The 72,089-nt window shown below is 40.6% G+C and overlaps 1 protein-coding gene and 1 long non-coding RNA gene across 7 annotated transcripts; both read right to left on the bottom strand.

Moving 5' to 3' along the window:
• Positions 1-22,459: 22,459 nt before the first annotated feature.
• On the bottom strand, positions 22,460-28,582 carry LOC111216960. 4 transcript variants are annotated; one of them, XR_002664941.1, is made up of 5 exons: positions 28,199-28,582; positions 27,453-27,761; positions 24,995-25,047; positions 23,078-23,108; positions 22,460-22,725 (listed from the first exon to the last, which is right to left on the bottom strand). It is a non-coding gene; the product is annotated as an uncharacterized LOC111216960 (long non-coding RNA). The 4 variants fall into 4 exon arrangements; XR_002664939.1 differs by having other exon boundaries at positions 27,680-27,761; positions 28,199-28,581; XR_002664942.1 differs by lacking the exon at positions 23,078-23,108.
• Positions 28,583-29,944: 1,362 nt separating this feature from the next.
• On the bottom strand, positions 29,945-38,357 carry LOC111216991 (phospholipase D3-like). 3 transcript variants are annotated; one of them, XM_022738677.1, is made up of 12 exons: positions 38,187-38,357; positions 36,220-36,306; positions 35,731-35,778; positions 35,401-35,558; positions 34,444-34,624; positions 34,000-34,117; positions 33,718-33,845; positions 33,014-33,211; positions 32,490-32,629; positions 31,846-32,011; positions 31,636-31,735; positions 29,945-31,245 (listed from the first exon to the last, which is right to left on the bottom strand). In XM_022738677.1, the coding sequence occupies exons 2-12, from the start codon at positions 36,238-36,240 to the stop codon at positions 31,058-31,060; spliced, it is 1,446 nt and encodes a 481-aa protein (XP_022594398.1). In that variant the 5' UTR covers positions 36,241-36,306; positions 38,187-38,357; the 3' UTR covers positions 29,945-31,057. The 3 variants fall into 3 exon arrangements, with proteins under 3 accessions (XP_022594398.1, XP_022594400.1, XP_022594399.1); XM_022738679.1 differs by lacking the exon at positions 38,187-38,357 and adding an exon at positions 36,889-36,906; XM_022738678.1 differs by lacking the exon at positions 38,187-38,357 and adding an exon at positions 36,676-36,742.
• Between the last annotated feature and the right edge of the window lie 33,732 nt (positions 38,358-72,089).

Below are 72,089 nucleotides of genomic sequence, written 5' to 3'. Positions count from 1 at the left end.
GTAGGCGGGGCTTGGCTGAGAACGTTGACTGCTTTGTTGTGACATCACAAAGTGCACAAAAGGCTCAGTCTCTGAATACAGGCTGTGTGCATTTCTCTGTGGACTGAGGCTTTGATACTTTCACAGGATTAATATAGAACCTAGACCTGCTTTATAATCAAACACATGGACATCTACCTTTATACAATATGGGACCTTTAACTCATCCTTACAATAGTAAATAACAGATTTACCTCATCAGACAGACCTCCTCCACTGTTGTGTTGAGACATGATTTGCTCAAATCCATTTTTCACTGAATCAACATTATAACACCTGAAGGTGAATGTAATATAATCATGTGAGCAGTAGATTATACTGTATAATAGTGGGACACTCCTTCTTAGCAGTAGCCCCCACTCATATGTGGGTCCCTGTAAAATAATTTCCACTGTTAACCACGTCCCTCTCCCATGTGCTAAATTCCAGAGAAGTCCTTGTTTGTTCAAACAATCAGCCCCTAGCTGGTGTAGAGGAGACTGGGATGGTTTTAACAAAGGGATGGTTGTAAGAGATGACCTTTGTCTGATAGCTGTGTGAGGAGGTTTGCAGATATTACAGGGAAAACACTGATTTTCAGGTATTAAAGACATTTTTTTGGACCTAGTCTATATTCTGATTAGTACTGATACTACTGACGTTAGAATGATGTAACTTGTATAGTATCTTAGGTAAAATGTGACGCATTTCATCTACGCTACAGATAAGGCGACAAAATTTGAGAGCTCTGTCTCAACAACTCTGTGAGTTTTAGGTACTGAGACAAAAAGTAGGTGTTACAACCATCGCCGGTCGCCCACATAGCAGTGCTATTAAAAATCACATCCAGTGGCCTTGTAAAAAGACGATGTCAAAAACTAACAAGTGTGTTGATGCATACTCAGCTGCCAAGTTGTTTGTGTTGTAGCAGTGGCACAGATCAACACTGTTCAATCTCACTGGGGGCTAATCCTGTGTTTACATCCTGACAGACCCAACCACAGACTGTGCCAGCACCGATGACTGAACACACAGACCTCAGATGTGATCAGAGCGCTGTGACAGAACAATGTCCAGGGAGCTGAACCAAAAAGGCACAAATAAGCGGGTGCATGTTTGTTACATGCCCCTAGACTTCTTCCAAACAAATAATATTATTACACATTATTTCCTATAGACTCGCTTAATAAAATTGAATGAATAATAATCAGTTAAATTGTTACAAAAACTTTAAATTCCTAATAACGCGCAGAGTAAGAGGCTCTGCTAATATGCTCCTTGATAGCTAATGTCTAGCTAAACAGTCTGAGTTCTTGCTGCCTGAGTGCTTTCACACTGAACTCTGAATCTTAAGATCAGAGGACAAAACCACGGAGCTAAAGAGCTTGTTGGTGCTGTCAACCACTCTGCAGTTTGTCCAACAGAGGCTGGATTAAGTTGTCTCAAGTAGATTTGATAATGCGGCTGGGTTACCGAGGTCACTGAGTAGAAAAGACAGCTTAAACATCGTCTGACAGCACTTCTCAACTTAAGCACAGAGTTTGTGCAAAAAAGCTTCTTTGCCAGTTTCACATGTAAATCAGTGTGTGATTTCTTCAATGAAAGGCTGCTTCACAGACTCAGACTGAGGAGCTGCAACATTTCTGCTGCAGAGGCCTTCCCTGAACAGATCAGGAGGACTGAGACACACAGTACGTGTTTGCTGTCTACCATGTTGCACTAACATCATGATGCTCTGGAGTTTCTCCACACACTACTGCCTGCTGTCTCCACCTCTCTCTTTTTTATGTCTCCTTCATATGTGTTTGTTGAAATCTTCAAAGGTTCTGTATTGCAGGGTTGTGTCCTCAGAAACAGTCCAGAGCATCACATGGGCAGAGCCAAACCACCAAACTAAAAATATGTATTGTTGTAATAAATCACAATATTTGTAGAAGTTCACCTCTAACTTTGTTTATTGTGTGTTTTGTCTCTTTTTTTGGCAAATGAATTAGACTCAAATACCAGTGGAGGGAGAGTCTGTAACCGTAACTCTCAGTCTGATGTGGTTTGTTTGTGGTGTGAAAGTAAATCACAGGAGTTTTAGTAGTTATTTTAATTATAGTAATTTCAAAAAGTTGAACTTCTAATGATCTGCTGGCTGTGAACTGTTCAGGAAGAGATCTTATAATCAGTCTGTAAGAGTCATGTACATATTTACGTAAATGCATCCTCACTTTGGTGGTTAAGGAAGACCATTAAAAGGTGTGTGACCTAGCGATCCCACACTATTACTTCCCATTATATCACAGCACAGGACTCGTCATGTGGTCAGTTAGCTGTCTAATAATACTAATATTAAACATAACCAACTATCAGTCACAGGAATTTGATTTGACATCACCAAAACCATCTTATCAACGAATCAGAGCAACTTGAAGTTTACAGTGTGAACATGAACCAGAACTAAACTAAAATGCAACATGGACCAAATGAACCAAACGGTGTTGTGTTGTGTTGTGTTGTTAAAGCTTTGTGTGCCAGATGTCACACAACCGTCTGCTCTGTTTTTCTGGTAATATAACAATTATACATTACTTTGTCGTCGTCGTTCGCACAACTGCCACGTGTTAGGAAATCATAACCGATGTCCTCTCTCTGGTGAGGACAGTCTCGTTAAAAGCACGACTGATCATTGCGACCCCCCACACTGTTCCAGGCTTCTGTCAAGTGAATGTGATGGTGTGATGTGAGCTGAATAGTTTTTGTTGTCCTGCTCTGACTCACAGCAGTCGACTTGTGAAACTGATCCTGTTCACAGGCGGCTATGAGCCTGTTAGAGATGGGCAAGTTAATGATGTTATAGTTGGCTGAGTTGATGGCACGACTCACGCATCAGGTGTCCTCCCAAAGAAAACAACCACAGATCCGCCCTTTAAAAAGTTGATAACATGTCTTTGACACAACGCTGCAGCAGTGATGCAACACATAAGATACAGTCAAGGATGGGAGGTTGTGATTTATTTGTGGATGGAGGTATTATCAGCAGAGGCCAGATATCGACAAAAATAGGTTTTCTCCTCACGCAGTTACATAAGAGTACACACACACACACACACACACACAGAGGAAATACAGCAACACTTTTTCACAATTGGTGGCAACCTCAGTACATAACACAAACCTTATTGGATCTAATTTTAGGACAAGACCAGAGTAGGAAAACAGTTTCTATTCCAGGCACAAGACTGACTGGAAATACTTCAACAAACAACCTTCAAGTCCCAAGCAAGTCCCAAGTTACTGTGGTGAGAATTAAGCAAGTCAAGTGGAGTCCCTGCTCAGATTAAGCAAGTCACAAGTCAAGTTACATGAAATTCTGATGAACAGCTCCAGTTTCCAGATTTAAATCAGTTAAAACCGATGGTCATGAAAGTTTAGTTTTACGAAAACTGATGCAGCTGTTTACACCTTATAAATCTGACAGATATTTGACATTTTGTGGTAATTCAGAGTCCAGATCTGTGACTTCAGCCGCCCACTGCTAGAATTTATTATGTTATTAGTCTTAATATTATTATTACCTCTGCCAAGGAGATTATGTTTCCACCCATCTCTGTTTATTTATCTGCAAAAAGTACTGAACCGATTAGCACCAAACTTGGTGGAGGGGCCAGGGAAGAACCCATTGAATTTTTGTGCAGATCCAGGAATTTTTTATCACAATCTTCAATGTGTAGGATTGTTTGACCTTGGTGTGGACTAGTTATTACTATCACTCTATAGCTCTATGTGGAACCTGCATTGTGCTCTTTTCCCTTTCCTTCTGCAATCCACATTTTAGTATTTTAGGACTTAGGCGCTCCCCTTCGCTGCTTTGTGCGTTTGCCTCTGTTGGTCGCATACCTAGCAGGTTGCCAGGTTTGTGGGCATCACACAAGAAATCACTCAATCATGTTTCAAAAACAAAAAGTAACTTCATCTACAAAAATGCAAATATATTTATTTATTTAAGTAACCCCACCTCTGCTTGTAGAACACACATGTACTGACATATATATAGTCTTTTTATGTATTTAGTGTAAATTGTTTGTCCCAAACTTCCCAACAACTTTTATTTCGTGTATTGTACAGAAGTGGCCACAACACAATTGTTTCATGATATTTGGAGCGCACTGCTTCTAATGCATGTGACAGTAAAGTTGAAAGCTGAACAAACACAGCACACACATTCAGAAACATGGAGTCACAAACACATATGTAGAATAAATTCAGTAAGGAAAATGAACTGGAAATGGATGAAAAGATGTCTTCATGTCATCACAATGAACTTCACGACCACTATCAGATATGTTCAGAGGTTTCTGCCTCCACCGACACACAGTGAAGGTGAAAAGAATTTCATGTCTATCAACACTGTTTTTTTTTAAAGGGGGCTTTGTAATAGCAGCTGCAGTGTTATACACATAGAGCTGGTCTGTGTCGTCCAAACTGACTCCACGGGTTTGAGTTTACAGACAAAGGTCAGTTTACTTGTCATGTTGTCAGTTTTGGAACTTTTAATGGAAAATCTAATTACATGACACTGATGAAAAGATGCTACTGCTGGCATTATGGGAAACTTGGTGCGTTATGGGATATGAAGGATTTCTGGGAAATGTAGGTTTTTGGAGTTTGAGCCACACTACAGACTAAACAGCAGGATATCTCGACCTCTGCTGATTCAATGTTGCTGGTCCAGGTTTTTAATCTGTCTCTTGTCCATCCAGCAACTTTATGGAAGTGCAATATTAAATTACAGGAGAACCTTTTAAAGGTAATTTTCCTACACTGAGGGCACCACAAACAAAATCCATCTTCCTGAATTTCACAAGCATCTGACATTATTGACATTGAATCCTTTTAGTGTAACATTAAGCTTCATGATGGTCAGTCTACTGTAGCACTGTGTCATTTTCAGGATAAAAAAAACATACAAATCAGACTGTGAGTAGGACAAACACCAACAACAACAACAACAACAACATCTGTTTCTCTCTATTCACTGATCTAGCTGATGATATCAAAGCAGTTACACCCTCCGTCGTCGCTGATAAACGGATTTTAAAAAGATTCATTCATCACTTCAGGTCAGTGCTGCTGAGGTCCTCAGAAAATGTTCAAGTTCACCTCTCCGTCCAAAGAGACTGAATTTTCTCCAACATGGCAATAGTGAATCATGAGCTATGTACTTGCTAGTGTCTGAATATTGATTATGAAAACATTGATTACCTGTGTCTGAACCCTGAAGAGAGTAATGGTGTAAAAGCTTAAAAGCTTGCATTCCACAGTAACACTTTATAATATGGACGATGATTTACAGTGTAATTTTGTCGTATGAATCAGGTACCAATAAAATACTGACCACTTCTCTCTGGTCCAGTATTTTTTTCTATTTAGGTTCACTGGAGAAAAACATCACTGCAGGGAACAAGGGAGTAATTATTGGGCATTTAATAGAGGAAAGGAGAAATCATTTATACTGTAAGTATTTTTGTTAATATTGGGTACTTACAAGCACAGCACTGTTATATGTTATATTGGTACATTACTTTATTACTACACTTTGTTATAGTTTTACCCTCCTTGGATGACAACAGATGCCTTCCACAGCCCAACCCCGACAAAGGTACATTTGTTTTCCACTCCAGCCCACCTGTCATGAGGTGCTGCGGTGCTGGACCAACATGCCTGGTAGGGGCAAATATTGAGAAGTTTAGACCCATTTCCTCTCTGCTTCTCATTCCAAATCACAAATGAAGTACAATACATTATAAAAAAAATCTCTAATTGATGCTTTGGTTTGACTGAAGAAAGGCACACCTGTTGTAATTTCTCCTGCACTCCACAATAACATTTATTGATGTGTAAAACTACAACGTAAATGCTGTAAGACAATGTGTCGACTTTTTAAATGCATAGTAAGATCAAAGTTGTTAACACAAGTCTTGTTTTCCACTACATACCCAGTATTTACTAAAATATATGGTATAAGTCATTTCTTCTTCCCTCTAACATGACCAGTTGTTACTCCCATGTTCCCCATAGTAATGTTTTGCTTCCACTGTACATTTAAACACCAGCAAACCACTCAGGATTTTAATAGTATCTGATCCAAAAAGTCGGAGTGTTTGACTCCCACTGAGGCCGTCTGAGCTGAACATTTAGAGGCATCGCTGCCTTTAGCACTATGTCCAAACCTTTCAAGATTAGTGAGATACAGATCCCAGCGTGTCTCCTGGCTGTTCGAGACATCAGATGGACAAAACAAGACACACCCGCAGGCGTGAGCCTTTGGACAGGAAATGCCTCCATGTAAACAGGAAACAGAGATGTTTTTGACTGATATACTCGGCACATGGTGAGGGACACACACAGCTCTGTTCATTTAAGGATAAAAATTTGCCACAGACTGTAAACTGTATTTTACAGTTTAAAGAATAAATATATTTCAGTAGTATCTCAAATATTAACATGTGCCCCCAAGTCAGTCATTTGTTTACATTAGTCTTCCTTCCTGTAAAATCCTCTCGACTCTCTGTGTACGCTGTGTACCCTCATACGTACGTCAAGCAGTGTTTCCTCATGAGGTCTCCCTGCTGAACTGCCCAATCGACTCTTGACCCTGCTTCCTGGTCTAAAATTAACCCCACCCACAACCGCAACCACCACCACCCAAAGTCTGTCGCCAGGAAACTGCTATCATCATCCATCATTTCATTTTAGACGTCATTTACTCTCAGCTCATGGATACACACACAAATTACACCTGCTGCTTTTTGATTTTCCACACATCTTCCAGGGCAACATGTTACCTCAAAATAACACTGATTATGATTTCTTAGAGCGTCCACAATAACAAAATGCCACAAGAGTTTGACGCCTAAGACTTTATTTGTAGCATCAGACTCCGACCTGTGATACCAATGACAGTCTGTACCGGCAGACTTAAATGAGAGTCCAGTTACTGGCCTCCATTGGATCAAGTCCAGCTGACAAACACTACGGACAAACACGCTCTGGTGCGCTGAAAGCTCAGAGAAAGTCTGCAAATGCTTCCAAGGAAAACCCTGAAACCTGCAGCCATGTCACATAAAAAGTACATTTCAGATACAGATTATAATTGTTGATCAGTGAATCATAACAATGACGCATCAGAAGATTTTAAGACAAAAACCCAAAGGAATGCTTGACCTTTGACCCCAGGGCCTTCATGTAAGATAAGTATCTTTTACCTTATTATTCATCTCAAGATATTACAGTTGTAAATGTTGAGTTAGGCAGGGAATATGGCTGCACACAGAGTTGCCTATTTATCCCATTATGACCCTGCAGCTCATTGGTGCCTGTTGACTGTGTTATTGCTGACGTGTTCAGTGGTGTTTCAAGACTACTTCACTGACGTTGCTTAAGATTTAATTCGATATTGAATTTCAGCTCAGTGCTTTCACACAGGTAGAATAAGCCTGTCTGTGCCCTCTCTGTGATACAGTTGGACTCTAAATAATAAAACAGCAGAAACAATAAATCAATCCAAATCTGTCCACCTAAAGTGGTGGAGAAATCTGATTTATGGAGCTAAATGGGAATATATTTTGACAACAAAGCCAACAAGAGCACCTCACGCTCTCATCTAAATTTGCTGGAAAGTAGAATCTGCCTTTTAGACATTAAGTCAGGTATTGTTATCAAATCAGAAAGTCTAATACCAATATCTGTTGCCCAAAAATTACCCAGTGCATGCATTATGTAACCCAGTGCCACGTATGTGTTGGTGATCCGCTATCACAGCATGTGGGTGTGTTTTGGCGGCATCAGCCTCTGTAACCGCTATGGGCCAACATACATACCAGGCTGGTGGGCGAGCCCTGTGGAGGAGCAGGAACTGGGGGGCAAACAGATCCTATGACCGTCACACTGCAGCTGTCGCTGGTGTGTAACATTAAGACAGGGGCTATTTGAAATGACTGCGTACTACCACCAGCAGCTCTGACAGCTCTCCTCAGCAGCATCAAGTCATATCATTACAACCAGACCTGAGGCAAGCTGGGTTTTTACAGAAAAAAAAAGTTGTTACATGTCAGTTGTGTAAAACTACTCACAGTGTTGCTCCAAATTCAATTAATGTGGATTAAAATTAGATTAAGAATTATTTTTAACATGTGTAAAGACACTCTATCATTTTGATAATTTAGAGTTAGGTGCTTTCCTCTAACTGCTGTGGTACCAATGGCGTTGTCCAGTGTTGAAGGCCCCACCCATATGGTTCTCCTGAAGGTTTAAATAAATGTTACAAATAATAAAGTGAAATAAATAAAGTGTTGTTTGACCCAGGTCTCATTACAAAACACTCTCATAAACTTGGACTCATAGTGACATGCCACACTGCAAATAGTTAACATAAACCTCTGAACACTCAACTGTTCATAATAGTGTAATAGTGTGTAACCAGCAACTGGCATGTTGGAATAAACAGAAGCGGCAGCTGTCTTACTAAAACTGTCTTTGCATTTAAACAGCGTGCTATTGTTATGCTTTCCAAAGTCAGCAATGTGGAGTCTGCAAGCTGCCACATAAACTATTCTGCACAGCTCTCAGCAGTTCCCGAGCTGCCAAATGTTAAAGCGATGCAGTATTTCAAAAAATAAAAGAAGTTTCAGGCTGATTTAAAACAAAATTATACAAACACAGAGCAACAAAGGCACGGGCGCTGACACATACAGTATACTGCTGCCACTCCAGACAGTGAGGTGTCAGTTCCCACTCTAACAACAGCTTTCTACTCTGCACTAACCAGCTATATAAACCATAAACCTCTTGCAGCAGATTTTCCAAAAGCAACAGCAGAAAGCCCTCAGGTATCAGCAGACTGCACTGAGTCATCAGCACAGAGACTTTATTAAACCACATCCATCCAGCCTACCTTAATTCTCAGCCTCAGCGTGTCTCTTCCAGTGGTTCAGAGGTGACAGACCTCCACCTGCAGCAGCAGAGTTTCAATCTCAGCCTCTCTCTCCTGTCTTTTATGACTCCCTCTCTCTAACATTCACTTCCTGTCAGTCTTCAGCTGCTCTCCTGCACTTGATTTTGTTGTTGGTGTTTTTAATCTCTTCCCCCTTCTTTCTCTCTGAAGCCTTTGCCCCTTGCCACCAGCCAGCCTCTTGCTCCCCTCACTGAAACCTCAGACCTGGCCCGGGCCCATGGCATCTCTAGAAGGGACGCATCCAGCCGCCTGATTGGCCAGAGGGCAGAGAGATGCCCCATATTAGGGCAGCAAGGGGCGGGGCTGCACGAATATGATAAAGGAGGGAGGAGAAGAAGATAACAAAGTTTGTGACATAGTAGACTGTCTGTCTGAGTTGTGAGTCTACTGACTGAGGCTACTGACTGTTTTTCTGAGATTCCTGCAGCATTCTTGCAACGTGTCACACTCAGTTTATGAAATCCATCAGTATCAGTGTTAAAGGCAGAAGTTCAAGTTCACAGTTCAAACATCAAAATACAGCTGCGCTCGTAGGTGACTGTGTTATCTGAAAGCTAAAAAAACTTGTTGGCGCTTTTAAACTTAGTGGTACATTGATCTCAAATGATCTGAGGCCAAGTTTCTACTTTGGCACAAGAGATCAGCACAGTTACCAGGAAAATGAATGAATGAATGAATTTTAAGTGATATAGCCCAGTAATGAAACTGTTCAACAAATAAACCTGGCTACATTAGCAATATTGAGCTAATTATATATAATTTGTATAGCATCGATTACAGGCTGTAAAACAAAAGCTCAGAGCTCAGTCTTTCCACTTTGGATAATTCTCCTCTTCATCTACTATCTGCCTCTTGAGTGCTGACTTTGCATGAAGTGCCAGAGTGATCAATCTGCTGTTAAGTCCTGGTGACTTAATATGCAAATCGACCAGTGGGACGGTTTCCAGAAATGTTACGTCCATGGTGATAAAAAATGAGCTGGTGCATGATGGGTGATGTTAGATACATGGGTTTTCTGCCCACAACTGTTATAGTATATATAGTATAGTTCATATCTCTGTGTTCCTAAGCCGAGCGAGCTAACGTCAAACTGAGAAGCCAAAATAAACCTTGAAAACAGGCTGAAATCCAGACAGTCTTTAAATGCCTGGATGAACCTTTCCAACAAGTGATGTTTTTGGGAAGTTATTTTTATCCCAAATGGCTGAAAATAGGAACAGCAGGCCTTGGATCTCATTTTAGTGAAAGTGCGACTCTTCCTTTCAGGGGAGCAGCTGAATGATAAGTGTGTGTGTGTGTGTGTGTGTGTTTATATGTGCATGTGTGTGTGCGTGTGTGTGTGTGTGTGTGTGTGTGTGTTTTTTTGCCTGTCTGCATTTCTGTATCTCAGTGTGTGTGTGTGTGTGTGTCTCTCTGTTTGTTTTCCTCCTGATATTTACAGATGATTTGTAGTAAACCAGCTGGCTGCAGAGCCGAGGTAAATATGAGAAGGTTTCGACGTGCCAGCCAAGATCCTCTCTAATTCCTACAAACTGTACTATTATTATTACTCACTACTTATATTACTAATATTAATTTGTTGATCCCTGTGGCTAAATTCTCTTTTCCTCTACAGTGAGGTCAGAGGTCACAGAGTGAGCTGATTGAGATTCAGCATCAGTCTCAAGGACACCTCAGTAGGGTGGCTGCTGGACAACATGAGGGGGTTCAACCCACAGACAGTACACTGTATCCTGGCTCATATTCAGCACCTGCCACCTAAGGAAAACATTCAAGGTAGCACTGATGTGAACAAAGCAAAACTGGCACAACCTCTCATTCAATGAAGTGAAGAGGAGAGGCGTTCACTCCAGTGGAAATAATTCAGATGGATAAAAGGAGTTTAACTGACACTGTAAAGTAAATCCCAAACACAACTGCATCAAGCTGGGCTGCTTGCAGATTCCACCCTTGAAGGATTTTCAACGACGGCAAAAAATGTCTGTTACATATTTATGATGAGTATTACTAACTATAGTTAAACTTGCCAAAGATGTTCATCTCCACTCAAAGTACACTGGACTTCACTCCCCATTCACCTTCAGTCTCAATCTGACCTGCCTCTTTTCAGTTCAGCCTGACGAGCAAGCAGCTGCATTAATGGACAATAATGATGATAATCAACATGATAAAGGTGCCAGTTGTGCAGCTCTGACAGGTGCAACAGGAAAATGAGAGAGATGTACTGTACATGAATTACACCCACACAGTCCTAAGAAGTGTCTATGCACTCAACAAAATTAAATTAGATTAAATTAAATTAAATTAAATTAAATTAAAGTAAAAATGAAAAACGCTAGCTGGTTTGCCCCTCCCTGATGTGAAAAAGTACAACTTTTGAATAATTTTGTTTAAAGGTCCCACATAGTCTAAAGGTAGATGTCCATGTGTAGTTTGGTTATAAAGCAGGTCTAGGTTCTATATTAATACTGTGAAAGTATCAAAGTGCTCAGTCCACAGAGAAATGCACACAGCCTGTATTCACAAACTGACACTCTACATTGAGATTGTTTTTGGTTTTTAAAACCATAATTATATCTTACTGGATCGACACTTCAAATAAAACACCAGGAAAAGTGTAAAATATGGGACCTGTTTTGACTGTTTCTACCTTTCAGGTCATGTAATCAAATTCATGTTGCATGTTTGAAGACTGCAGCCCCTGCACACCCACTTGTTTTGGCTGATAGCTCTTCTCTGGACTGTGGGTCCAGACACACTGCTTGACTGACATTCACTCCTGTTCAGTTTGTTGCACGTGTTCGAGCTGTACAACTTTGTCACTCTCATTAGTTCATGAAGTTTGGTGTCTTTTCATTATTCACATCATCATATCTTCACCAAACTACAACCTGAGCAGAGGTCTGATCAGCTAAAGTAAGTGAACACCTGCACAAGTACATAGGATGTTAATTAAACTACATTCAAATGCAGACCACTGTCACCTGCAACCCCACCCAAAAACCCCAGATAGACCCCATACAGCACCATCCAGCCCACAGCTCTACAGATGAGTGATGAATGTGTCCCATGCCAGGGAGCCGGGCAGAGGTGGGGAGGTAGGAGAGAGATGCTGTCAGCGCAGATCCAGGCAGCCAGCACTGTGTCAGCTAACATGGTCATTGTTGCATTCCCGCTCCCACACAAAGCCAGGATTTAGACATGAGGGAGGCCTGGGACCCTGAAACAGAGGCTGGGCCAGACGGGGGAGGGATGGAGGGTATATGATCGGTGTGCACATCACTGGTGGTTTTTAGTATTTTCACCTGGATTGAAGGATTAAATGGTCTATTATGAAAACCAAAAAGTAAAACTATCAAGCTAAAATCAAGGCGTCTTTTCTAAGATAGAAGCTTTTCACCTGGCTGCTTATGTGATACTGTAATCTGGGCAGACACAGGGATTTGTTAATGTTTCGGGGGTGAGGGTGGTCAGTAGAGACAGATGAGGGGAGAGTAAAAGGAGAACTAAGGAGGGGTGGGTTGTAGAGGGTGGGGCTGGGGGGTATTGATGGATGAAGTGGGTTGAGGGAGGATGAGCAGCTCGGTTGGCATCGGGCACAGGGTCCCACCAGACCACAGCTATGCCCTCGTCAGCGCTTAAATGGGCCAGGAAACTGGAGCAGTCTGTGTGTGTGTGTGTGTGTGTGTGTGTGTGTGTGTGTGTGTGTGTGTGTGCGTGCGTGTGTTATGGTGAAAAACATGTCTGGTCTGAGAGGGGGAGGATAGCTACCAGTTCTCCAGAGGTTATTATCATCAATTTATGCCCACTGTGACCACAGAAACACTTGTTTCTGGTTGTAGAACAGGACACTTTACACTTTCTCCTGTTGATGCAGTTGAACCACCATTATAGGGGGTTAGACCACAAATAGAGCTTGTGAGGTTTAATTTTTAACTTGCTAAATCACAATCAGCTTTATTGGCGAAGTATATTTCCGTATACAAAGAGTTTGACTCCAGCTTCTAGTGACTCTCAACGTCCTCACAGTACCAATAACAATGTCCAGGGAGGTAACCATGGACATGGAACCAAGCAAAGATAAATAAACATAAACATACGACTGTTATATACAAGCAAGTAGGTGAGAAAAAGGACACGTGCATACTTAAGAAAAAGATTTTAAAATGTATTAACATATGACTGTTATGGCAGCTTAAGATATGCTTGCTATTTATGTGGATTGAGTCATGAAACACTGCCTTGTTCCCTTTTTAAAATAAAGACACACACACACACACACACACACACACACTTTTCAACTCGCAGGCAACGAAACAGTAACTAAAAACTGTTTTCAGCGACACAATGCTCACTTCCTGCCTCGGCTTTGCCTTGACCTGCCGCTGAGTGACCTCTCTGTGTACTGACCTGACCTCTGGGTAGGCCTATTAATAGAGATGAATGTGAGGAGTTTAGTTTTCCAAACAGTTTATACTGTATATACTGTTACAGTGTATACTGTATGAATATACTGTATGATAATAAAATATTAATGTAGTGGGGCTGTAACAAAGAACATTTTAGAACATTATAGATTTTTCTTGTTTGTTAAAATTAGCTCTAAGTGTCTGGAATAGTCTGGAATAAAATTGTCCAGTTGAGTGGAGGTGATTTATAGGTAACAAAGAATGATCATTTCCCCATTAAACATCAGTTATCCGGGAAAACACCATCAATTATGCATAACTCTAAGCCTTAATAACATTTAAACCGGGGAGTTATATAAGAATTCATCGCCGGTACAGTTGTCATGAAGGAGGACATTAGCTATAAAGAGCAGAACAGATTGTTGTACCAGGCTGTAAACATGTTTATTTCTGCTGTAAAGTTGGACATTTTACCACGGGAGTCTATGGAGATTTACTCGCTTTTGGAGCCAGACTCTAGTGGCTATTAGAGGAACTGCAGTTTGTGTTGGCTTCATTTTTCAGCCCTGGAGGTTGCTGCTTGGCAGTTAGTAGCCTGTACTGGTGACGTCACTGAAAAGTATGAACAAACTCTGCAGCTTTTAGCCTCTTTTACCTCGGACAAGCTGAGCGTACGTTTAAGTATCAAAAAGCAGACAAAGTTAGCAAATCCCAAAATGACAGAAATTTTTCTCAGAAGACAAAGCAGCTAAAAGAACGGTGAGACTTATATTCATGAAATGAACCAGAACATGACTCTAATGATGCTCATGTTGCTATGTGTCCAGTGGACATGTATGTGACTAGTTTGCCACTAATGGTAAATTCCATATTGACTCAGTTCAGCTGTTTATATTTGTTGTGACTGTTTATATATTGTTTATTGTGTAAAAATCAAATACTTTTTTATTGTAACTTGGTGCGTTCAATGTGTAAATGTCCTGCTGTGGCTTAAGCCAGTCAAATATATCTACTATAAAGTATCTTTAAGAAAAATATTTTAATTAACAAGACATAGAAGACAAAGCTTTACATCTCATTTTGGAAATGCAGTACTGAGATGCATCATTCTCCATTTCTATCAAAAATCTGATGATCAGTAGTATCGAGTTCACGGTGGTGTGAGGACTGACTTTTCACAGCTAATTAAATGAAATGCTGCTCCGACATGTTGAGAGAAAATCAATGTGGAGGTGTCTCTTACTTGGCCTAGTGTGAACTTACTCAGTTTTATACAACATTGTTCTGGTGTAAGAAGAGTGCAGTGTGAGTTGCAGTCATGAAAGACAATTACATGAAGCAGGATTTATGTTTGCAAGTGGCTCCACTGCTTAGCATAGCTGCTAATAGCCAACTAGTTACCAAACCTTTCAGTTAGACTTGAGCGACCTCATCAGATTTTGATGTGACCTCCTCATCACACATGACATTTATCATCATGAGGAGTCACATGAAGCTGCAGGGCAGATTCAGATGTGATGAAGCATCAGCCACAATAACAGCAAACCCTGAACATTCAGAGGACTAGGACGACAAACGTGACTAAATGACCATCTGATCCTACCAACCAAAAAATATCAGTCAGCGTCGGAACGCATGAACAGAAATTATATTTAGATACAACTAAACTGGAACAGCAAATATATTTTGTAGGAAGCATGATCACCGGTTGGATTATGATCAGAGGCAATACGTTTTTTGAACGAATAAAGTGCTATGTTCATTAATGGCAGGGCAGTTGCCAGGAAGAAGTCTGGGGGTGAATGGTAGTCGTACATAGCTCATGACTGTCACACCAGAGACCGAGGGTTTGTATCCAGAGTCCAGTCTGTGGTTTAGGCAATAAAAGCACCTTGGCTAAGGTTGGGTAAAGATCGTGGTTTTTGTTAAATGTATATAATCATGTTGCGTCTGATGTCGCTGTGAACTCTGTCAAACCAGACCAGAATCTTTCCCTAACCTTAACCAAGTGCTGCGAGTGACTAAACATAACCAAAAGAAAAAAAAGGTGGATGTTGTACCGCAAGATCAGAGACAAACAACGTCTGTCAACAAGTGACATACATATTTGGGCCTTTCCAAATACATAAATTAAAAACATCTCCTCATTACATTGATAGAAGATGATCACAATTATGTTTCCAACAAAACATATTTGTTATTTATTTTAAAAAGGGAGACAGGGTTGGGGAATTGAGTGGGGCAGTGGGTTGAGCAGGCGCCCCATATGTAGAGGCTACAGTCCTCGCTGCAGTCGGCCCCGGTTCAAATCCCACATCGGACGGCCCTTTACTGCATGTCATTCTGCCTCCCCATTTCCTGTCTCTCTCTACTGTGCTATCATAAAGGCATAAAAAGCCCCAAAAAATATAGTTTAAAAAAAAAAAAAGGGAGACAGGGTTGACACAGGAAGATACTGAATCTGTTCCTCTTTCATACAATACGCAGCACTGTCTGTGTTCTGTATGGCTCTACAGGACAGACTGTAGATTGAGCTTCAGTCACTGGATTATCGAAACTTGAAATACACCCAAAATATTGTGGTATTCAAGTGGCGTCACAATGTTTTGGTAACCACTAACTAATTGTATCAAAAGAGCAACATTTACTTAAGCGTCTATAGAGTATATCGTTTACCAAAAGTCGAGCATTAGGCCACATCTGAAGTGTCCCTCCTCATATCACTAAGTCTCCACCTGCTTCCTCAGCATCAGCATCAGCCAAAGACATCCAAACAAATGTGGTCATCAAAAGTTAATTCAGTGGATATTCCCACCACAAATGTACCACATGAAGGAGCCATGAGTGGTAACGAAAGAAATAGAAGCAGTAGTTTGATGCTGAAATAGTTAAAAGAACCCCATACACAAATGTAATATATCTACATATATTGAAATTCCATATATGAAATATGTGTACACATAAAACAAAAAATATACATGTAAAAATATATATAAAACTTGGAACAATTTCATATACTGACATATATGTCTAGCCCATACAAATATGTATGTTTATGTATGCTTATATTATAGACATGTGTTATATGTATATAAGTCCATCCCAAAGCCTGTCAATAGGCTATAATTTGATATTATATACAGTAGGTTCCCAAAGTCTCAGATCACTTTCCCAGAATGGGAAGAAATCAATGAGAAATTAATAAGAAAAACGTATGTTATTTTAATTAAACTTGCATATATAAACTATAAATTATATATTGTCAACATATATGTTTTCAACATGTTATACCATATAAAAATTCATCATTTAGATATTTTTAATATAGATATATTCATATACATATTTTATTATAGGTATTTCATATATGTTATAAACTTATATCTTCATATATCCAGAGGATGTATATATGTGATAATAATATCCCCCCTTATAGATGGCATAAATGTCAACATCACTCCTGATATAGGGACATATATGTCATATATTACATTTCTGTATGCTGCTGTGATCATGGTGGGTGATGGGTGCGGACACCAACTCATGTCAGATTTTTTCTTTACCTTTTACAGAGTCATTTATTCACCTCTGAACTAAACCATAAGTTATCTGCCTAACCTTTACCCCTAACTTAAATCTAACCCTGATCTGAACCAAAGCAGCTCCCAAAACTCAGACACAACAGTAGATAATCTTTCTGTGTGACAATTAGGAGAAAATGGGAATGTTTTTACCATATAATCCAATAAATATTTACTTTATGCCTCATGTTTTTGTACAAAAACATTACTTTTAGGGAGGTTGTGTTGCTCCACACATACAGTAGAGTAAGACAGTTATTCATCCTGACCTGCATTGGAAGAGGGTGTCCAGGTGACTCTGAATATTCCACGCAGACACTCACACATGGTCCGCAGCAGAAAGCCGATACAGGAAACACACAGATGGAGGAGCCCACACACGAGCTGTGGGGATGGGAGAGCTGGGCGGCAGAGCCGGGGGAGGCAGGTGGGTGTCGGAGGCGATCCGGGGATCGGTTTGACTGTTTGGGCCCACGGGAGACCAAGCTACACTGTCAGTGTGTGGACCACAAATAGAAAGAAAGCAAGAGAGAGAGAGAGGGTGGAGGGTCCCAGGGCTGGGAGGGAGGGATGGATGGATGGATGGATGAATTGATGGATGGTGGGAGAATGAGGGATGCAGAGCTGTGGGAGGAGGGGTGGATGCATTGAAAGAAAGAGAGGCAGACAAACAGAAGTAGAGAAGGACTGTCTCATCAGTGTGTGTACATATCAACATATGGACCACTGAACTTTCTTTTTCGTCTGTAGACCAGACTGGGAGATGGACACTGGGTGTTTGTGTGTGTGTGTGAGGGAGAGGCGACAGCAATGAGACAGGACAGAATAGGGGTGTATTAGCACTAGTGGACAGTCAGCAGTTTGCTCTGACCCTCTATAAAGCCCTGCTCCATTGTTTGTGGTGCTGGAGGCTTTAGCTGTGGCCCAGCAGGGCCTTGTTACTGGGCTTAGAGGGGCTGGACACTGGATACCAGTCAGACACAACTGCACCTCAAATGGAGCAACACATCCTCTGCTTGTGGCAGTTTATCACTGAGTGATCAGAAAATTAATTTAAAGGTTGAGGCTGGCATTAATTTGTGTTTTTCTTATTTTCAACACATGACATGAAAAGACCAAAACCAACAATTCATCTGTGCTCCAATACTTGTCCTTGTCTCCGTCTTTAGCTCAGAGTTTCCTATAAGATGTAAAGCTTTACTCAATCATTTCCGAAAAATTATCGACACTGTTTTTTTTTAGCAAACATTATTCAAACAGGGAGAAATAATATCTTGGGGACTATTTTGTTGGGCGAATTAATACATATTTGGTGTTCAAGTGAGCAGGCAGCAGGACAGTGTGTGTCATGTCATGCTAATGAAGGAACATGTCACCCAGGGCAACAGTGAGGCACACTGATGTGTTTGTCATAGTTTTTGGAAACAATGGCGCTCTATGGCTCAGGGGGAATAAGATGTACCAGGCTTTCATGGGATTTGTTGACAACAAGAAATATCGAATATGATCAGTTATCCTGCAACCAGAGGAGTCTGTGTAACATCTTCCATAATTACTTACACTTTTTTTAAAGTTGTATTTTTTTATATTTTTTGTACATTGACGTAATCCAGTTTTCAAATACTGGAAAACAAGAGAATGCTCTATTTAAACGATCCTGCTGGATTTTGTTGAGTTGTCATTAAAATTAAAATTTAAAGTTTAAAATACAACCATTAGCTTTGGGGAAGAAAAGTCTGTCTTGCTTGAAATCAGGCGATAATGAGTGAAATGGGTGGCCCCACCAACCAATCAGATGCAAGTAGTGAGAAGGGTTTAGATCCTTGTTAGTAGACGTGATTCATAGGAACCTGATCTAACTGCAAATTCACACTTTTTGTAGAGAGATTGATGTGACTGGAAGATGTATATGATGTGAATTCTGGTATTGTACAAAACTATAAACAAAACCTTGATCAAAACAACAGAACAATTAAAACATAATCAAGTAGCTGTTACTGCAAATTTATAGTAATTTTCTTGATGTTTGTAGTTTTGTTCTAAAAATATATAAGCCATAATAGTTTTGATAGGATATTAGCAATGTGAACAGTTGTGACAATACGTTATATAGTATTTGTTATTGCATCAGCAGTTGATTTCCCCAGATTTGTTTATATGTTATCCTCATAATTTATTATGTTAGATTTACTTTACACATTACTCAGTCTGTCCAAAGACATCAAAGGGTGGAGCATGGGAAATCGTTGGTGCCATAATGAATCATCCACTGAGGCCTACATATCAACAAATCCAAATTTCTGATGTGTTCTGCTTCTTTGCAGCCAAGAATGACGGGACCTTTGTGTGTTTCCATGGAACCATCTCTTGTCACAACAGATGAGTCGATCTGACCTGTGAGATTGGTGGTGATGATGTAATTCTTGCGACAAACAGGAAGTCTTGGTTTGTCTGTAATGGCTCCTCATCTGTGGAGCCTGTTAGTCCAACGCTGTTTCTTGGACAAGTCATTACCTCCAACTCCACCCTCAGCCCTGTCTCCTGCTTCCACCACAGTCCTTTCCTCTGTCTAATCAGAGGGAGAAGAGTCACTACTCTGCCTGAGCCCTCTTCATCTCTTCAGCTGCAGCTCTGTCACACAGCCCGGCTCAACCTGTGTTTCACGTTGATGCTGGATTGTAAGGCTTAAGAGTCACAGAACTAGGTTGACATTTGTTCACTGTATGATCAGATGAATTTCTACATTAATACAATAACTAGGCAAAGACCATGTAGTTTGGGCTGTATATTTTGTAGATGACACGTATTTACCAAGGCTACAGTCAGTTGTGCTGCATGTTCAGCCTGTGAAATTACATCCATACGGAGTCGACAACCTGAGTCGACTACACTCATCAAATCCATACCGTGTCAATTGAACAATACCAATTTCACATAGAAAGCACCAGTGAATATTAGTCAACCCAGTGATAACAATATCCAATATCACTGCCCTAAAACATGTCAATATATATTAGATGTTAAGTTAAACTTTGGTGCTGCATACTACGTTCACAAGAGTTCATGAGTCAAGTTTAAAGGAGCTATTTGTAAGTTTTGCTATTGTTAAATAGCTAACATTAGCATTAAAAGCCGTTTACTTACCAGTCCTGAAGAAACGTGAGTTCAGCATTAAACTTCATTCCTTCACTCACCAAGAGCCGTCTCCAGTTGTTTTGTTCTATTTCTATGATTTTTCTTGTACTGATGTTAACATGCTAACCAGTTAACTGTCTCGTCCCTTTCCCATATCAAGTCACTGTAGCCTCCACTCTGCCGTACGTATTATAATCTCTTGTCTTGTAAACACAACAGTGGCTGAAGCTCTTAACAAGACTGGTAAGTAAACAGTTGTTAATGCTAATGCCAGCTATGTAGCAATAGCAAAACTTACAAATAGCTGCTTTAACCAATCATGTCTCATTCTGAGCATTAGATTTAAATGTGATATTTAAACCTTTTAACTATGATGTGAAATCTTATGCTGTTCTGGCTGTTTGTCATGTTCACAGAGAACGAATGGGAAACTTGGACAAGGAGAAACTGAAGAAAGAAGTTACTGATTGGCACATGCACATTTAGAATCAGTAAGCCAGGTTTCTGTTGTTTGTTTTTATTAACTGTGCATTTGTTTTTACTATATTTACATTGCATTGTATGTTTTCTTTTTGTGTAAATAAACCTTTCTCAAAATGTTCACACTTGTTAGTTAACATTTCTTGGCGCAAGCTATTCTTTAGAGCATTTTTTTTTTAATTATGCTTTTAAAAAGTGATGGGGACGAAATAAGTGGTGAGGAAATCTCCTCAGTCTCTCCAGTGTCCCCACTGTAAATGACACCTATGGATTCCTGAAATGGCGCTGAATGTTGACAATGGATGTAACTTGTGAGTGTCCCATATAAGGACATAATTCCCAGGGCTACATGGGCAGGGGCACCTGACACCTGTAATAGTTTAGGATTAATTAGTCATTGGCATCGAGTGTTTTGAAGTGAGCCCTTGGTTTTAGAGGTGTTTTGACCTGTTGGTGGTGCTGGATGAAAAGTCAACACCTGACCAAATTTGTTAGGATTCATCCTCTGAGGACCATATATACTGACTGTCATCCCATTCAGTTCAATAGCTGTCAAGCTTTCACTCTGGACAAACGTTTTAAACAGACATACACACTCGAGTGTTACGCTACTTTCTTGCTGAAAACCACTTTAGTTAAATATCTTCAACATTTCAACATTATGTCTGTCAGGGTTCATTTTTTCACAGTGAATCATTCTAATACCCACCTTTCATCAAACACACCAGAATCTGAATTAAATCTGCACCATTGATCATTTTTATTTAAGTGGGTGTTGGCCTGATTGAACAAATCTGTGATTTCCACCCCACAGAGTATCTCAGAGAGAAAGTGTGACGCTTCATCAGGTCTCTGGGTGATAAATGTAGTTTCTGTTCTCATTAGTAGCGATGTTTGTCTGCCACATGCCTCAGTTAATCCCTACAAAGTGCAGAGTAGTTGAGAGCTGAGTCATCGAGGATGGAGCCAGTCACACACACACACACACACACACACACACACACACACACACACACACATACACACACACACATACACACACACACACACACACACACACACACACTTCACACACAGCTAAAGCCCTGAGAATCCTGTGGGTTTAACAGAAAGTGAGTCAGAAGGATCACACAGGTTCTTTCCTCGCGATGCCCACTCACAGCTCACACCTTCAAGCTTAAAAACTTTACTCGTCTACTTTCCCACCGTTCAGACACATGAATAATTTGTTTTGAGCCATGAATTGTCATTTTTATGAGGACACCATCCGCTGCTGTCAGAAAGGCCAAAAGACGGAGAGAGGGAAAGCAAACAAACCGACAGAAACCACAGTGGTTTCAGGGCAGTTACACCGAGTATAAGGGAACCATGAGGGGAACTCTGAGACACTAAATGATCCTTTGCAATTTACTTTTGACAAATAAATGTATTTTTACTGCTAATATTAATCAAGAACAGTACTTTGTGTTGCCAGCATCACCATGTGGAAGAGATTTTTGAAGAGGCGTATTTAGAGAGCCTCATCTTGGAAATAAGTTTTGGCAATCCCCTTTGGTGCTTCAGAAAAATATCATCTATTAAAGACCATGAATGAATCCCACCTGGTGAAACAGGTTGGTGTTGGCCCTTAAGATCCATGAATTTAGCTTAATCACACAGGAGAGAAGTGAGAAATGATCTAAATTGCTTGATTACATTCAGTGACACGGGCGGATGAGAGGAGAGACTGAGAGCTAAGAAACAGGAAGTTTTATTTCTTCCACCACAGAGGCCAACCACTGTTACAGTTTATTACTTGTGCAGTAAATACCAACAACAAGAAGGCCCAGCCTGTATAAAAATAATGCAATATCCTTTAATGTTTGTCATATATCCTGGATTGTCTGTTTACATATCATCCAATTTATCATTAAAATATTAAATGATCAAAATAGAAACCCGTAAAATAAACATGATGGCACCTGCTATGTCTTTGACATACAGTATGAACAAATCTTCCTCTGCACATTGTGACACACATTAAATCCATTTTTCAGGTGTGTGCGGTTGTAATGATACAGTTCTTCTCTTGGCTGCTGTGTTTGTTCGACGCTGACCGTGCCTAACGGAGAGAGAGAGAGAGCGAGAGTCCTTCAGTTAATATCAGTACTACAACGTACACACAGTATCACAGTGGTTTCCGTGAAGGTGAACCCGGACATGCTACAGATATAGACAGAAAGACGGACATCACTCACACTCATAAGTGCAGGTACAGTCTTACAGGCCTAAAGTAACAGGTGATGTGTAATAAGAGAGCAGCAAAACCCCCAGCCTGGCCTCTCCCATATTCTCTCCCTGTTTGCATCAGGTCAGTTCACAACATCAACAAACCACTCACAGGTTTTCTTTGAATCTGTTACTTTCACTGTTATGACTGTAGTTTTCATCTTTTTTGCATAGTTCACACTCACCTTCAGAGCAAAACATCACAGTAGCATCCATCTAGAAGGCAAACGTCATGAATCATTTATACGTGAATTAAATAACTTATGGCTTTATTCATTTAAAATACACTTTTCATGCTTTGTAGACTAGTGATGAGCCATAAGCAGGCTAGTGTGTATCCTCCTTTACATGAACTTCTATTTCTCTTCATTCTTTCTGCAATAACAGACCACTGAGCATCCAGACCAAAGTCAAACACTAAGATCAAACATTTACACCTGCACGCCTGTATTTATGTTTTTATGTATTGTTGTTATATGCATCTATTAGTTAAAGATAAATTGATGGACTATAGTGGAAGAACACTGATTAATAATATACTACCATTTAAACTGATGACTCATAAAATGAGAAACTCTTAGCCCTGAATTAAGGACTCTTTTTCTAATTAACCAGTTACACTAATAAGCTATTAATAAAATGCCATGGGTTTCTCACTTTATAATGAGCCGTCGATTAAAGACATCACCTACAGGGTTTCATCACAACCTGGCAATCCAAACGCTTCTTGTTAATATAGTAACACATGATAAAACATATAACTGCCTCATTAGGTGGCAACATGTCACCCACTGTTCATCCAGCCTGTTCTGAGCATGTAGTGGTTCCCCATCTCCCCCCAAACATCAGGCAGGTATGATCAGAACCAGCTGTGTTAAGGGACGGGTTTCCACCCTTTAATGTTCGCACCCTCGTCACCACACGTGTCCACTGAGAGGACGCTGTGGTAATTAAAGTGCAATTAGCTCAGTGACATTCTCCTGCTAAATCACACTGTAGACCGCACTGTGCTAAATGGTAGTATTATATGTTTTCTTATCTGCTATGTTTTTGTCATGTTTATCCTGGATCTATAATATTAATTATTTCAATTAAATATTAGAGGCCATTCTGTTTTTCATATGTTACTTGCCTTTTCTGTAATAAAGAAAACAACAAAAGAAAACAATCCTGGCAAAAGAAAAATACTACTTGAAGCCTCCTGTGGGAATTTCCCTGCCTCACAATATTTAGATTTTCTCATTTCATTTGTCAGTTCTCTTACTGCTCTGCTGCAGCTGTTTTACACCCTGCCTCTTTTGTCATGTGGATCCATTATCCAACACATTTTTCGTCTCCATCAATCTTGATTGTTGTTGCTCTGTGTTGAAGTGTGAGATTTCAATAAATTGCTTGTTGTTTGCTTGTTCACTGATTGCATCAATACGTACTTTGTTTTTCTAACTATTTTTTTTGTCTATTCTTTTTATCACTGTGCAGATCAATGTCATGAACAGAAAAGATTTTCATCTGAGGACAAACAGACTAACTCAAAATGATATCAGTTAAAATTTGATGTATAAATGTTTAAAGGTATCATATTTTATACTTTTCAGGTGTTTTATTTGAAGTTTTAATATTCATAAGAAGATATTTTTATGGTTTCATATAACAAAAACCATCTCAATGTAGTTTTACATTTCCTCTCTCAAGCTTCTCTCTGGAGCTCTAGTAACAACAGCTATTAGGTAAACACTCAGAAACCAAATCCTGCAAGGTTGGATGGTGGGTCCAGGTGGGCAGGGCTTGGTGACTGCTTTGTTGTGACATCACAAAGGTACAGAGGTCCTGACAGCTGGTTTTAGAATACAGGCTGTGTGCATTTCTCTGTGGACTGAGGCTTTGATGCTTTCACAATATCAATATAGAACCTAGACCTGCTTTATAATCAAACAACACATGGACATCTACCTTTATACTATATGGGACCTTTAATGTGCAGATTCTACTTTTTTCCACACACAGGATTAAATAGGAAATACGATTAGGAAAATAGTAAATTATGGTATAATTAAGTAATTAAGACTGAAACACACACACACACACACGTCAACACACAGTACCTGCTACAGGCTGGTTCTTTGGTCCTTCCTGCACATCTCTGCAGCTGAAACATCTGCATGGAGAGTAAAGATATAATCTGTCACAACATTGCTGAATAATTTCATCAGGGGATCTCCATTTTACTGGTTGGTCCTCAAGGCAGCATGCACGCCGCACGCACACGCACACACACACACACAAACACACTGAATTCGTCCCTTGGCAGCTCTTTCAAATTACAGCATTAGCTGTGTGGTGCAGCTGGATGCTGCAGTGATAAGAGCAGATGTGAATAAACAGTGTTCACTGCTCTTCAAAATCAAATTTGAACATCCAACAAACAGAAATCATTCCTGTATTTATATTTGCATGTTGAAGGTAACTTATTATTATTAGCAGTGTTGCAGTAGTGTTACTATTCTTACTATTCTTATTATTTTTCGCATAGTTATTGTTTTTACTTTATTATCATCTAATATTAGGTTATGTATTACTATTAAGAGGTTAAAACAAGTCATTAGCTTTGAATATGGAGCCAACACCATGGGGCCATTTACTGTATAAACAGCTTTATTTTCTTTCTCATACAGATAAGTATTGGAGCAAAAATCCTGTTTTTCCTTGACTCCTTGATTCAAAACAAATGTTTTGTCCAAGCCCGTTTCTACTGAAACACATTTCCTGCCATTTTTAATTTCTGGCAAAACACTTTTTACCATTTGTCCTGCAAATTTCAATCTTGTGTGTGTGTCCAGGAGGCCAGTGTGTTTGCACATATAAACCCTGATAATGACCGTTTTAAATGGCCACCGTGACCAACTAACATGACACACATAACTGGTGTTTGTAAGGTCACATAACCAAGTCAGTGGTAAGGCTGTACACCTGAACACTCACAGTGTACTAGAGCACCATCTATCAAATACCGCCAGGTCCACACACACACACACACACACACACACACACACACACACACACACACACACTTCATGGGTCGCTGGATGGGTGGGGGCTGCATGGTTTACAGGGAGACAGAAATAACCTCCTGGATTGGGCCCTGCTGCTCTGCCTCCATGGCCCCCGATGACACTGAATAGTTTACACACTGGGAAGTGACATGCAGGAGATACCTCAGGGTGCATGTGTTTGTCCTGCTTTAGCTACATTTGTGAGGAATAACACTTTGAAGCCAAATATTGTATAAATATAATATAATATTGTATATAATATCCATGGCTGAAAAATGCTGAAAACTGAGAACTTATGAACGATGGAGAAAGAGAGAGTAAGAGCAAGGGTCTCGTAAATTTAAAGAAACATTGATGGATTCTTTGTATTCGTGTAAAAACACCACACAGCTCGCTCTGCGTCAGTAGGAGTATTTATGAAACAGCACGTCTCAGTCTCTCACGTCTCACGTCTCAGACTGGTCTGCAGTCAGCAGAGACTGGGTGTGTTTGATTCTCACATTTAGACACACCCGTAAACAATCAGATCCAGTGGACCACAGCTGGAGCTTTTGCTCCAATGCTCTGGTCTGGACTGTGATTCAGGTAAGAAATATAATTAGTTAAAGACAGTAGATTTAGGAGAATAATGTACAAGCACCAAGATGAAACTATAACACTGGCCTTGTTTATTTCCATGTGTTTATGATCCATTTGTGCTGCAGTGAGAGGAGAGCAACACCGCAGGCTCGTCTGGTGATTTATTTTTCTTCTCTGGTGAAATTTGTATAAGATGTATAATTCAACTGAGCTCAGATTTTCAGCCTGAGTTGTACTGGATTGTAATTTTCTCTGGGATCCCAGGGGAGCCTCTGAGAGAGATGTGAAGTGAGACAAGCGGAGAGCCTGAACACTGTGTGAGTCTGTCGGTTCAAACCTGCACCAATGCTGCAGACAAGTGTTAGAAAACTGCCACTGCAACATGACACGCACAGAATAGGAGGAGTTTGATCATAAAGTCAGGAACAAAAATAACCAGTGACCATTGTGAGAAGTTACGGCCCTGTTGTTTTTCTGTACAGCACAGGTGCTGGTTGGTGAAGGCGTCTCTTTCGTGCTGCCTTCATGTGTCCTCACAGGTTCTTGCTACTAACTGTGGATGTTGTAATCACTTGTCATCACTGAGGTGCTTTTAGTCAGAAATAAAAGCATACTCACTTGTAAGACTTTACGTATTTAAAATAGAAAATCCATGAAAGATAAAATGTTAATCTTATCTTTATTGATTGGCTGACTGAATGCAAAATGGCTCAGCAAACCAATTTACATAAAATGGAAAATACAAACACGGCATGATAAATTATATACAATCAATAGTTACCACATGGCTAAATACTACAGTGATTATCTAGGCTATTCAAAATCCCCATTAATAACACACAGAGTTAAACTGCAGTATTTCTTGAAAGGGTAAAAAAAATATAAATCAATTATCTGTCATTAGAAAACAAAGAAGTGTGAAGTCACTCACCTCTCTTGAAATGAGGATGATGGATTATTGTAGGCTACTTTTACAAGTAAGGAGGTCACTGAATTGATTCATTGACTGCTGGAGATTTAACTTTCTTTTCCCTGGTTGATCTAAACTCTCCTCAGTTCTTTTAAAACCTTGTAAGCCTTCTTGGATGCGTGAGTGGAGTGAGCACAGAGAGCGGGCTTGGAGCAGAAAGTTGCAGCATGTGTGTGAACATGTTGTACCTTGAAGCCACCAGGCCGGCGGGGGTGAGCGGAGTAGCGGGACAAGGAGGACATGAGCCCGGCTTTAATCCGGGCGGAGCCGCTGAAACCGCAGAGACAGCAGTTTGAGTTCAACTGTGACAGTAACCGACTGTAACACATTATTATGACAGAATACTTTGTGTTTTCTCCTCTTTCTAAAACAGGAGGACTGTACGAGGCGTGTGGAGGGTTACCATTTACTGAGTGAACTGTAGAACCTTGATGAACACGCGCAGGCACCGTCATATCTCACTCATTAGGAACTATGCTGTATGTCTAATTATAGCCTATAGAGTTGGATGTAGTCAAGGTCAGCTGCAGGTTACAGCCCTATATGGTAAAGACTTGTTGGTGCGTTTATCCACAATAAACAAACTTGATGGGAAGTTGGAGAAAAACGTGAAAAAGGCGCGTTTCAAACAAAGGCTCTTACTAGGACAAAAAACCCTCATCTCAATCCACCTCTGATTTGATCGATATGGTCCTATATTCTCATACCTTCATTCCTCTGAAGTGGTCGCTCTGGTTTGGAGCTCCGCCTGGAAACTTCGCAGCCTCACCCACAGAAAGTGTCAGTCTTGGCGCACCGAAACACCAGCAGCATCTCCGCGCAGGAACACGCAAAAAACAAAAGTTGCTCGTCCATGATTACAGGTGGCATCAAACAGTGTTTTATCAAATCGTTCAGCAGTTCACAGGCTGACAAACAGACTCCCCAGTTCCACTTCAGCAGTGTCTATGCTGGGCTGTGCGCCGCCGCCATGTCCGCCCTGATGGCCGGTCCCGGTCCCGATAACGCTCCTCCTCCGCGCCGCTGTGCGCAGATGGAGGCTTATAGGAATGTATGGAGACAGAAAAGCCCAGCTGGTCTATTGTACTGTGTCTGGGAACAACCTGACAGCTCCACAGAAGAGACAACGTCACAGCAGGAGGCCAGAGGACACTACAGCTGCCCCCCTTACTGCTTTTATAATAACAGTGACACTATAGCGGCTCTTCATTTTTTCATTTCATTTTATTTTGTAGGTTTATTTCAATCCACTTGGATTTCAGTTATTTATCCAAGTGGGAACACGTTTAAAAGGTCACCCTTCCTACATACAGTGTTCAGACGTCCTCACTTCTGGTACTTTATTGTGTTATTGCCCATCAGTCTACTCTCAGTAACCCATAATGACAATATGAAAATAAGTAGGTTTTTTTTTTTTACAAATTCTTGCAAATATATTAAAAACCAAAAAGTGAACTCTCAGTTAGAGAAGTTTCCAGACTCTTTGCTGTGGTTCTCCACAATGTGATCAGCTGCTTCCTGTTTTGCTTTAAAGTCCCACAATTCACACTGCATGTCAGGACAAAAGCCACGTCATGAAGTCTAAGGAACTCTCTATAGACAGCTGTTGTAAACCTGTGGCGAGGCACAGATCAGAGCGAGCCATTTGCGAAGCTTTCAGTGTTTCCAGCAGCAGAGACGTCTCGATTATTGAGATATGGAAGAAGCTTGAAATCCCCGGGTCTCTTCCTAGAGTTTCCTGTTTGTCCAAACTGAGTAGGTCAACAAGAACCAAACAGTCACTGTAACAGAGCTTCAGAAATCCTCTGCAGAGGTGGGACCATCGGCCATCTCAGCAGTACTCTGTCATCAGGCCTGTGTGGTGGAGATGCTTGACAGAAACCATATTGAGTAAAAGGCACATGACAGCTGCTTTGAGTTTGCCAAGGAAGATTTTCTGTTCTGATGAGACAACAAACCTTTTGGGCTGAACTCCTATGCCTGGCGGACACCAGGCCCTGCTCCACCTGGCTAATACCATCCCTGTGGTGAAGCATGGTGGTGGCAGACTCATATTTTGGGGTATGCTTTTCATTGGCAGGGGCAGAGAGACCGGTCAGAACTGAGGGAAGGATGGATGCAGACAAATACAGAGAGGACCGTGAAGAAAACCTGCTCCAGAGCAGGAGATGCAAACTGCCTACAAACATCACTGTAAGTTCTTTTATTCATGCTGATCACACGTGAAGATTATTTAAGAACAGTATGTTCTGGACCAGTGAGGAGAGTATGAGGTGAAGCAAACCTCTTGTCTCTTGAACATCATACAACCATGGTACCTGAATCAGAAGCTTGTTGGCAGGAAATCAATAAAAGAGTTGGATAGAGTCCATTGTGCCATATAAATAAAAGCCGTGAATATATAGTGTGTGTATCAGAGAGCACATGAAGAACAAAGAACCGGTTGAAACAGGTTTGCCTGAATCAAAATCATTTATTGAGAATCATTGCTTTAAAAGGAGTTAGGAGATAATGAGATGTACATAATAATTGCTCCACAGCGTTTTTATAAACACGCTGCAGCTAGTAAACACGCTTCCTTGGACAGTTGCCATAACAACCATCTCTCCACTAATTAGTAGTTTCAATCACTCCACACAGTGGAAATTAAATTTGTTTTTCATCTACTGCTGCTGCAAACTTCCAGTCATTCATAAGTTTCATAAGTTTATTTTAAAACAGTCATGAAGACTGAGAGTGAATTTTAAAAACAGCACAGGCACAGCACGCCAGTCTGAGCATGAATTGATTATTCCAGATTCCAGCAAATTAAGAAAACACAGAATCTTTACTCCCTGAGATGAGTTGGGATGAAAAAAAAAAAAAAACTCCCATAGAGGCTGAAGTTGTATAAAAGAAAAGCATCGTGATTGATCTTTAATACGAGAGTGATCAATTAAAAGATCACTTAACATAAATGAGTATGGAAAGAATCTGAATGAAGCGTTCAAACAGCGCACCCTAGTGCTACCAGCACGATGTGACACAAACCACGCCATTAAACTATTAAGAGGTTTAAAGCCTGAGACCACTTCCTCCGGAGTGGGAAAGTGGTCTCAGGCTTTTGTTACTCTACAGTATCTGTTGGAGTTTTTTGTAAAGGTAACATTGTCTGTTCACTGTTTGTCAATGCTGGTAACAAGTCGCAGTACATTCTGACTGAAGACCTAGATCTGATGTTCCAGCAGGGTAAAAATAATGTTATTTGGCTTTTTATGCACACATGTAGCTTTGATAGGAAGAGCAAAGAAATGCAAAGACATTGTTGCCTCTTACCAAAAAAAAAAAAAAATACACCAGGCACCCATGTACAACCCTTGACAGTTAAGTGGTTTGATGGCACATTACTGTCAAATTGGAGTTTGGCACTAAAGCTGTGATAAGTCAAGTTTATTGAAGTTGACTCTCTTCCAAATAGGGTACCTGAGAAAGTGCATGAGACTTTGAAAACTAAAATAAATGTGCAACTATAACACTGTAATATCTGCGGTGCTGAAATGGTGTGTTTGTAAAAGTGGCTGTTGAAACTAACAGAAGTCTTTGAGGTTTGAGTTTTGGGTGACAGGGGTGCTGTAGTCAGAGCTCCAGTCCCTCTCAAACACAGCCTTCAGCTGTGATTGGACGGTCGGGTCCGAGGACCGTGATGCAGTCTGGTTGACAACCAACGCTGAGCCAGCTGTGTTCACAAAGTAGTCACCTGACCAATTAGATGTACCTGAAGACAGAAAGACAGATGTTACATTTCAGCCCATTCATCACTTGGACATGATAAATATTAGTGTGTACCATTAAATGTGTACAATCAGAGGTGACTAATGCTTCAAAATGAATGAATGAATTATTCTTTTAGCCTTTGAAGTGACTAAAAATGACTCAAGTTCCCAGAACAGTATTATAAAGTTACTATACAGTATTATGAAGTATTTTTTAAGCAAATGATAAAATGAATCATCCTTAAACAAAATGACATGTTATAAGGGAAGCAGAGCGAGTCCTCCTGTGAATACTGACACTGAAAAAAGCTACTCAAAAGCCAGTTACTAACAACATATGTTGTTATCCAATTGTGTTCCCCATGAACCATGCAGTGCATCTGCAGCCTCACCTATGTAAGCTATCTTGTCAGTCACCATGTACTTGTTGTGGTTGACTCTGGCGAAGGGAATCTCCTTCTGCTTGGGGTTGGCAGGCACCACAAACAGCCTCTGGATAAGGGAAACAAGAGGTCATCAGGATATTGTTTTTACTACATCATAATATGTACAACCTCCTTTGTCAGTTTTTTGTCATAAAGACATAAAGAAGAGGTACTCACCACCTGGATGTCTAGTTTGTTCATGGGGTCGTAAACTGAGGCCAGAGACTTCAGGAAGGGAAACATGACTGGCTGGGTGCTGGCCCAGCAGCTGATCAGCAGGCGCACCTTGACCCGCCTCTCGTATGCCACTCTCCTCAGCTGGGTGTCGATGTCTGCCCAGTACCTGCAGAGGGCGCCACATGCAGAGTATGAGGACATGGCACTATCACACTAACCATTCAATCACCCTTCAGCTGTGTTCCAGTTCATTAATACCTTATTAATTCTCAAAGGAAATGCTCAAGTCAACCCTGGTGCGACTACTGGGTGTTTTAATGAAACACCTTAAAGAAGGAAATGTAGGTTTCATTCATGGATTTCACTTGTTCTGCAGAATTTATTTAAATTACAAAGAAATTTCAAACAAGGATTTTGGATGACACATTTCTTCTCAAGTGTTTACACTCATTTCACATTTCTGTCCACTTTTTGAACACAACATGACTAACATGTGTTACTATGTGGTTAAAACTGACTTAAGAGGATGAAACAGATGCACTTAATCCTGGAGGTTATCAAAGATCTGAACTACAGTACCTGTAGGTACCGTAAAACCTAAATCTGACTCTTCTCAGCCATTCTCCCTGTAGTTACATCTGTACCTTTTAGGGTGTGAAAACTCCATGGTGGGCAGGTAGTTCATGACAGCAATGTAGATGAAGCTCTGGGCATCCTCCATCACACTGAGGATGGACTGAATGTCTGGGGTCCTGCCGGCTGCACAGAAGGACGGAGGGGAACTCTGCGAGAGAGAGTGACAGAGAAAACAAAGACATCTAGTTAATTATTTGGTCATTTTGAATCAATACAGGAGAGCATTCATAAAGTAAGTGTAAAGTCCTATTGGAATAATGGTACCGCTCGGTGGTCATTAGAAGTACACTGTAGATGTAATAAGATACTGAAGGGAGAGCACTGGAGACTTTTTATAATACAACTTAAATGATAAAACAAATGGTTTTACTAACACTAAAGTAATTACTGTGGGGAATGAAGGGAAAAGAAGTGACTATATGCTGCCACTTTAAATGTATTCTTTCTAGTTTGGTATTAAAGACTTTGGGGTTTTCAGTCTTCGGGATCAGCAATAGAAACAATCTCTCCTTCTTCCCTGTTTGTATCTCACCGACAGATAAACGTTGGACGGCGTGTTGTTGAGTGGCAGCTGGAGAGGTGTGTCCTTGTTGTAGAGTGTGGAGAAGCTGGAGGGCCAGGGTGATGGGATCTTCTGACTCTCTCCCAGGAACCAATAGGCCTCAAAGATCTTACCCAGGTCTGCAGCCAAACAGCTGCAGTTGTAGACCACCACGCCCAGCTCCTTCACCTGGAGACCACCAGCAGAACACACACACGTATTCTCAATCACAACTTTTTACAGCTTGTAGATTTTTTTAAAGGTTATTCTTTAGGGCATTTTTTTCTCTTTTTCAATAGCAACCGTGAGAGAGGCAGAGGCAATGGCAATGACAAAGCAGCAGAGTGACGACAAAGAATGTGACCGAGCCAACAAGAACTTCCCCCTCTGCCTGGACTGGGCACCAGACAACCTTTCACTGCCAGGACAGGATACAATGTGTGGGATTCTTCATCAGACTTTAATTCTGAACTACATACCTAAACAAAACATAATTTCTTATCCACTTCCTTTAATCGTTACACTAACAACCCAAACACTGATACCATGCACACAGCAAAAAAAAAAACATTGAGGTAATCCATTCCAATCCATGTAAACAAGAAAAAAAACAGTTTGTGAATCAGGCTACATTAGTGACACATCAGTCTGACCAACCTGTGTGTGTGTGTGTGTGTGTGTGTGTGTGTGTGTACCTGCGTGAGGGACCTCCAGTCCATGTTGGCACTGCCAATGTAAATGTGCTTCTTGTCCACCACCCAGAACTTGGTGTGAAGGACGCCTGAGGTGAGGTCTCTCATGTTAACTGTCCTGATGTCAGCCCCTGTAACGCACGGAAACAGAACTGTTTTAATTCTAGTTGTGAATTTGAATACATTAATAGGAATAGGAATAAATAAAAAGTATATAGAAAGTTTGGTTCATATGATTGGAATCGACATATCAAAAGCATAAGTATTTTAAAAGCAGAGCATCACCTGAATCGTTGAGCAGCCTGAGGTCGTCCTGCGGCTGACTCTCCTGTGGTCTGTTGACTGCGATCCGAACAGACAACTTCCCTGAAAGCTCAGCTAGTTTCTTCAGAATGGTTTCACCCTGTGCACAGCAAGAAAATAATTTCAATTTTGTAAATGCTAGGGGCAAAAAGAAAGCACTTGTTAAAAAAGTCACATTTCATTTCAGATTAAGACACAGAGGAAGAGGAAATTAAAGCAAAGACTCATGATAGATTCGTTGAGATAATTCTAAGTACCTAATTCTAAGATGTAACCCACTCACCTACTCCCATGAATCATGATGTAATGTTAGAGGAGTAAAAAAAAAAGTATGAAGACACATTCAGATCAGGTGTAAGGCTCTGAGGAGGTGTAAGGTGTGTGTATAACAGTCATTCTTTGCTGCTATTCACAGCTCAAGCTGACCTGATTGGCTGTTGGCTCATGAGTGCCGGTGTCCTTGTTGGTGAGTGTCCAATAGAAGGAGGCTATGTCGACACTGCTGCGAGCCTCGCTCACCAGATTGAGCCAAGCCTGGAAGATGGAGGGGTGAGTGGTGCTGGAATTAAACTCCAGCCCCTCAGGGATGCTCTCCACCAGAACAATCCTGACAGGGGACAGAGGAAATGTCTTGATGATAGTGATTAACATCTGTACTTCTGGTTCTGCCTGTTGAGTCTGACCGATATATCTAAAGTAGAAACGGTGTATATTTCTCAATTGTAAAATGTCTCACTCTGTTCATATCTTGCCACCAATTCTTAAAAAAACATAACAACAAACAACAACAAACACTGTTATGTCAATTTAACATTGACACTTAAAGTCCACTTATTTTCTTGCTATGGAGCTTTTGACCATATCCATGGAATGTGCAACTTGAGCGGGGGTTGTTTTGTCACCCTGTGTTTCCTAACAGTATTCACAGTAATGGAAAGTTAAAACATCTGCTGTTCCAGGACAACTGAGCATGTTTAATTTGTTAATGAAGACCATGTAATATGGTTACAAGCTTGGAACAAGCGAGTAAGCACACATTGAGTGGAGACAGTTTTGTCAGCTGCAGTTTCCAAACACAAGAGTGAACCACCAAGCTCAACATTTTAATATCATGTGCTTCTATATGTATGTATGTATGTATGTGTATTTATATACAGTATACATATATATGTAAAAACGAATGAAGGTAGATCAGGCGTAACATAAAAACATTATTTTAGTTTCAACAAATGTAACCATGTAAAAGGAATAACTAAATACAATTAATATTAATACTAAAAAGTGCTAAATTATTAAAGTTGATGACAGTTTGAAACATCAAAGCTGAATAAATGTGCTGGTCTCTTCAGGACTGTGTCCACGTGTGAGCAGATGTTTTCTTACTCGCAGGGGTCGTAGCAGGACTCGGCCTGGGGCAGACGGATGCTGCTGCTCGGGGCGGTGTGGGAGGATGAAACCCTCGGAGTCAGGAGGTTATAGACGGCCATGGCAGCCAGCAGCACAGTGGCTACAGTGGCCAGAGCTACCACACACCTGGAATACTGGAAAGAACGTGTTGATCGATGTTGAGTAAATCACGTTTATCTATGATTGTGCCGGTGTATTTCTTCTGTGTTGACAGCTTGTGTGTCTGCTGAAGTACCGCCAGTCAATACAAATGACTTAATTTGAGCCGGTCTGTATGTGTGTGTTTGTGTGTGGTCTGTAACGTACCAGGTGTGCTTTTCTGTCGTCTTGTCTCCTCCACTCCCCGTCCACCAGCTACAGGCATCAGAGGAATACATTAACACAATGACAGAGCAATTTCAGACTAAACAATAAACCTCTAATATAACATGAACACTGCCATTAAACAAAATAAGCAAGACCATTATTACACAATAAATGTGTCCATACAACTAGAGAATATTGATTTATTGATTGTGCCTCTGCGTAATCTAACATAGTGATTAATCAATTATAATTTTCAATATGATGATTCAAACTCCCCATGAACAGTCCAACCAATAGCTCTCGATTGCAATACTAGCAATCTTTATCAATTCGTCTGTTCATTTCTTTTTGAGCTTTGACCAGTAAATTCTTGGTATTTTCACTTGATAACTGCTTTAAGCAAATAATCAAACCCTATCAATCAAAGGTGGAAAATATTCAACAGTGATTCATTACTTGAACCAGAGCATGAAAAAACACCAAACTTACCTTATTGTAAGTGATGTCCATCTTCACGCTCAAGGACAAAATGACATCTGATTCAGTATCAGTCCTGTCAGCTCAGAGTCAGCAGCTCTGAGACCAAACACAGGAACAAAACATGTGATGTTACATCATGTCTTCATGTCTCTGTACAAAAGACTTAATGAATGACCTGCTGCATTAAAAGCTTTTACATGTTGGCAGCTCCGAATGCCAACAAGAGGTAAAAGATTTAACAACAGTACATTAAAAATCCTGTAGCATGACATTGAACAGTTGGGGATAAAAATGAGGTTTTAAGAAATTTATGAAGTGAATTTGACAATTGAATAACTGAAAAGGGAAAGTTTCTGTTTGAGTAAGAGATAATCATAAATAACTTTAACTTAATGTAGCTGCATCGTTATGAAACAATATGGCGATCTCAAACACTATTGTCTCTCCTTTAAAACACACACACACCTCTGCTTAACCTTTACAGACTTTACAAAGAGAAGCTTCTAGGTGTTTTCAACACCAGAGACAGAGAATAACCTGCACAGTTCATCTCTAGCACAAAGACACATACGGCTCCAGCTGCTGACAGGCTGCATGCAGGTCAACTGCACCAAAACACTGTGTATCATTAACTGTAAATAATAATGCTTAAAATAAAAATATGTGATCGTGACAAACCGTTTACTGGAATCTGAGGTCTTGTGATTGGATAAAGAAAGAGGAAGTATGGCAACTTAATTGCTGACAGCAGCAGGGTGCATCCCTAAACTAGCAGTCACATGAGTCGGAGTCTCCTCATAAAAACATGACTCAATACAGCTGCTGATATGGGACCATACAGTATACTGGACTGTTGAATAAAGGCTCTCCAACATGTTTGATTTTGTTTGTCGGGATTTTCTCCAAACTGATTTCAAAAAAGGCAAAACATGATCAGTAATATGGTTTTGACAAAATGCACAGGGGGTTTTTTTTCCAATCAAAAATTACACCAAACAACAAGTTTAGGAAGAGAGCAATAGAGCAGAATGTACCAACACACTCAGTTTATTTAAATACCACATTTGGTTCTCTCAAATTGCGTCCAGAAAGACATAAAATAACTTGTGTGGTTTGTTGCACATGAACGGTCACACAAAACAATTCATGCACTGCATGATATTGAAAACCAGACAATGCTGGGTTTTACCGTAACAGAGTTTGGAATGAGGAATCGTGACATTTTGAAATCTGACATACTTCAGATCTAAAACTGAAACTAGAAGACTAGCACTATTGGAGTCTGACAAAGATGTACAGGGTGAAACACTTTAATTCAGTGAAAACAACTGGAAGCTGTAACACAGTTCACACAGATTTTCCAGCACCTCAAACATTGTGAAGTTACTTTACTCTTCATGCACTGCGCTATACAAAGCAGATTCCCTATAATCTCTAGATTTAAAGTAAACAAAAAGGCTTCAAGCAAAGGGTGGTCTGGCTAGTGCACCAAATTACAACTGGCAGCAGAGGACAAAGAAGGCTTGTTTCTATCTGTGCAGAGGAACAAGCGAGTCAAGAGTTTTGGCTCAAGTTGTAGAAGGCAGAGTGAGTCAGAGAGGACTGCTCAATTCTTAAACTACCCAAAGAAAGAATAACAGAGCACCACACCTTATTTGTGAGCTTCAGAGTAGATAACACAGGGTTAGCTAACTAGTACAAGGCTAAACACATGAATGTAGTTCATGTAAGCGACTTTGAAGATTAGCAAATATTTGAAGACCTTAAAAACACAATCGGTTAGGAAGTAACTGCTCCAGTGTATAGTTAATGACAATAGGCAAAGCGACCTCTGATTGTAATGTTATGTTTTGTGTTAACAGTACTATAATTCCTATTAATAACCCACTGTAACTTTACTGAGCAACCGAAGAGTCGCTGACAGTGCAAAACAACAAAAACAACTCACTCTCAGCTAGTGAAAACTGTCAACCCACCTGTTCTCATGCGTCCAGGTTAATTAAAATCCCACATATAACAGCGTCAACGTCTGTTCCTTCTGCACAATAACATTTAAGGTAGTTGTTTCATTTTTAAATGATCAAACAAGTCTGAAGACACTCATTCACTGCACCGTTTAAGTGCCGATTTGGCTACAAACAGGATCGTGAAAGGAGAGGTGGTCATGTGATCTCAGCCGAACAGCCAATTGGAAGGGAGCTGACCGCGTGACATACAACGGGCACGTTACAGTAGTGCAGTTCTCACTTTTCACTAGCAGAGGGCGCTGTATATCCATGGCTGTGACACACACACACACACACACACACACACACACACACACACACACACACACACACACACACACACACACACACACACACACACACAAACATATTAATTAATCAGTGTACATTAAAACGTCACATTTGGCCATGTAACGTTCTCCTAACGTGTTAAAAGTCAGAACAGACAAATGATGTTTGATAAAAACTGTAGTTATGCGTGTTAACAGCCACGTTGCGTACAGTGGGCAGGGTCGGAATCTCGTCTGACCTCCGACCCCTGACCCGACTTCCAGGATGAAGCTCACCTGCAGCTTCTCTAAGCCGGACAGGTAAGAAGGGCAAACATTAGGCTAATTAGTGGCATTATGAAATACCGTTATGGATGCATAAACTGCCCATAAGCTCCGAATAAAGACTAACATCCACACGATGTTACAGGTAACACCTGGAGGCAGCGGTGATAACATTAGCATCACTAGCATCAACCTTAGCTTTTTTTGATGAACCAACTAAATGTTTGCGATAAAGTGAATGTCTTTTTAACTTGTGAAAAAGAAGCAGTTATTATTGTACACCCCGAGGTCTCTCAGACTGCTGGACCCTAATGTAAGTTAGTCTATCTGGCAAACATTTAACAAGCATTTACATTTGGCATTTTAAGCTAATCTTCTGTCCGTCCCTCAGCTGCAGTGAGGTCTCTAAACACCACAACTGGTCATTCTGTGTTTTAGATAATTGGTCACAGGTGAATTTGATTTCCCATTAGTTATTATAGCTATTATAGACCTGTAGCTGATATCAATACCACAATTAATTTAATGGGTGCTGATCTTGTCCTGGACGTTTAATCTCTCCTTGTGATGCCCTTTCCATAGTTTTTTTTCCAGCTCCAGCTTGTGCTTCTTAATTGTCTTCAAACAATGCACAGTCTGGGGCTAAATTTCTTAATGATTTGTTCAATTGAGAAGGGTATCGTCTTTATAATTTCAGTTTCATATAATTTTGGGGCTGCAAAGTACTTTGAGTGTAAGTAAATGTAAAGGCTATAGATACAAATAAAAAAATCACATTAATCTTCACTTATAGGTTTGTGTGTCCTTGGCATGTGCTGGGACTCTTTCTCTGATGACACTTTTTCCTCTCTTTTAACTTTTGATTTGATTTGTCTGTGCATCATGAACATTTTCCCATTAGGGACAACAACCAATTCAAAGGTCTTTGCACTAAAGACATATAAGATGGAAGTATTTTTTATCTTTTATTATTCACTTAAACACCTTTGCTGCATCGCACTTGTCCAAAATCCATCTCCCCTTGTGGACATCTCAATGTATTCAGTTTAGTCTGCATCACGCTTCTTGTTCAGCTCAAACTACCCACCTCCTCATAGGTCCTGCAGCGTCACAGTCAATCATAGATTAGATCAGATTATCTGTCTTCAGAGTAAATAAATATGTGATTGCTTATTTATCTAAACATTTTGTATACACTGTCTAATAAACACAATTTTCTTTCTTTCTTCTCAGCTTCCGTTTAGCCTCATTGAGTTTCCACCAGCAGAGATGAGCAGCACAGACAAAGGCCCCAAGTGAAGAGGTGAGAAATACTAAATTTGTAGAGAAGAACACCCAAGTCTGATTCCCTTGAATGTCAGACAGTAGCTGACCTGAGTATTGTAGTTAATATGTACACTACATGTATATAATGCATTCCCATATTTTGCCAAATAGGATTGTTCGTCGCAACAGTACTAATATTTCTCTCATCAGATTTTGTTTTCGATGCATCGCATGTCAAAATCACTTCATGCCCTCGTGTAGTGAACTGAGACATGTTTGTGACAAGCTCGTCAGCTCTATTTTCATCCATGTAAAACTGGAGTGGGAAGAAATGCAAACCCTTTCTTAGTGTCTCTTTCCATCAAAATGAAATTAAAAAGTAGTCACAAACACACTTTATGAACTGAAATCCCTATGGCCACATTCTCTGTATCTGGATGGTACAGGAGTTTTGTTGATTGCTTTGAAATTGTTCGGGTTAGTGAATATTGTATGTTGGAGAGGGTTGTGCTGTTGATTAAATGAGTTGAGTTATCTTCTGTGATGGAACGATGTGAGGATGAAGCATCTGAGGCATGATTTTTTTTTTTTTTTTCCCAGGCTTGTAATATGAACTACTTTGCTTCTGGTTGGCAGGTTTATATTGCTGTGCTGACAGTCTGTCTTTTCAACATGGATGTACAGCAGCCAAAGAAATAGATGCACAGTTGATGTGGTATATGTGTATTACCATTGTAGATGCACAAGCCAGCATAATTAATTTGTATTAATGTGGAGCATGCTTCTCTCTAAGGACTATAATTTGAAACTATTTACTAAAGCAATACTCCATGAGGGTCAGCAAGGGGTTGTAGTAACTGATTGTATATACTTCTGTTACTGTGCCTGAGTAACCTTTGGTATTTGATGCTTCTTTGAAGTATTTTTACTGAAAGCTGGACAGCTGAGGGGCCAGTAAACCATCTGTTAGTGAGGACAAGTCATCTGGCTTTCCTTTACTTGTGCAGTTTATTTTCCAATTTGATATGTTTCACCTAAAACTATCTAGTTTGATCTCTGTTTGCTCAGCCTTTTAACCACAGGTGGTTAGTCTATGATTCAACAGGGGGCGCCACAGTGCAAGTACAGCCTGGGATTTTTGAGATCTTCACACTGAGGGGATAATAGAGGGGGAAAGACAGAGAGTGTAGTTTATGGCTTATTGTTAATTCTTTTCCTGCCTACACTGTGCAATACAGAGTGACAGAGAATATCCATTAAAACAGTGGAATGTACCTTTATAAAAAGGTGTGGTAAATGGTCACATTTCCTTTTGTTTGCGGTGAAACCTGCCGTTTGATAAGAAAGAAAGAGCCAGACTTAAAGAATTCCAACATTAACACACACACACACACACACACACACACACACACACACACACACACACACACACACACACTTTTTCCCTTCTCTCTCCCTACTGTAGTGTAGCTTTTTTTGTTGTTGAGCAATATAAACATTTGCATTACAAAACAGTATTACTATTGCTAAGCATATTTTTAAGTATGTATTCTCACTTTGTGTATCATGTGCGTCTGTTCGTGTGTGTGTGTGTGTGTAACCATGGAGACGGGCCCAGAAATATCCTAGACAGTTTTATTTTTTTACAGCAACAGAGGCAGAGTTATGGCGAGGTTATAAAAAGCTGACATGCTTCACTTCCGCAGTCGAGGTCCCGTCTGTCTTCTCCCAGTCTCTGATGCTTTTCTCAGTTACCTGCACACATAACAAATTAATTTCTCAGATCTTTTGATCAGTTATCAGTTATTTTTAAGGTATTGATTTTCCAATTTAAATGTTGTTTTTTTTGTTAGCCCCGCTATTTTTTTTTTTTTTTTTTTTTTTTTTTTTACACAAATAATGTATAAAAGTTGAGAATCCAACAGTTAACGTGAGATTTCTTCCTACTTTGTTAACAGAGCAACATTCTTGCATTTTAACAGCTTTGTTTTGACAATGCAAAACTACCTCAGCAAGTACGTTTGTAAGGTGAGTAGTCACTTTGTAAGATGAGTGAAGATGTAAAATGAGTCAGTTTGCACCATCCCTGCTTAAATCTATTGTAAACACATCATATTCTCCTCAGCCTGTTGACAGCTAACGATGCCATAACTCCCTTTCATTTTCTTTTTTTTAAAATCAACTTCCTGAATCGCCAAGAGTGGGCTGACCGTGGATTAACGTACAATAAAAGTTTTATTTTCCTCTTGGAAGCCCAGTTTCACAGAGTAGGTGTGTTTATGTCCCTGTGATGAGACGTCAGGACTGAAGCCAGTGAGTCACAGAGCAGCTACCTGCGCTCACCTGTGCCTCTGCTTTTCATTCCTAACAGCACTTCCTTTTTTCACTGGCGTAGTTCTGCTTAAAGACGCTTTTTACCCAAATGACTTTGCCCTTTGCATTCTGTGTAACTGATCCTCTAATGACAACCCTGCAGTTGTGTTCAGGTGCTTAAATTGTATTTATGTTTCTGTTTGAAGTCCCCTCTTCACTACTTTGCAGTAAGTGTGGGACCACCAGGGGACCTGAGGGGGCTTCAGTGGCTCATTTAATCCACTATTTATTCTGTCCCTTACCGGATGCATACAAATCTGACGCATCTCATTTTACTGACTCTGACTCCAGAAGTGCTCCTGCCTTAACTTTATTAAATTGAATAAGCAAATAACACAAAATCAAAACAAATGATTCCTTATAAGACTTGTTCACACCTGTCTGGAAATGTGAGATAATGTAAATAACAACCCCCCACCACCCGCCACCACACCCCAGTCTTATTTCTTTTATCAAGTACAGAGTCTCTCTAAGGTTTGAGTCTGCTGTTTATGGCTGTGTGGGCCATAAACAGCGCTGACATCACCAAACCAGGCTGCTATTGGCTGGTGATCCTGTCGCTGGTGCATCAGTTTTGTTGTAGCTTTGTCATTCAGACTGCAAAACTGGAACGCAGATGTTTTTTCTCTTTTTTTGGTCACTACTCTTAACTCACGACAGTCAGATCCATGAAATTTTAGGATCTGGGTGTAGAGATTTACATACCACATTTCTTCAACAGTGTGTGTGCCCCTCCTTCTGCAGTACTTGAATATTTCTTCATTTAATTTTATAGCACTCTAGACTAAAAATCAACTTTAAAATATATAAATTGATTTCTTTTTTGATAGTTCTGACTGCATGCTCTTCTATATCCATTCTGCTAAAACAAAACTGTTTATGTTAGTTCCAGCTAAATTTATGTATTGATAGTGCTGAGACAATTAGTCATTAAACAGTTAGTTGATCAACAGACAATGCATCAAACGCTCAGTCGTTTATGAAGGGACCTTTAAACTGGTTCCAGCTTTTTAAATGTCAGGAGTTGCTGCTTTCTGCTGCTTTAAATCATTGTAAACTTTTTGACAGTGGGTCAGACAAAATCAGCTGTGTGAAGACATCACCTTGGGCTGTGGATCTTTGTGATGGTCATTTCCCACAATGTTTTGACATTTTAAAGACTAAACAATCAGTTAATTACAAAAATATGGATGAAGTGATGATGAAAATAATCCTAAATGAATGGCTGAAATGATTAATCTATTTTTCAGCAATGGATAATCAACATCTACTTTTAAAATGTGTAATTTGTGAGGAGGTCCTGCTGTGCTTTCTCTCATGTCAAATTTAATTAAACATCTTCAGCTGCTGAATCGCTGTGTTTTTGCTGTGACCTAGTTTAAAGGAAAATACATCCCATTACCTGATACTGATTTATCAAATGGTGATTTTGTCCCATTAAACAAAGTTGTGCCGTGGGGACAGACTACACTGTTGACTAAACAACAGTTTATTTCTTAATGGAGCTAAAAGAGTGTCCCGGGTTCACACCCACAGGTTAGTACCTGATGTACTGTAGTGACTCACGTTTCCTGCTGTGCACTGTGCTTCATTAGTCATTCACTATTGATCTGTTGTTCTCTCTCCTGCCCTCTCTCTCTCTCTCTCACCGCACACACACACACACACACACACACACACAGAGCTTCCAGGATCTTAGGAAAGCCAGTCACCTGTGCAGTTAAAGGATGTAGAGAAGGAAGTGGAATGACTGCTTGAGCTGCTATAAACCAGTCGCCACCCAACTGACTGACTGGTTGAGAGGCTGTGTAACTGACTGACTGGTTGAGAGGCTGTGTAACTGACTGACTGACTGACTGACTGTTTGACTTGTTAACAAGCTCGGTGGAGAGGGAGGTTGTGTCTTACTAGCCCTTAACTCTAACCTTAACTTTTACAACTATTTTACAGCTAAATCTAATTCTAACTATAAACCATAAAACCAAGTCCTGACCGTTTGTAAAAGAAAGAAAAAGGGACAAACATCTGCTCTTTCCAAACTCCCTTCTCTCAGAGTGTAAAAATGAAAATTGGTCCTCACAAACATAGATGTACAAGAGCACAGGCCTGCATTACCTGCACCACACCTAGCTCTCCCAGCGCCATGTGCCTCAACAAAACATTCCTACATGTCAGAGTTGCTCAACTCCTCCACATGATAACATTTTATGAACAGACTGAAAACTATACATACCTGTGCTCTGTCCCGTCTGCTGCCCTGTTAATAAATATAGATAAAACTTCACCTCCACCTCAGACTGATGCAGCTTCAACCTTTTAAAGAAATGCAGCATTAACCAAATGCCAACAAAAACCTCTTTCATTCATTTTCTTATTATTACAAATTTCTGCATATGAGCTGGAGGGTTTGAAGTTGCACTGTATTCTTGGTCAAGACTCTGATGTTGACATGACACTTCAGTGGATAAATTAGACAGTAAATAAAGCAAGAAGAGATTGATTTTGACAGTGGGCCAGTTCATTCTGTTCATCCTCCGCCCACGTCTGTCTGAGCTGGACTCGGTGACCAGGGGCGGGGGAGTATGGGGGAGGTATGCGGGGGACAATGGTGAGACAGCAGAGGGGGAATGAGCAGGGCAAAGTGAACAGGCTGTTCAACCACAGGTGAAGGCTGATAAAGAGCCCAGATACTGGTCGAGGGGTCAAAGACTATACTGGGGGAGCAGTTACACTCTTAAAATGATGAAGATGTGTTGTTTAAAACATGACTTGTGTGGTAGTTTGTAACTTTTTGTGCTACTTTACATAGTAAAACATATCCAGCGCAACATGGACTGTTAACTGTTGGCAGGTTGTCGGGGCAGCTACTTTTGGGAATAGTTAAGAGGTGGTGGCTGAGGGTTAAAGGGGTAAGGATAGAGGGGCAGAAGACGTTTATAGAGGTAGGGGAAGATGAGAGTAAAGTGAAGTTTTATTCTGGTAAATTTCCATATTCTGCTATGTATCTAGCTTAGTGAATGTGGTTGTGTTTGTGTGTGTACATCTTTCCATTGACTTTGGATGCAGTTGTACCAAGTCTAGTCAAGGCAGTTATAGTACAGGTAATAAGGAGCTGTGGGGGATTGATACTGTAGGAAAAAGAGAATAAAAAAGATATTGTTTAGTTTCTGTTAAGTTTTGGTTGGAGAGTGTATCGTAGGCCGTGTCTATCCCAAACTGATTTAAATGAGAAAAATGTTTATTTTCTTTCTCAGTTTTCTGCTTCCACACACAAACTGGATTTTTTTTCTTTTGGAAAACACTTTCTAAAGTGTCTGAAGTTGAAAATGCTGGCCTTGTTTGCTGTAATGTGGCGAGGAGGATGGTGGTTTTCAAAAACTATTGATTTTAATGTGATGTCCCAGTGTATGCAGCTGAAATGCATTGTGGACTGCATCAGCACATTTGAAGTTTAATTAATAACACACTGGGTGCGCAGCTTTGTGTATTTTTTTTTCTTCTATGTTCCAGTTATCTTACTCACCAATCATAGACCACCCTGACACAAAACTGAAAGTGATGTGAAATGAATGTGGGATTCAGTGTTGGTTGACAGCTTTGGCTTGCTCAGGTCTCTGATCATCATGATTCATTTTGCAGTCTTGACTCGCTGCAGACTTTGCTCTTGACATTTGGTCTATAAACAAAAAACAGCAAAATAGAAGAAATCAACACTGAGATCATGTAAAGGTGGATGGAAGTGTATGTGCTGTAAAATTTCAGTGTGGACGATAACTTTTATAACACAGTACCAAAATGCTGAATAATTTTGACACGCAAACAGCTTTTATCTCTCATAGAATGCAAGTGGCCGGAGTTTTCAAGTGGACTTTGGTGTGTGTGTGTGTGTGTGTGTGTGTGTGTGTGTGCGTGAGTGTGTGTGTGTGCGCGCGCGCGCGCGCTCGCGCTCGTGCTAACAGGCCATGTAGGTTGTACAGGTCAGCTAGAGCAGGTAACTGATTACCCAGTCCGGTCGAACCAGGTCTGTGTGTGGGAAGAGGAGGGCAGAAGAAGAAGAGGGAGGTGGTGCATCCTGAGGTATATCTTTATATCCTCATTAGTTTAACCCTTAAAGCTTTCGACCCTAAACTTTACACCCTGACCATGAATGCAAAGGATTTCCTTTGCATTGTTGTGTTTAAAGCGCGCTTTTGTTCAGTTAAGACACAAGAAAAACAGACTGTGGAGCCAAGCTCTTTAAGAAGGTGCAGATTCTGCAGTTTGGACAAACAAGATTTGGCCACTGAGGGTTTCAAATAACCACCTGCAGTGATGGTTTGAATGAAATGGAATTTCTTTTATTAAAATCTATTATAGTTACCTCAGTAAGTTAGCCTATGTCGGAGATAACACCCAGAGAGACATCAACATAGTGTGGACGACAGGGGAATTAAATGGATTTAAAAGCTGACAGTGAAATACTCCAACCAAAGATGCTGCTTTTTATTTTTTTATTACCTCCAGTGGAAATATTGCAGGCTGAGCAGCAGTGTGTTTGCCATGTCAGTGTTAAGTGTCATAGTTTCACATACAGTATAATATCATCCACACATCAACTGGTTCTTGACTCTTTAACTGTTTGAATTAAATTCCTGATGTTAATCTCACATCAGTCTTCCTCCTGTCTCGCTGTCTAGAACGAGGAAGTGAAGCTAAAGTGCCGAGGTTAAAGGTGACACTGGTTGTCATGGCAACCTCTTTTAGGTCAGTATCAGGGGGTCTTATCAGTGCTCTCTAAACTTCTCTGGCTGACAGTGCTGAGATCAATGTGAATCACCTTCACATTCCAGCTCACTCGATTGGAGCCGTCCAAATAATCAATAAAAATTATTATACAACAGTTGAAAACTGAAGGTTAACCTTTGGTTCAAGGTGTGAATATTTTAGGGGATAAAATATGTCGACCCATATTAGATGACCCTGTTGATGTACTCACTTCTACAGTTAACCTGGACATAGTCCCAATGATTTCAGCTGCAGAGATCGGTGCTCTGATTGGTCTGTGTGTTACATCACTTACGGTATTTCAGCAGGGGAGTGAATTTCCCACTTGGAGATCATTAAACCACAGCTGTACTAACTACTACTGCTACTTCTAATGTTAGTGTTTATTCTGTAATTACAAATACTGCTGCAGTATTACTACTGCTGTTACTTGTATGAGATTCCTACTTCTGATACGACTGGACCATTGCTACTAATACTACTACTTACTAACATTATATTACTACTTTAATACAACTGCTGCTATCACTACTTAAAAATAATGAAAATGATTGATTACAGGTGAAAGTTCGACATTAAATTTTCAATAGAAGTGCTGAAGTATCAGCAGCAAAACAAATATCAATATGAAAAAATGACCTCTTTGATTATTCATTGGTTCATTAGTCTGTGAGCAGCATTAACATGTTGTAACATGTGAAAGTACTTTATCGGGTAGTTGTAGTTTTAGAAATGCATGTAATGGCTTTATTACGTTATTATATGTTTTTATGTTTTTAATGAATATATAAATTAGTACAAACATTGAATACCACTCTGTTAAAAGTACCAGTGCCCCAGAATTGGAGTAAATAGACTTACTTTCCTCCTCTGCTGTTTTACCACTATACTATTGTTGCCAATTGTTAGCGCTAATTCTACTACTACTACTACTGTTACTATTACTGTTGACTGACTGTGCTGCAGGAGTGCTGCTACTGCTATTGCTGATTAATAATGCTGCTGTTACCACTACAGCTGTAATACTGTTACTACTTCACTGCTTCTACCTCTTCTTTCACTTTGATTACCAGCCGCTGTTCATACCAAAACTGTTACTGCTACTGTTTCTGATGAACTACTGCTAATACCCCTATCACTACTATCACAGTTGTTCCTGTAGTGGTACTGGCTTGTACCACTTGTGCGTCTACGTTCTGCATGTCTGCTATAAATACTGTTTATTATTAAAATACAATATTATTAATACATTCACATGTAGACAACAAAGCCCCAGTCTCTGTTTCTCCAGTCTTTCGCTGCCCCCACCCCCGAAAACTCACCCACCTTCTACCTTCTTATCAGTGTGCGTCCTGGCCAACCCCCACCCACCCCACCTGTAGCGCCAAACCACATCGCCACTGTTACTCATTAACCAGGACTTCCTTTTATCCAGCCCAGACAACCCCTAGGTCACTGCCCGACCCACGCTGTTCAGTTTCAGATGTGGCTCTCACTATGTGCTGCTGATATTTTACTCAGCTATAGACCCAAAGATATAATCACAAACAAAAATACAGAACAACAACCCCCTCACCCAGAGTAACACCCCTTGAGAGATGTGTGGAAGTTGTACACTTTGCTGTAATCTGCCTCCTTCCCTGCTTGTTGATACTGACCCACGGTGAGAGTTGTAATTCTCACTTTCTCCACACTGTCACAGTCAGCAGCAAAGGACTGATGGATCTGACTTATAGTTTAGTGGTGGATGACTCACTCATCTTTTTGTGTTTGACATGATAAAACACCATAGAAGTGATTGCATATATACAGCATACACTGTAACGATTGAACTGTGTCATGACCATGTTGTTGCCTGTGCCAAAACACAATGAGCAGTTATTATCCACTGTGTACAACCTCCAGTGTGGCAGACACAGGATGCATTATGTCACATGAAAGCCCACAACTACTCATGCACTTCTGGGTAGTTAGGTGTGCAGCGGTGTGCAGCGTGCTGTGAACAGATGCCACTGTGGATAAAGACCCTCCCTCCATTACTGCCTGTCAGTGCGACTGTCATCTGAACTCTGTTAATAAGGCTTCGCTTGACTCAGCTACTGTATGTTAAAAACAGATGCCCCACAACTCTGCTCCTTCGTTCCTCTCCTGAGAATATATGACAAGTAATGTCATTTGTTCCTTGTTTATTTTAATGTATTGCAATAGCTAGAATTGGAGACATTAATGGCGTACATAGATCTCATGCCTTCCCTTGATAAGATTTAGTTTCTGCTCAAAGCATAAACGATAAAGAATTATGTTAAAATAAAGGAGCTGGGCGAGGGCAGGAGGCAGGGCTGACCAATCATTAATGCAACAGGTATGCCCCATGTTGTTATCAGCTGGCAGCGAGCCAAACCCCAACAGAAAAACAACAAAAAAATGGCTTATCAGTTGAGATTGGTCCTGCTTCTGACTGCCCAGGCCTTGAGACCTGAGAGTGAACCAGGGAAACTGACATGGTCTGAGACCGTTAAGACTCATGTGGGCTAGACGGACAGTTGGACATAAAGTTCAGTCATGGCAATCACATGAAATCAACAGTGGTGTGATGTGCAAGACTGCGCGTTAAAGGACTTAAGTTCTTTTTTATTTTTTTTAATTTAGAGATGTTGATTCTGAGCCAAAAACTCGACCCATTTGTTACTGAATGTCACTGAAATCTGTGAACAAGTTTTTGCGATATCCTGCTCATTTATGAAAAGACTGGAAACAAAACTTCAATGACAAAGCCAGGACTGAAGTTCATGAGTTCACCAGTGCAGTCATTACCTGTTTCTTAATTAATTTAACATGACATATCACCATTTCACTTTATTGCTGGGCACTTGAATTAATGCTCAGCTCTATACACCCTACACCCCTGACAGTACTCACTACAGCACCAAATGTGTTTTAATCCGCTGCTGAAAATAGTCCCCTACAATGTCCTGTTTACTCCTGCTTGAGTAATGTTTGCTGAGTGTCCAGCTGTTGTAGGAAATCAATGAGCGCTTTCTTTTTTTTTGAAAGTGCAACTATATTGTGAGCTGTTTCCAGTGGGAGCCAATGGGCTTGTTGCTGAGGGCGCCGGGGAGACGGACTAACACATTGTTTGTTACCACTAAGAAAAGTATAGTCACTGTAGCTGTTTTGGGGTTACAACATTTTTGCACAACACTAATGATGTCTTACGTGTGTGTGTGTGTGTGTGTTTGTGTGTGTGTGTGGGGTGGGGGGAGGGGGGGGGGTTGTGTGTGTGTGTGTAGGTTGTGTGTGTAGTCTGTAAGTTTTGCCTTAGCTTGTGTATATGTGTGTGTAAGGTCACCTGGTGTGTTTCTGTCCAAAACCAGTCAAACTCCCACCCGCTGACACAGACACACACTCACACACTCACACACACACACACACACGCTCACTCTCTCTCTCTCTCTTTCTCTCTCTCCCTCATACCCCTCTTCTCTCACCCTTGTCGATCAAACAAGGGTGGGGTTGGGGCAGGGTCACTCTGAGGCTTCCAACTGATCCCATCAAAACCCATCAACTGTGGTTGGTGTGTGTGTTTTTGTGTGTGTTTGCACAGTAGTAAAAACCTGAAAGACACCCCCACCTCCTCCTCCTCCTCCTCCATCTACTCTTTCTACTCCATAAACCCTCCCCTTTTACCGAGAATCTCCCAGGACACCCAGGTGTGACCGGACACACACACACACACACACACACACACACACACACACACACACACACGACATAGTATTAAAAACAAACCTCACTTTCTCATCAACATTTATTTATGTTTATGCCTGTGTTAGTGTCATTAAGACAAATCAGAACTATATGCTGCATTGTGTGTGTGTGTGTGTGTGTGTGTGTGTGTGTTGTGTGTGTGTGTGTGTGTGTGTGTGTGGGCTGAGACCCCCGTCCCCTGCACTGACAGATAGAGCTGGTGCTATTAGCTCAGTGCCAGGTGAGTCTGTGAGTAAACAGAGCACACAATAGATCCAGCCCATCTCCCCCTGTCAGGCCAGCTCTGTCAAAGCCAGCCATTGTTCTGCCCGTGTGTGTGTGTGTGTGTGTGTGTGTGTGATCTAACCTAACAGAGAGTATACCCCACTGTATACAGATGCGGATACACACGCACCATCACACACAATACATGCAATGAGTCATATGCAGACAAGTGTAGTGTACGTGTGTTTAGGTACAGTTAGTTTTGAGCATCAGTCCCACTGTGAGGTTCACCCGGCATTTAAACATGGAGGAAAGATCCATGATGATAAATGTTCATGTTCAAGTAAATGACTAATGTTTGAACAAAACATGACCTTGAATAAAACACGTTGGCTGCATTTGTTTGATTATAAACGTTCTGGATGATACATGATGAATGAGTTGATTTCTTTTTTTCCCCAGAATATATTTCATTCAAACATATTATTATATTTTGATGTTAAGGGTAAATTATCCTGTTTTAAGTCAGAAAAAACTTAGTTCATAGTTGAGCCCACATGGTCCACAATGTTTTGTAACGGCAAACAAATAACAAAAGTATGACTTTCCTGTGAGATTCTCCATTTGTTCATTTAACCAAGTGGGATTTTGTAAATAATAATCACCCAAATAATAGAAAAAAAAACAGACTTTTAATGCGTGACACATACAGGAGTGTAACACATCCTTACATATCAACAATAACCGGCTCATCGGGGGGACACTCGGGTGGACTGTATCAGTCCCAGAACAGTAAAACTATGGCAGCTGATGAGGTTTTCTGTGGTGGAGAGGAGAGAACAACCCTGCCCCTCCTTCGCTGTCCTCCTCCTCCTCCTCATCCTCCTCCTCCCAGCCATCATATTGTGCAAACACACCATGTAAACAGCTGGGAACAGCATGTGCATGTGTGTGTGTATCAGTGCGTGTGGGCCCTATATGTGTATGTGTGTGTGTGTGTGTGTGTGTGTATGGGAAAGAGACAGAGAACGACTGGGAGGAAGAACCTTAAGAAAAGTGAAGAACTGAGACACAAAAGAAAAAAGAAAGAAGAAAATCAGGATAAAACGTCAGAGATAGTGAGGCAGAAACACAGAGGCCTTTGTCTGTCTTATCCTCTCCTTATAGGTGTCTCACACTTTAACCCCATGACTTCTTCACCTCTCAAACCCCCCAACTGCCCCCTCCGCCCCTCCCTCCACCTCTTCTTCCATCCACACCCTACCCCATTCATCCCTCCATCCCAGCCCTGCGCTCCATCCCAGTGCAAACACTCCTCAGCGTTGTGGGAACAAAGCACGGATGAATAATGGCAGTGAAATGTCACCATTTCTTCATGGCCTCCACCTCCTCCCCTCGCTCTCTGCCAGGGCCGAGCCCGATGTTAACCATTAACCAGCCGGCGCAGCACCTGAACCTGGAACAATGAACATACAGAGAGCGGGGAGGGGAGGGGGGGGAGAAAGAATAAAACTGTAGAACAGAAAAGATTTTTACATTTAGCAAGTTCTCAAAGTCTGTCATAGACAGATGTGTCCCATCCTGACTAACTGAGATTCTACAGATTCACACTATTTGCCCAAATGTATTTTTCTGTTGCCTGGTCTATCAGGACAGTTCAGAAGGAACTCAAACTAATTATATTTCCTATTTATTTTCTGATGTGATCTGCCATTTTTTGTTAGAAGTTGTCATATAACATTGATTTTTGAGTGATTATGGAAAAAGATCAGACCCTGTGAGAGTATCTTTTATTTTGTGTTGTAGACTACTGTAGTGAAAAGCTGTGGTGTCAAGTTTGAATCTTGTTCTGCTTTAAAAATTCTTATTTCTATCTTTGCTGCTGTCAACTTATCCCTGTGATGTTTCTGCTCTTCACAGGTGTCGCCTGAGCTCCGAGATCGCTCTGTTAGTCAAACCAGGAGGATGGCACGGTGTCATTAATGAGGTAAGAAGAAACACACATCAGGTAAATGGGGTTAGGGAAACAGACATCGTTGAAGTTTTCATGGACTCCATATAGTTCTATTACCAATACGTTTCTTTATATGAAATATTAATGTATATACTGGTGGAGGCTGTTTCTGGCATTTGACATTCAACGTCAAAATAATATATTCCTTTATTGGTTGTGCTATAGTGTAGATCTAAAATGGCATATAATTCTTTAACACAGCTATAATCTGTATTTTTGCAATAACAATGTATAAAATGAGGAGGTGAAAACCAAAGGGAAAACCGTGTGACAGTGTGAAAGGTGTTGCTGATGAACCTACAGAGGATTATCACTGTCTGTCAGTCTGCAGTTCCCCTCGGCTTTACTGAGCTTTATAGTGAGTTTGAACTCATTTATCTGTCCAGCCACAACTTTGCTGTTCTGGTTCACACTCACCGCTCTCACAGTGTCGTCACCCGCTTCAGGCAGCTGTTTCCAGAGAAAAAGCTACTGGACACTTCCTGCTCAGCAGCAAACTGCAGGCAGACGCAGTTAGAGACCAGCTGGTGAACATAGTGGAGCATTTAGCGGCCTCTGTTATACCTTATACTTAAGGATGTGCTTCTTTATAATTCTTTCTAGTGCAACTGAAGTCCACTTGGAGGGGCACATGCGCAGTTGGTGCCATTGTAGTTGTGCATGCGTGGACACAACAAATTAGAAGGCACACAGATGTCTGCACAGACCATCGTGTATACCCTCTGATGACAAAATTTACATCACATGGACCCTCGCAGACACTCGCGGAAAGCACAACACTAACTTCTCTACAAAATATTTTGATCATCTTGTGTTAAAACATTTTTTTAAAATCATATCTGTTATTTCTACCTCATCAAGAAACCCAAAATCTATGAATATTCATTTCAAACGTTTAACAATTGGACATGAGATGTCTCCTACTTCATTTAAAAGTTGGTCCTCATTGTATGTGCTCTTTAAATTCCCACGTTGCATGTGTGTAAGTTGCATTTTGGTTCATGTTTGGCTCAAAACTAGTGGTGCTGTCATCAACCCAGCTCATATGTCCAAATCTTAAACTGAGACTTAAGGTGAGCTCAGACAGACTTTCCCCCTTCAAACAGGTAAACGTGAATACCGTCTTCTGCACAGTGAAGCTCCAGTATCCAAGTGAAGTAACAATAAGAAAAACACAGTTTAGTGTGGAGGAGGATGTTAAATGGATTGTCCTGCATGAAGGTCTATTTGGTTAAATATGTGCAAGTAGATTTTTGAAATTGGATTCTTGTTTGAACAGTGATGTGTAAGAATAGTTATGACTTCATCATTAAACTCATGCCTGACTGACTTTTCCTGCTTCAGAGAAATAAAAAAGAAACTGAGTCATCAGACGATGTGAGAGTAAACAGGAAGTAGATATATAAAACACTGGTTTTAAGGTATTAAATGATAAATTGCATCTTCTTGCATCCCTAAAACAATTTTGCGAATATTACTGTTAAAGTTCCTCTCCAGACACGTTTAAATTCTGTAAAAATACTCTATATAAAACAAAGCAATTCTGGGGAAGCAGGAAGCACATCACTTATTTCCTCATTGAGAAATTCTGGATTAGGCTTTGTGTCCCGCTCACCACTGCTAGAGGAGACACTGGAGAGGCTCAGCCACATGTTTGAGCCTCAGTCAGACCCTTAGAGGTCAGACACAGACTCAGATGAGGAGACTGTTGATACCAGAATCGTATCAGAACAGTTACTGCAGTTAGCATCTTTTATTTGTTTGTTGTTTGTTAGCTTGTAACTAGCAGTGGCTGACACAGTGTTAGTGGTTGTGCTAATGCAAACTCTCGCTGTCTGTACTGACAAGGTTTCAGGGTTATTTCAGGCTGACATGATTGGCTCCTTAGTTATGTGACGTATGAATCACTGGTTGTCTGAATCTGTTTTTATGAGACTCCTTGGTTCACTGCAGTTCTGAGGTGGAAATGTGTACTCATGATGTCTGATTATTTCGCTCATGTCTTGTATTGTATAAAAAAAAAGCACCATATGGATGTTACCAAGGTTAAAAACTTGATTTTCATCAGAATGGGGTCTTTTGGTATTTTTGGTTCTTGTTTTCTATGAAGATTATTCGTCTTTCCTCTGTCCCCACCCTGTAAATTATCAGTGTCACTGACAGCCTCAACAGTATGGCTCCTGTCATGGTACAGCTGTTAGAATAATGGAAACAACAAGTATTACGCTCTCTATTCTCCCTCATCTTTACTTCTTTGTCACTCTTATTTCTCCCTCAGAGGCAGAGCCCTCCCTCCACCTCTGCTCTCTGCTTTCTTCACTATAAATACCTCCGTGTGTTCCCTCTCTCTCTCTCTCCCTCTCCCTCTCTGGCCAGTTGCTAACACTGGTACCTTTGTACAGCTAACATGCCAGATGAGACTAAAATTAAATGCACTTTAATTGCAGCTTGTGCCCTGCTATGTGTGAGAGGTGAGGAGGATTTAGAGAGAGGAAATGATATTTTTAGGCTGTGATTTGGTGACGAATACTTGTTACTGTTTAATGAGAGACGGAGAGAGAAATAATCAAGACAGCGTTTCAACTAAAGAAACACTAAGTAACCACAGCAGACCTGTGTGCAGCACATGGAATCAAGGCTAGTGAAGTACTATGTGAGAATGTTCCAGAAAACTTATTCATTATACATTTGTTTATATTTTAAAAATCACAAAATCTATTACTGTGAAACATTCATATATTTAGGGGCTAAAACCAACTTTTCCTTCTGTTACATTGTGATCTCTTGATCCCGTCCATACCTGCTTCGTACATTGGAAGTGATTATATTCAATCATGCTCTTCATTAACAAGCTGAAAGCTTCAGATCTGCTTCTAAAATGCATTTTAGACTTAGATTTTTTTTTGTTTGACAAAATATTTATATATATATATATATATATTTATAATTTTAAACTTAAAGGTTTTTAAGCTGCGTATGAACATTATATCTGAATTAATGACAAAATATTTCACCAATAATGTATTTTAACTTGTGTACAATTTTTTTATACTACTAGTCAGCATTTTTCAGTAATAGCTATTCAGTGTATTTAGGTTGAGTTATTAAGTCTTTATTTAGTAGTTTTTATTGTTGGTGTTGTCTGCTGTAGTAGCCATCACTTGACAATTTGGCGTGACACTTCCTGTTAACACCAGTAACCATGAGTGTTGCAAAATAAACTAAGAAAAAAGGAAATTCTAACTTCAAAACAAAGAGAAAAGCTCTGCAGTTGTTTATAAATTGTAGATACCATGAAAATGTTGTTAAAATGAAATTCTAAAGGTGCAATGTGAAATTACAAAACATACAAAACAAAAGTCATGTTTACATTCAGCTTTACTTTGTGTATCCTTGATGTCTAACAAACACACTTAATACATTTCCTTAAATATATATATATATATAAACCTTACACAGCTGGGTTTAAGTATTTTAAATCGTGCGTTGTGTAGAGTTATGTTTACTATCTGGAAATAATTTTCTTATACCTTCCTTTTGCTGGCAGATACTGTGTTCCATGTCACATCACTGCCACCTCATAATCAGTGGAATAATGTGAAACCATTGACAGGAATGTGTGTTGTATCACAAACAAATGTCCAAAAACTAAACAAAACAAAACTAAAGTGTGGGTCTCCAGTGTGACTTTAACACCAATACCATGGTTTTAACATGTTGGAATGGTGTTTATTATCTTTACTGAAACCAATATTACATAAAAAAAATATGTTGGAAGTTTTAGTTCACAGTAAATATAATAATAGTAGAAATAATAAATAAGTGTTTATTTATTTTAAAATGATACATGTAAGTCCTTTAAGAAACACTAAAGTTAGTGGACTAAAAATAACTGTAAGAACCACAGTTGCTTATTTATCCTGATGTGTAGTTTTTTTCCCTGTTAAGAAATCAGAGGGCTCTTTGAGTCATCGCGGTTTCATAGAGAACCACCATGGTAACCAAAGACCTTCACAGAACCTTCCTCTTTGTGGGCGTATGAGAAGAGACAGGGGAGGAGACAGGGTGGAGAGGGGTGAGACGGGTGGGGCGGCGGTGTTCGGCCAGAAGAGGAGAGGAGCAGAGGGAGTGGGATGGAGGTTCGGGCGGAGGAGGGGGCCACTCTGTAAATAAGATGTCTAATTCATGGAGCGGATGTTTTGAAGGAAACAGACTGAGGATGTAGCTGCACTAACTGTACCCTCTGGGTCTCTCTCCCTCGCTCTGTTTTTACTGTGGAAATGAACTGAACTGGACCTGTTCTGTTTGGCTTCCACTGGAACCTCACCTGTACCTGGAGCAGGACACTTTCTCCATTGATACAGTTCATTTCCTTCTGTCTCCATATAAACCTCACTGGCAGAGTAACAGTGAGTTGACTTCCAAAATGTCCCACTCATTACTCTCTCTTTGCCGCCTCCAGACTCAGAGCCGCGGCCAGCTCTCGTCTCTGTGAAACAGAAATATCATTAAAATGTGAGCGATGAAGAATTGAACTGTCCCTGATTACCTTGGGTCTGTTTGTTTGTTTGTTTGTTTGTTAAAACTGTGGCGAATAGTGCAAAACTATTGAGGCTCCTGTAATGTGCCGTTAAAACCCCTAACCATACAATAGAAGAGGACATTTATTTAAAGGTATTTCACTGATCTTTTTCCATATAAAACAAAACAGTATCTGGTTTTATAGGCTTTATAAGTTGCCGTGCTTAATTTGGAACAAAACTAGGCTAATGCAACATTTCAGATTCTGCCGTACACTTTATAAACGCTCCGTTGAATTTAGAGGAATCGACTACTATTAATTTATCTGTTTATTGAAAAGGATTAATTTGTTATTTTCACTTCAGATCAACTTGAAATGTGAAGCCGTGTCAGTTGAAGATGATGAGTTGAGCTTTCACTAGATTTCTTTGGAAACATTATTAGCATATTAGCATGGAGTACATCCCAGCATGCATTGTTTTTGATTTAAAACTTTCCAGAAAAGCTTCTTTTGTCTTGTCTGAATGAAGTTTCAAAAATGTTAAGATGAGCCAATAAAGTTTTTCAAATAAAACAAATCATGATTGTGAATCATCAAAGTCGAGCACCATTAACATTATTTTAACAGCTTCATTTTTTCATAAGTCTGTATTGATGCCACTGCTTTTGCATGTGTCTGTGGTATCAGTATTTACAGTGTCAAATTATAAATACGATAAAAATATTTTAACTGGTCTTTTCTTATAAGCAGTGGGTTTCTTATAACAGGTTTCATGTACAAACCAGTGATAGAACCAGAAATGTGGAAAAAGACACAGCTTTTAAAACAATTCACACAATAAATAGAAGAAGCTGCACATTCACACACTTTATATTTACTCGAATTCCTGTTTTTCTGTTTACTTCAATATTTACATAAACTATTAATAGAGAGAACAAGGAAAAACTTGACTCCTCTGTCTCCCCAGTGGTGAAATGATCGTTCCTTTCCACCCAGACCAGATTCACTGCCAGTCTCCAGTCTGAATCACATCCATTCACTCACATCATCGTCCTTTCATTTGCTTTTCACGCATCTTTTCTTCTTTTTACTCGCTGTCAGTGCCTGTAATAACCAACAGTTTATTTTCTTTGCATATACTGTACAGACCACATTCTTCCCAGGTCAAAATGTACTGTAATCGCTGTCATTTTGACATAGTGTGCTTTAAGTTTAAATTTTATTTCTTTGCCAGTCTTTGTAAAGCTTTACATTACTTCTACAAAATGTAACAGACATCTTGACTCAGGTGCAGCTAAATACAGCAAGTCTCATTATTTATGTGTATGATGATGAGGTCACCAGTCACAACATTGTGCATTAAGGGTATTTAAAAGTATTTTGTTGTTGTTGTCGCTGTATCCAGAGCAAAAATTAGCAAAGAGAAATGGATCAGGTCCATCAAAAAAACACTTTTACTGATCCTGCAGACGGACTCAGGATATTCCTGACACGGACGTTCAAATGAGCAAACCAGGTGGAAGGTGTGCACTTACAGTAAATATGGTGGATATACAGTGCGAAGCTGTGACGCAGTGTGGTAATGTCATTTCTTAAACGGACATAAAGGAAAAGATGAGGGGAATCCTGAGGTTCAAGCAGTTATTCATAGTCTTTGTTGTGTATTATGTTGCCAGTCCTGAAACGTAAATTTACTAATAATTGCATCAAAATGTCAGTAACAGTGTTAAGACAGTAGAGCGTATGCAGCCCACTTTGGGTCAGTTGAGGTGTGCGTTTCTTCTCAGGCGTCTGAGAACTGGTCTGACCTTTTTCACTTCAACCAGGTCCTTTAAAAGCGGACTCTCGCCTCTCTGTTTATCCTGCTATTTATGTCCAAATGTGGGGAAGGAGAGTGTGTTTTCACTGTATGTGTGTTTGTGTGTTTAGTGCATGCGTGCATCACTCTGCGCGTGTGTTCAGTCTGTGAGCGTCTACATGTGCGCATCTATGTTTCTAACATGTATTTGCTCTTGTGCCTCTGTGTTGTCAGCGTGCTGTTCCTGTTAGAGTGCGTCTACATCTTCACTTTTTTTTTGTGTGTGTGTGTGTGTTTTCTCAGTGTAGACCAGTAGAGGGGAAGGGAAACTGGTGGTGGAGGGAAAAGTGAATGAATGGTGGAGTTATTTATTTGGTTTGGTGGATTGCACCTTTAGCAGTGAAAAATCAGCCACCGTATCGCTAATTCTCTCCTTTTTCCTGCTGCCTCTGGGACTAATAGACCCAGAGAAGGGACAGAATGAGCCTGTGTGTGTGAGCATACATGTCTGTATTCATGTGACGTTTAGGTAATATTGTGTTGGAGAGATAGAGGCTGTGTGAAGCTGCGTGTAAGGCCTGTAAAGAAATTCTTAATGTTTTCATTTCTCATGTCCCTGCAGCTCACGTCTCTGATTCATTTTGATTGAGAGAGGTCAGATCCATCAAAGTCAATTCTCACTTTTTTCTGAAACATGTCCCGACCTTTTGATTGGCTCAGAGCTCAGCAGAGCTGCATTAAGACTGCTGGGGGCCCAGGGTTTGAGCAGTATGGATTGCCAAATAAAATAAAGCTTACAGTGGTCTGTGGGGAGTCGAGAGAGAAAAAGAAATGATATGTAAGTTAGGCCGAAACTACGGGTCAGAAGAATCAACTAAACATTAAAACCTGGATAGCATTCTCACAGCGCTGCTTACGTGTAAAGCAAATCAGTTTTTAATAGTTTTAGTTCTTTTGAACGACAGTTGAACATCCATTTGTTGATTTGATGTGATTTTACATACATGATCTAATATTATGATATTAAATTCAGCAATCACCCAGGGCAGGGCTGTGGGCAACATGAGAATAATATGGCTATTCATTTATCCGTTGTCTCTGGGCAGGTAAATGAAACCACAGAACAACAAATACACTGCATAAAACATAAAAGTCATCCAGTGTGAGATAAATAAAATCAGTGTGGTAAATACAATAAATACAAGGCAAAAAAAAAAGCTTGAGGCTGGTCTTAAACACGGCAAGGCTTCCTGAGTTTCATCATAAGGAGTTATCAAAGGAAGTTATATTTTTTTACAGTGATGGTAATCCCTTGGCTCTTTATCTAGTACTTTTAGGATTTGTTTTAGTGTGAGTAAACAGGCTTGAGTGTACACATGCACACCTGCCTGTGACCAAGTTGTTATGCAGTAAGACAGATGTGGAAAAAACAATCTGTACAAAAGGCTTTGCAGCAGATGGTCACAACTGGTGCCTGTTTCTCTTAAAATTATTCAGATTAAACTTAATTTATTGTCGATGACCCAAGAAGATTTAAGGCGCAACGTAGGCTTGAATCTGGCTGTAAGACTCATGCCAGACTCATCCCACTTTCAATGGGTGCTGTAAGTACTGTCAATCTGGCAGCCATGTAAGAACGCAGAACACAACTAAGATCACAAATGCTCAGCTGCTACATCAGCTCGTTGATAGTTTTGTTACCGTGAAATAGACCCGTCTCAGGATCCATCACTGTCGAGGAACATCTCGTTAGTTCAAAGAATTCACACAAAACATTTTTTTTTTATTTACCATTAAAAATAGACCTGTGTTTTCTCACTTATGTAATGAAGTAATTAACAGATAATTGTAGTGTTTACTGGCCCAAAAATGCATCATCCTCATTGAATATGACATATGACTCTTCATATGTGCTTTTGATAATAAGAAGTGTCAGTATTGGTAATTCTGGATCTGGCTTTACTTCTCCTTCGGAGGACGCAGTCTACAAAGGTGTGGCCCTTCATCGTAGTGGAGGATTTTTGCTTTGCGTCACCGGCTATGCCCGCCCTTTACCTTGCATCGCAAACCACGGCTCCTGTTGCCTAGCAACCGTGACAACACATAACTTTTTTTCACAAAAACTTGAGGTTTTAAAGCCCTTGGTTTCAACGTAACGTAAAGTGGAATCTTCAGGCTCTCTGTCGGTGTTGGCTGCTGCCATATCATTTTCATTACTAGCACGCTATGAATCTTGGGATAGGTTGGTCCACGAAGGATCCACCCTTTATTGCCCAGGAAAAGAAGGACGCATTTGAAGGACCCTTCAAAGTGGGACAGCCTAGTTGTGCCACTGTGACATAGTCGGTCTTCAAATGCCCCCCCCCCCCAAATTGGGACACAGCTCCCGTCTCATCACTTAACAGATGTTCACCGACAAGCTCATTCTTGGTGTATTCCTTTTATTTACAAAACATTATATATGATTTTATTTTTTAATTCTTTTAGATATATAACATATATACACAATACACCCCCCCCCCCTTGCCATTTTAACAACACGCTGCGGTGCCTTAGAGTTCATTTAATCTGTCACTCCACCTTCTCATAAGTCATGTAATTCTTTTGAATGGCCGACAAGTTTTAATTAACTGTCTTTACAAGCAAACAACCCCTGAGGCGTTTATTTGGCTTCTGTTGGCCGCTTTCAACTTCAAACAAAGCCCAGATGGAGGAAAAGGAAGGCAGGTGCTTGTCAGGGGATAAATGGTTCACTTCAAAATGTAATGTACAAACAGCTGTACATGTTTTTTGTTGTCTTTTAACATGAAGGGCAGAGGAGGATTGTGATTAGGTCACTTTTCAGTACCTTTAACATAGTCTGTCAGTGTGTTTATGAATAACAACTCACTAATGGTCCAAAATACTGTACACCATTGAACATTTAAAATAAATCCTTAATGTATTTTAGAGTAGGTGTTAAACTTTGTCAATACTTTGCATGAAACGTATTTGACTGTTGGATCATTGCAAATCTTCTCCATTAAGTTTTGGTTAAAAAACAAAGCAAAAACAAAACAACAACCATGTATTATTGTATGAACACATAAAATATATTTTTCTGACGTTTGTCATATCCAGTGGTCATATCAAGCTATTTAAAGGGTTTTTATCTTCTGCTGTATTGATTCGAGTGACTGTCCCACCTGCTTCCACCAACACAACTATGTGTGATAGAGGGAAAAAACCCTCTTGGATGGAAAATTTCTGATGGATGGGAAGGGCTCCTGGATATCCCTTCACCTTCCCTCAACCATCAGTAGAGTCTACAAAAAACCAGTCTGACCCGTTCTGTCCCAGCGCTGCTCTGTTTGCTCTGAACCAGAATCTGACTCTCTGCCCTGAACGACTCCGTCAGACGACAGCTTTCATTGAACCTTTGAACGTTCACTCTGTCAGACGGTTTGGTGTTTGAATGAGTTTATCTTTAACCAAAGATGTTCTAAATGTGAAGTGACGCCACTGTTTGATGCGTTGGGATATGAGAGTTTTTAATGAAGAAATTAGCAAAGGCTCAGAATGTTCATATTGATCTGCAAAATGTTACTATGTTGTTTTCCCTAAAATATACGCTTGTGGTCATTAAAACATGATTCATGTGTTAATGGTAACTCAGAATACTTGGTGCAGATTGTTGTCATGATTAAATGTAGAAAAAGTCAACAATGACACGGACAGGATGTGTTGACTTTCAGTATCGCACCACATCCACAGTGTTTCCCTAACCCTCACCAAAGGCAGTTTCTCTGCTAAATGTAACCACACACGGGTCTGTGCGGTACAACGGTGTAGGAGACTGACAAAACTGTTTCAACACATGCAGAACTGAAGTGAAACAGCTGTCACATCTGGAAATAACAAATATTCATGTTAAATAGCTGACTATAGTCTTTTCAGGTGTGTTGAAGTGTGTGAGAAATTAAAAACTGAGCTCAGAGGAAAACGGTGAATATTAACCACATTTCAAAGTTTGTTAGTAATGAAAGTCATTTTGTTCAGGCCTTGTTTTGTTGAGTGTTTTTTAATAACGGAAAATGAATCTTTGGTTAGTTACCTCTGTATCTGTCACTTTTTTATCCAGTGGATGTTTTTTAACCAAATTTTCTTAAAACTCTGCGTATACACTAACTCTATTGAATAGTGTGTAATGAATTTGAGTGTGTATTGTGTTCATACTGGAAAAGTGACAAAAGTCAGCAGACTTAAACACTGTCTACATGCACACTAAAATGCACACTATTCTCCCACAATGCAATGCACAAAGGAAATGAAGGAGCATTTCACAGCTGGTAAAACTTTAAAAAACGTGGATGGTTGTAAAACAGGAAGACTTCACAAAAACAAAACATTTTATTTTCTCTTAGTTTAATTGGCAGTGACTTCTAAAGTCGTGGTTTTATTCCCATGCATATGTGCATTTTTCCTATTAGTATAGAATAGTCAGGTCTGTTGATGTTTTGTAGACTAATTGTGGAAACAGTGTATTATAAAAGTCAACATACTGTGTGGAATAGTGTGCAATGTGGAACTGAGTCATGCAAAAGGCTGAGTTTGTACTCTGAGTGTGGATATCATGACTTGTAAACCCTCTCGAAATCTTCTATTTTCTCTAATTTAAAAAATTCACCTATACGCTTCAGTGGAACAGCATTCTTTTCTTCATCCCTGAAAAGCTCACATTTTCTGCAGATGCCTGGTTTTAGTGTGGCGACAGCGATACGCTCAGCGACTGCATGGCCTGTCCTGAATGAGCCTATAGATACAGGGGCTTCTGGCCAAACTGAGGTTGAGGAGAAATTACGATGAGGCGAAATGCAGCCTTTATGAAAGAAACATTGACTGCACTTGATTGCCTGAGATGATGGAGTTTGGACAGAGAGCGGAGTCACTGCAGCTCAGTTTGGATAAGTGTGTTAGGAGACGACAGGACGGGAAACTGAAAAGCAACAGACCGTACTAAAGAGATGTGGGCGTAAGTTCAAAACACCCGCTCAGGTACATACACACTTATGCAAGCATGCAAATCCACACTAAAAGAAGCATTTACCCACACATGCAGGCTTCTGCAGCCAAGACGGCATGAGAGACGCAGAAAGAATGGAGAGAAAGAGTGATGTGCTAGAGAGAGAGAGCGAGGGAGAGAGAGAGAGAGAGAGAGAGTGTGTGCGTGTGTGCGTGTGTGTGTGAGTCATTCATGAGTACACATTGTTAGCACGGTGAAAATCCTCACAGGTTCCTGGAAGGAATTATAAAGGCTGACGTGACACCAGGATGCAAGACTGACTGCAGGTCCCACCCCTCTGCTGAGCCATTTCAGGATGTGTGTGTGTGTGTGTGTGTGTGTGTGTGTGTGTGTGTGCGTGTGTGTGCGCTCCACCTGAAACAAAGTCTGCACATTTCAACAGTGGTGGAAGAACAACCCAATTAAAATATCTCACAGTTTTAAGTCCTGCATTTAATACATGAATTAAAGGATTACTTCACAGTAACTTATCAAAGAAAAAAGTGTAACAAATGATCATCACATCATCATGGAAACTGCAAACTGAGCAGCAGCAGAGAAGTGATTTATACTGCGGGTTGAGAAGCGTCTCTGTACATTTTTTGGCATTTTTCCATTGCATGGTACCAACTCAACTCAACTCGCTTTTGGTACCAGGTACGTCCACCGCAGATAGCATCCCCCAGTGCGGCGTTGTTACTATAGCAACAACACATGAAGCTATAGTAACGTCATCCTCAATGCAACACACACCTGCACAATGGAGGATATTGACAAGCATACCACACAGAGGAACATCTGCACCCCCTCAATTGACCACGGTGCCGGTTTTGGAGGTTGTCAGACTCCAAGAGCTGTAGAATAACTGACAGAAATGTATCAGGCCACAGTCGCTTGGTTGTTTAAAAAAAATGGCAGGTTTGTTCAGAGAGAGGTGACACCAAAAAAAAAGTGCCAGGTGCTATTCACGACTTCTGCCCGATGGAAAACCAAAAAGATGAGTCGAGTCAAGCCGGTAGCATGCCGTGGAAAAGGGATGTTCGACATCTTTCTTTGCTGTGACTCTTTGATACCAATTAAATGCATTTGTTGCTGCAGTAAGAACAAGCCAAACGCAAACTACAGACCCCTCAGAGCGTCTTTTAGTCTGCTCAAAGTTCGGTTTTAAAAAGATGAAAGTATTTGCTTTGAAACGATCAAAATTAAATGGAAGTTAGAGACCAGAGTAATTTGAAAGAGAGTATGACAGCAGTCTGTCAGTGGTTAGATTTTACAGTCTGACTTCTTGTTTCATCTTTGATCGTATCCACTGAATCTGTGGCTCACAATGTTTTTGGCCATGCTAGCGATGTAACTCGTTGTTCAGTAGTAGGTTGGTCGGCCCACCACTACACCACACTCACTGTGTGTTTCATGTACAGATAAATGTTTGAGATGAGTTGACTAAACTGGTGGTTGGTGATCATTTGACCGCTTGCATTCCTTCCCTGTCGAATTGTCCACATCTGAGAATCGGTGCGTCAGCATCACCTATAGGTTTTAACGACTGATTGATGCTGTTAGTTATCAGAGTTGTGTCATATTTGAAGATTTTTTTTCCCAAGTGACTCACTGTACTCAGTGATGTGCCTTAGATGATGCCACAATATTTCACTCTAATATGCTTTCATTAACATTAGGAACTTTTCACTTCTTTGCTCCTCCTCTTCCTTTTTATTGCGTTTTCCATGTCCCAGGTTGCCCCCACCGCTGCACAGAAACCCACCCCTCCCTGCGAGCTTCCTCCATGTTGATTTGATCTTTATTTGGCCTTTTTACCGCAGCTCTTTGAATAAAGCTACTCAGCGCGTTTACGGGAAGCGCACAGCACAACATCACAACCGGTCCCCTCATGCGTCCAAACCGAGCCTCTCCAAATTGGTTTTCACAAAACCTGCCAATTTACAGGGACGAGTTTAGAAAATCTCCCTCTCTCTCTCTTTCTCTCTCTCTCGCGCGCTCCCGCTCTCGCTTCAAGACGCTCTTCCCTTCAGTACGAGTCGTGGCCCCAAAGAAGGTGATTCTAAATTTAAACCTACAAAAAGGTAGCTTTGTAAACCCCAAGGCGGCTTCAGAGGGAGAGAGAGATCTAGAGGGAGAAGGGGGAGATGAGAGATCAAGGAAGAAAAACAGGGTGGAGAAGGAGATGTTGTAGGCTGGAGACGACTTGAGATAGATCAGTATTAGTCAATTATTTAATGATTTCGACAGAATTTTTTTCTTGATCGCCTCACGAATATGCAACACTTTGCCTGAAGTGCGAATAATTCTTTAGTTATTTAGTGCCAACGCAGTGTATGGCCGCTCCTACTTTGTGTATGATGGAGAAGGGGAAGTTGACAAAGACTTTGATATAAAGATAAATGTCTTTGTAGGTTTTTAATGTAAAAAAAACTTTATTTACCCACATTTTTCAACTGAGGGTCTTTTGCTGGATGCATCTAGTGCGTGTTTTTTTTTTTAGAGCCGTTGGAATAGATATGTCTCAGATTTAATCAATACATCTGTCTTATCTGCTCAGGCCGCATAATGGCTTGTGTTTCACTTACGATTTAGGCCACATCCACACAAATACGTTTTAGTTTGAAAATCTCATCTGTTTCGGTACGTTTACGCCTGGTGAGACTTACAGAAAACACAGCTGACCCTGTTTGAGTTTGAAAACTCCGGCAGTAGTAGTTACACATGTATGTGCTACTACAGTGATCATGTTTTGGGCTGATCACTGCCAAAATGCAGCCGACCATGCTGCAGCGCTGTGTAGAAACTCATTTCAGCCACATAACCTCAGCCAGACCCTGACAGACCTGTAGTCGTCACGTGTGGATATTGTCATAAATAATCCTGAGATGTGCTCACTGAATGCAGTGTGTGGGTTTTAAAGAGTTGTGTATTATTAATGTTATGTCAAACTTACATCATAGAACTCAATATTAAATATAAAATATTTGCCTCACAGCTTTTCATGTTTTTTCTGTCTATTACAGTAGTGATAAGGAGGCTACTTATTTTATTCTGTATAAGATTAAAATCAGCACCGTCTCTGGTTTGCTGCCCACGCTTTAAAATGAATGGCAAAAAAGTTGTGAAATAGCCTTATTATCTTCAAGGTGAAGTCACACCATTACGACAAGTAATAGCAAGGTACAATAACAGAAATAACATTGGCTGTCATATGAAAACATGAAACTGCTTGTGTAGAAACTGTCAGATTAGATAGTCGAGCCTGCTGATGGCAGAAATGAACAAGTGGCACAGAACACAAGTTAGAGACAGAAACAGAAAAGGAGAGAGGGAGGGAGAGAAATTCCCCGTGCCGTGGCTGAGGAGCCGCTGGACAGGCGGCGTTCTCTCCAGCCCATGAAAGGTGTGATTGTCCCATGGCTTCCCCGAGCCAGGAAAGTTCCCCCAGCGGCGGTCGGCGGCCCCTCTATCTGCCAGGAACGCAGGGCTGCGGAGAGAAAACCATTGCTGGTTATGTCAGATACCACGCCGGGGCAAGAGGAGGAGGAGGAGGGGGGGGACGAGGACGAGGGCCCGGGTGTAAAAAAAAGCTGCTTTTCAATGTGTGTTATAAATACTTGAACACTTGAGAGAAACGCGCACACATTGAGGGGACACAGGACACACAGGCCCTAAATGAGGCTGTCGGCTCTGAGCGGCTCTGAGCGTCTGAATGAAAAGAAGGGTAGCTCTCAATGTGTTTATTTTGACAGGAGGGAGCGAGAGTGGAGGGGGGAGGGGGGATACAGGGGGAGACAGAAATGGAGAGATGAGAAAGAAAGAAAGAACGAGAGGGCGTGGAGAAGGTAGAATTATTTCGGACTCGGACCTTCCTTTGCTTCCAAAAGCAAATTCCCAGTGAGGCCAGAGAGACGGAGTTTGTAAAGAACGACACCCAGACCTTTTTTGAGTTAGGGATTTCAATGCAAATATCCAAATATGCAAATATGCAAATATATTGACCTGCAGGGATGAGGAATATGTGATCACATAGTCATTGATCAAGGTGACTCATGGGAAGGGAGGGGGTCTGAAGGGGTGGAAAAAGACGCGACAATAAATATGGCTCCAGGCCCTGGTGACTATTCAAATACACTGTAGGATGGCCCCGGGCCTAACTGCTGCTCTGCAGGTCAAGGACTGAGTACACCGACCCCCTGGCGTTTATGAACTTTGCATTTTTTTTTTTCCCCCTTGAGAAAAGCAGGATTTTCAGGAACTTAGATAGAGCGTTGCACATCACCAAGTCACTCCAGGGCATTTTCTTTATTGAAGACAGTACTGACATAACTTATCTCTACTTGCAACATTCATGTAAATGTATCATCCATCATAAATGATGCAGTCACACTTTGAGGACCAGCTGTGTTTCAGCTTTGGCTGTTGACCTTTATCAGTTCACATGTAATTTTTAAAGATTCCTGTTCAGTTGCTGTAAGTTTTAGTGTCACATTTTGTGCTTATTGGCGAGAGGTCTTGATGGACAGTGTAACGTTATTGCTTTACAAGCTGCAACACTGTCCCAACAAAAAAACAGATGTGAACTTCAGTCAGTGACAGACAAAATGGCAGCTGTAGAATGAAGCTCCTCATTCCCTGTAAAGGACTGATCCATCATAATATCATAATAGCACCATAATAAAACGGTGTTAAATCAGTAATGAGTGTTATGCAATTGTTGCAATAAGCATCAATGAGCTCAAACTATTCAAACCGAAACATCTATTTGTGACTTTTAAAGAAAGCTCTGCTAAATCATGGATGTGGTAAACCAGAAAGTTTTTTCTGTAACATAAAATTTGACTTTTGCTTATTTACTCATGAATATTTAAACAATGTATAAAGCTTTTTTTAAGTACAGGTTTAAGTGATGCTGCTTGGCAGGGTGTGACATCATGTTTTTCTAACTGCACCTGGCTGACGTCAGACCAGTGAGAGGGACACAAAGCTGTTCTGACTTAAGAAAATAAGGTGTCCATGTAGGACTCCGTCTTTAATACTAACAAGCTGATGAGAAAATAGGTTTTCAAGGCCTTTCAGGAGATGTTATCAGATCTGACCCAGTGAGACTGACGTTGTGACTTTGGCATGTAGAGTGACTCAGGTGAGACCAGCATGATGAACCATCACATACGCTTCATTCAGCCTAAAATCCCACAGTGCAACGGTTCAACTTTCATAGATGAGTAGATCACGTTATGTCACCATGTTTGCCGCACGCCACCTGTCCAGTAATGAGTGTGTGAAATCTCAGTTTAGTGCTCATTATAAACCACCAGGTGATTATTATGTAGAGAACAGGGAAAGAGTGGATGAGGGGTTGATTTCAGAGTATTTTTTTTTTCAATTTATTGGCAGTAATTCAGCAAGTTTAACCACTTACTCATAGAATAGATTTGGTCGACAACCAATGAGGACAACAACAAACTCCAACACATTTCATTTTAAGGGTGAAAGAAACACACACATTCACATTCTTTTAATTATTGAGCTGAAAACTCAATTTGTAATCGTCACTGACCACTGTAGCTTAAACAGTTCATTAAAAAAAAAAACAGCCCATCACAGCCCTGTTTCATTTCTACGGTGTCTGCAGTGGCCCAAACTGTGCGGTGGTGTTTTCAGCCTGAGCTGTGAAAATAAGTGGAGCTTGTCTACCTGAGCGTGAGAGGCTGTCAGGCTCTCCTCAAGGAGCCCTGTTCAGCTACACACACACACACACACACACACACATGCAAACGCACAGAGTCCGGAGCCAGCAGACATAGTAGCACTCATTCATCCTCTGGCAGCAGCTGCCTCCCCCCCACACCCTACCCCCCACCAATGGCCTTCAGTCCTTCCCCCTTCTTTTTTCGTCCCTCCACCCTCCTCCTCTCCTCTCCTCTTCATCATCCTCCTGCTCAGACCACGTCCATTTTGGGGTTTGGGAAGGTGAAAAAAAAAAACAAAAAAAAAAAAACTGTCTGACAAATGAACAGACAGGATGGATGCAGCCATAACACAACTTGGCCCATTAGAGACACCAGCACGCGCCAAACCATATTAAACTGTGTCCACCAGTCGACCAGTCTCCACAGTCCGGCCTTGTTTCTCTCTGTTGTCAGTGGAAAGGCCACGCTGCTGCTTCAACACACACAACAGCGCTGGAGACGGGATGTGTTTGTGACGGCAGTTCAGGACATGAGGGTGGGATCTCACTGGAACCTCAGGGCCGGTTCAACATGTTGAAGTGAATGGACCCTTCCAGGTCCAGCAGTGGTGTTCTGTAGCTGTGACTGACCTGTGATGTTCTCGATGAAGTTCGGAAAACAAAATAACACTCCCTGACAGTGACTTAAATATTAAACAATGAAATATAACAAGTTTATTTTGGCAGAGAGAGAGAGAGAGAGAGAGAGAGAGAGAGAGAGAGACTGAGACTGTTCGTGGTCTCTAACTGTAGTTCAATAGACATCAGTGCTGAACTACCAAATTCTACCAGTCTGTATGAGTCTACATTCACACTACATTAAAAGGGATCACTTCAATAGCCGGGTTGTCATTGCAGTTTTGCATAACATAGAAGCAATTGCGAATGTTCTGTGTTTCCATTGGGTGATGTTATGTGAATTAAGCCGGGTTTTCTCCTCACGATATTGTTCCAATTAATCGCGATGACGGATTTCTCTGTTGTAACTGACGCCCTGGGGCCTGATGCTGCAGGCGCCACAACTTCAATGTGAAAAAAGCGTTTCAATTTCGCAAGCAGTGTGCTTTGTCAAATATTCTGAAAAACGCGTGTGCGTGTGCTCAGTGTCTTACAAATGCTCCAATTTTTCCCCATAAAGCTGCTTCCACTGCTCCCAGTTAGCGTAGTTAGCTACCAGATATCAACGTGGCTGAATTTGAAGGCATCAAAGAAGCATTTGAGATGCACTGAAACCTCCTATGAGATTAATTGTTCCCCCCGTCGCCCTGGACAGAAAAGCAGGTTCACCAATTCAACACATACAGTCGCACAGAAGTCACAGTGCTGTCTTATCTGACCCCTGATCAGCTCGACCACTGATTGATCTGTATGGGTGATAGATTGGCATGGATTAAAGCCTCACTCATAATCCATAAATTCATCACATGTGCTTGTGTTAAATTACGGGTAGATGTTAATTAGCCAATGCGACCTTAAGTATTGTTGATGTATCCAAACTGCGAAAGTGCAGAGGTGATTCCTCCTTGGCGTTACTGGCAGTCACCAAATAGCTCCAGGTTCATGACCACCTCCCTCTGAAGGACGGTGATTTGCATGTAGCCTGGGAAAACAATGATTCAGATGAGTTGCAGTAAAAAGGGGGGGGGGGTTCTTCTCTCTGTCTCTCATGTGTAGGTGTTAACTTTGACCACCTGATTATCATGACAGCACAATAGGTGGGTGGAGGGCCACTAATCTGCCACAGCTGGGTACTGTAGTAGACTGCCTCTTTAAATGTGTGCGTGTTGCTGTTAATTGGCCCTAGCCAGGGGGCCTCTGATTGGAGGCGGTGGAAA

The sequence above is a fragment of the Seriola dumerili genome, unplaced genomic scaffold (genome assembly GCF_002260705.1).
Source record: "Seriola dumerili isolate Sdu_G_001 unplaced genomic scaffold, Sdu_1.0 BDQW01000036.1, whole genome shotgun sequence".
NCBI classification, from domain to species: domain Eukaryota; kingdom Metazoa; phylum Chordata; class Actinopteri; order Carangiformes; family Carangidae; genus Seriola; species Seriola dumerili.
The sequence above is the reverse complement of the archived record's forward strand: the minus strand, read 5'-3'. Positions and strand labels throughout refer to the sequence as shown.

What these genes read in the sequence shown, in the direction of transcription:
- LOC111216991 (XM_022738677.1), bottom strand. Translation starts at nt 36,240, where the DNA reads ATGGACATCACTTACAATAAG. An exon ending in GAGTTTTCACACCCTAAAAG is followed by an intron (nt 32,012 to 32,489) that starts GTACAGATGTAA and finishes CGCCCTCTGCAG; the next exon opens with GTACTGGGCAGACATCGACA. An exon ending in TGACAAGATAGCTTACATAG is followed by an intron (nt 31,246 to 31,635) that starts GTGAGGCTGCAG and finishes TTCTGTCTTCAG; the next exon opens with GTACATCTAATTGGTCAGGT.